The 72,089-nt window shown below is 37.5% G+C and overlaps 1 protein-coding gene across 1 annotated transcript; it reads left to right on the top strand.

Moving 5' to 3' along the window:
* The first annotated feature begins 22,253 nt into the window (after positions 1-22,253).
* Positions 22,254-40,793, top strand: RND3 (Rho family GTPase 3). The gene is made up of 5 exons (XM_063110020.1): positions 22,254-22,419; positions 22,928-23,015; positions 34,191-34,300; positions 37,355-37,489; positions 38,901-40,793. The coding sequence occupies exons 1-5, from the start codon at positions 22,270-22,272 to the stop codon at positions 39,150-39,152; spliced, it is 735 nt and encodes a 244-aa protein (XP_062966090.1). The 5' UTR covers positions 22,254-22,269; the 3' UTR covers positions 39,153-40,793.
* The last annotated feature ends 31,296 nt before the right edge of the window (positions 40,794-72,089 follow it).

The raw sequence follows: 72,089 nt of genomic DNA, 5'->3' as shown, positions 1-72,089 counted from the left end.
AGTTTTATGTATTCTTTCTTCCCTATCCTCAATGTGTATTGTGGCAGAAACTTATTGTAGTAGAATTGATTTTTTTACAGGTCTATCTGCTCCTTGTACCAGATGCTCTTTGCAGCCAGGGATTTGTCTTTTTGCATTAGTATTTTATGTGATTACTGGACAGAATGAGCATTCAGTAAAAATTTGCTCAATAGTTTGATATTGCTTTGATTTATTTTTAATGTAGATAAAAAGAAAGGTCAAACAAATAATCTTGCCCAAGTCTTTAAAGCCATGGATGGTAATATAGGATACTTATACATTAAAAACCTAAAATAAACATCAGATTGGGAAAAAATATTTACATCATATATAATAAAAGAAATATCCCTAGAGACAAAGAACTATACAATAACCAAAGACAAATAGCCAAGTAGGAAAATAATAACAATTGAAAGATATGAATAAAAATACAAATAACTAATAAGCATATGAAAAGAAGAGAGAATTATCAGAGAAAGTCAAATTAAAACAATAGTGAACTATCATGTTTGCCCACTTTGTGGAGCAAAATTTTAAAAGGTTTATCAACCTTGTCAGATCAGTGATTGGTAAAGATATGTGGAGCAAGCTACTCTTCCATATTGTTAGTGGGCATATGAAATGGTACAGCCCATTTGAGGGGGAGGAGTCCTTAATTTCTACATATTAAAATTTAAAACACATGTATCCTTTGAACTAGCAACTTCACATCTTGGAACTTAATTTAGAAAAATATTTGCACTAAGAAGCATATGCCTTAATGTTTATGGTAGGATTTTTGTTGTTGTATTAGTGAAAAATTGGAGGCAATCTAAATATCTAATAATAAGGTGCAGACTAAACAAATTGTGGCCTACCCATCTGCAGAAATCTGTACAATAATTAAAAAGAATAAGTTGAATATATGTTCATAGACAAGGAAGTATATCCAGGACATAATGTTATGTGAAAAAGAAAGTTGTAGAAGAGTGTATATAGTATGCTCTAATGCTTTTGGTAAAATATAAAATCACAACAAAAAGTATGTATATTAGTGTTTGAAAAGATGCATAATGTTACTGGTTATTGACTCTGGTAGGAAATGTCCAGAGACTTTCATTTTATTTTTATATATTTTTGTATTGACTTGAATTGTCACTTGATATTGTTTAAATACACGTTTTAAAAATGTGAACTGCAGAGTGAGGACTGTGTAAGCTGAGAGTAAAATTTGTAGTGTTAAATGCATTGTTTTTTATCTTAAGTATTTTTAATGAATATAATACATGCATGCTTAGAAAATCAACTAATGAAGGACTTTATGTATCAGTTTGGATGCTTTGGGCTGCAAGTAACAAAAGCCTTGAATCAACAAACAAAAAAAGTAAGGCAATTATTATCTTACTTTACAGTATGTCAAAGGGAGGGAAAGGTTGGTTGATTCAGCAACTCACAGAAGTCAGGAACAGCCCAGCTTCTGTCCAATTCTCCACTCTAAGTGTGAATCTTACCCTCAGATGGCCACAGTGGTTCTAGGTGTCCTGTTTACCTATGAAAACATCATCAGAGAAAGGATAGAGCATATCTCCTTGTGGTTCTCTCTATGGTGTGAGGAACATGTTTCTCAAAAGCACTCCCTCCCTTACCCTGGAACTCTTCCTTTTGCATTCCTTATCTAGAGTAGCATCCCCATCTAAGGAAATGAAATTATCCTTGGAGTTTTAGGTAGAACTGGCCTCTTCTGAGCTCCATGAATATCAGCAAAATCAGGGTTCTCTTGAGGAGGAGGAAGGAGTGACTAGAGGTTGAATAGTCAGCTACTAATGTCAATTACAGTGTATCATAAAAAAGAATAGCCCTTTTTGGCATCATCACTTTCTTCTCTAATCTCTCTCAAAGGAATGACATTTAACTCCTTTAGCAATTCCTTGGATAGTTACCCCTGGTTCTCTAAACAGCACACTTATATAGCTATATCTTGATTTATTAATTTTAGGGTTCATCTATGGAATTTAACACGAATTCAGATTATTTACATTCTCTACCACCACTACTGATCTCCTCAATATATAATGACATAATTATTTTTGCTTTCTCTAAACATTACCTTTGTAACTCTAAAAAATATATATATTTATTTTTTTATTTCTTATTCAATTAACCAAAAACAATATCTTATGACTTCATGCTTTCTCACTTGAGGTATTACTCACTCCCACCACCTTTACAGCTTTTCCCTCTGACTATACCATCCCTCCCAATTTCCATCATCTACAATTTTATTTTTACACTGACACATTCATAATATAAGCATAAGTAAATTTACATTTTATAAGCATAGTTAAGTTTCCTGTGCTTTGGCTATAGATTTCTTCTAAAGGTTGAAAATCAATAGTTATTTATATTAGCAAAATTATATATTTTTCACTGCAGTTTCCTTTTGTGTAAGCTTTTTTTTTTTTGACACTTTCACTATTTTTGTTCTTGAACTGTTTGCTTTTATCATGTTTTCAAAAGAGTTATCAGACTTTTCCTTTATCATTTACGCTCTGTAGTTTCATTTCTGCCCCCATCAGAGAACAGTTAAAGGTAGTCCTTGCTTTGGATACACTATTTATTTAAGTTACTGTCTCTCTTTTTTGGTCCATTTCCTTATTTTGCTAAAGAATATCCTCAAAAACTCTTAAGAAAATTTGCTTAGGAGGGTTGAATCCTGAAAAGAGTCTTATTTTGACACCAGTTTAACATTATATTTACAAAAAGCTTTAACATTTATTGCCATGCAATATTTTAATAATCCTCACCACAACTTCATGAGATACATAAAATTATCTCTAATTTACAAATAACAAAAGTCAGATGCAATAAGGTTGACTTCCTCAAGGTTCAAACACTAGTTAGAACTCAAAGTTAAGTACTGTAATTCCATGATCAGTGTACCATCACAAACACCATAATTGCATTCAGAGGTCATAGCTTTAGAGGTGTGTTTCAGTCACCAACATTGTTTAGGGTATATGATGGTATCATGTAAAGAGCCCTTGACTGAAAAGTCAGGAGGCTTAAAATCCAGTCTGGTTTTTCCTAACTAGTTAACCACACATTATCTTTTATTTCCTCACCTGTAAAGTGAGAGGGTCAGATGCAATGACATTTTCAACGTTCTTTCCAGCTTTCATGGTTTATGTTTCTGTAACCTAGAGAATATCTCCCCACATGATATTGTGTGAGACTTAGTAAACCTTGCTGTAGAAGTGTACTCTGAGCATGTTGCTCTGGATTTAGGTACAGGATGCTCTGCCCTCAGTGGGATGGGCTTCATCAAGAATTTTCCCAGGGCACCAAATTAAGTCTAATGATATTTAATAGGGAGGACTCTTGCCTAATTGAGACAGTCATGCTCACTTAATTGAGATGCCTCTAGGTAATTATGTGGTATATCCACAGAATTTGAGGTGACTGGAGACTAGTGAGACTTTGGACTTCTTCAAATAATTCTGTTAGTGCCAATTCAGCAAAACAAGCACAGAGGGAGCAAACTCTTGCTGGGAAAAATGATCTCTTCTAGGTGAGAAAGAGGAAGATTACTCTCCAGTTTCCTAGTGAGGCTCAGTTAGTAAATGGCACTCTTGCTTCCAGAGAGAAGCCCATTCATTGCCAGGCTAGCTTAGTATGCCGAGTACTCCACATGGGTTTGTGTCACAGCAGACATAGTTGTACTGTGTGTCTGCCTTAGAGAATCTTATAATTCACATGAAATGACAAACCCATATGGAGAAAGGAGGCAAGTACTAAAGCTGGGTTTTAAAAAAAGGGAAGACTTCAAACATACACACACATGTTTATTACCCAAATCAAAGAAAAGCAGTTTTTCACAATCTCCGTAACCTCAACAGAAGGCGCTGAAGTTAACACCCAGCTGTTTTTATCCTGTCTTCTCTCTGCTTAGATTGAATGAGGTTTCTGTTTCTTTGGTTTCTTAAACAGTTGCTATATTGAGGTGTGTTGCTATTATATTATTAAAAATTTTGACTTTTTTCAATATAATTTATTTACCTCCTTCACTTGGCCCATATGACAATATTTTCATTACAAATAGAATTTAGGAAAAATTTAAAATACAGAAATTTATTATTTTAAGAACTAAAAGAAAGCACATATAAATTTTTCTCATTTTGTTTAAACACATAGACCTAACAAATGGTGAATTGATTCTCTTCTGGAAAGACTTTGGCTTTCTCTGATATATGTTTGTATCATATAATAGAGAACACATCCAAGAAGAATCATATTTCCTGAGTTGTTGAACACTCCACACGTACAATTTGTTCTTAATCCAAATAATCCCAAAGCACATGTCCCATATAATCACTGCAGTTGCCAACAGCAGAGTCATGCTGCTTAATTTATTTTTTTTCTAGAGGGGTGGAGCTTTTTAGATAATTCATTTAACAAAGTTAAAGGTGCAAGTTTAATTATTGCTTTTCAGCAGTTTACACTACTGAGATTTCTTCCACCCAAAGCAGGAATGCTCCATGTCCTTGATTTAACCCCCTCTGAACCAGGTGCTCACCTACACTATTATTAGCAAGAATATTTTACAACTCACTGCCAACACAGAGAGTTACTTTTCTCTACTTATCTTACTGAGGCACTCAGGCTAGGGCAAGAGACCAGTGGAGGTTAAGCAAACAAACACACTGAAGTCAGATGGATTTCAGCACCCCAAAAAAAGACACTCAGTGACACTTTAGCAAGGACAAGCATTTATTTGGGATCCCTCTTTCCTTTCCCTTTGGTTCCTCCTCACCCCACGTCTGACCTGTACTGAGTAGTGAATTGGCAGTTTTCACTACAATGAAACTCCATGACTTTGGATATAATTAAATATTCACTAGCTTCAAAATACCTGTAATTTTGATTCACAAATTTTAATGATTTTGTTCTTGTTATAAAACTTCTTAGCTTATGAGGCAATGAATATGTTTCATATTAGTTTAAAATACTTCAAGTGCCATTGGAAGGTTGTCTGTAATTTGGAAAACAGAACCATTATACTATTTTCTTATTTAATACTGTGTTTCCAGTATGTACTGAATAAATGACAATTATTGTTGATTATTAACTACTATAAATGTATTTCATAAAATAACCCATACAATATTTTGTAAATATTCAAGTCCATCTGATGGATGTTAAATATGCTAACAATAATGTAATGCTTATGACATCATTTATTCTTCTGAATAAGGTCATCTTATGACCTAATGAACCCCTAAAAATTTCTATTTACTTTGAAATTCAGATTTATTTGGTCAATTTATAAGGTCAAAGTTGTGCTACCACCTTACAGGCACAAAAATCTGCTCAGCTGTAGACTCGGGTTATACCTCATATGTATTCTACAGAAGATTTTTTGATTTAATTCTGGACTTTAAAAGAATGTGGAGAGGAGCAAGACAGGTTGTCAGATGGAGTAATGTGAAAAGCCAAGGGGAGCGAGTGAGACTCAAAGGCTGGTCAGGGTCGTACAGGTGCCTTGGCTGCTAATTAGTCTGTGGCTTTTGTGAGATGATCCTTGCGATCTTTACAGTGAGGGCACTGAACTCAATCTCTCTGACCTTATGATATGATGTTAGTGCTTTTTTGTACCTCACATAGTACTTACAAAGGCACTCTAAAGCTATGGTGATCTTCTGATCCCAACAGCTGGTGATGTAACCAAGGTTGTTTTCTAATTTATAAAAGGTCTAGATATATGTTATAAATATAGGAGTCTAGCAAAGTTGAGCAAAGATACAAAAGTATTTTGCCTTTGAAAATCTAGCAAAGATACAAAAATCAAATCACATTGAGTTATACATTTAAATAATTGCCATTTTCTGAAAAAAGATTTAAGACATTGAAACGATGCCAGTAAATCATATTTATTTCCTGCTGTGGATTGAATTGTGCTCTCCCCTCCCCCAAATTTATGTGTTGAAGCCCTAACCTTCAAGGTGATTGTATTTGGAGATTGGGTCTTTAGGAGGTAATTAAGGTTAAATAAGGTCATATGGGTGGGGCCCTAATCCCACCACTGATGGACTCATACAAAGAGGGAGAGAAAGAGATCTCTCCTCGCATGTGCACAGAAGAAAGACAGTGAGAGGACACAGTGACAAGGTGGTTATCTACAAGCCAGGAAGAGAGCCCTTACCAGAAACTGAACCTTGCCAGACCTCAGTCTTTGACTTTTCAGCCTCCAGAACTGTGAGAAAATTAACTTCTGTTGTTTAAACCAAGCAATCTGTGGTGTTTTGCTACGGCAGTCAGAGCTGACTTAAACAGTCTCCACATTTATTAAAAGTACCAGAAGATGGATAAAATATCATGCTGTGGACATCCACGGGAGTCATCTGAATAGCTCTAGTACTATTCTCTATAAAACCATTGAGTGTCTGGATATCGTGGCATCTCACTTAAAAAATTCACTCTACTGGGTTGTGGGAGGGAAGGTCTGAGTCTGGTATAGTTCTAATGATAAGGTTTTATGGAATTAATACTCACGTAATGTATACATATGTGTAGTTTTAAACTAAACAATGGCAAAGTTTATCTATTTACGAACATTCAAGATGATCTCTTAAGATTAATTTTGTCCAGGATAGAGAGGGGTATGGGGATTCCCTCCAGGGAGAGAGAATATGTGGGGAACCCTACAGGGCCGCAATGTCATCACTACAAGCTTTCCTGGACTTGCAGAGATTGTTCGGCCCTCTCTCACAGTGAATAAGCATAAAGACAAGCAAAAGTATGAGAAATGTCAGAAATGAATTTACCTTTCTACTTCCTAGAATCAAAACAATGTAATTGAGCCATCAACCACCAGCACAAAGAAACTAAAGATTACGTGACTCACCCACAGTGTTCATTCACAGGAAGTAAAGAAAGAATCAAAATCTGAAACCAGATCTCTTGAATTCCATTGTTCAAGTTCTTATCCAGTCCATTGCACATAACTCCGCTCTCTATATATGGAGACTATGACTGGACCTAAAAAATGTATGCCGCAGATTCCATGGCATAGAGAACATTTTATAAGATCCTGTAATGAGTGCATATTAACTTTATGGAAAACAACCTAAAATATTAGATATTTTTTAAAACACTAATGCCATTTCAAATAACCAGAATATACCGTAAGTATTTGTTTTCCTTTATAAATTAGCCAGGATGTAGACAAGTCAAGTGATCCCCACATATGTTCAGGGGAAGTAAACTTATGTACTTTCCTTGGTTGGTTCTCATTTTGGTATCTCTTACAGAGGTACATTCTTGGAAGAAAATGATTTCATTGTGTGATTTTTGTTAGAATTATTTGTAAAGACTCTTTCATAATAAAAAAGAATCAACCTTGAAATAAACCACAACAGTTATTTTTCTTGACTAAAAGTACTTACCTAAAAAAGAATTTCAATTCACTTTCAACTATCAAAGATGCTGTATTGTCTTATTTGTAGCACAGAATCTTTGGAGGAGAAAATAAGTAACAACAAAAAGAAAGCTCTGAATTTCTAAGATCATTAAAGTTGTTTCCAGTTTATCTGTCTTTAAAGTTATGTAATGCAGATTTTAATGTTACTTGAATTTGCTTTCCATTTAAAACATCTGTTTTATAAGCAAAACCCACCACAGGTAGTTACTTTAATTATAGTTTTTCATGTAGAGTGTAGAATCAAAGACTTTATTCTCCAATAAACTGGTAATAAATTATTATTTTGAATAATCCAAAACTTGACAATTTAAAATTTTGCTATAGTATTATCAAGAGTTTCATTTGCTATTAAGAAGCAGCATAACACATCAATTGATTTTATGAGCACATTTTGGTCAGTCAAGATGAGTGCTTAAGTAATTGTCCCACCTAACATCACAACCTTGTATTTGATAATGAAAGGTAGAAGTGACAATACCAAAATAAAGGCTTAACAGAAAGTCGGCTCACTCTAGGAATAACATTAAACAGTACTAAGACCAAGAATATCCAATTGGCTTCAAGTTTTATTTCTCTTTCTTGGGGTGATTTTGTAAGAAAAATAAAAAACAAGCAAAAAACAAGGACTAATAAAAATATCTGATATGGAATTTTAGGGATCTTCAACAAATACTTTGTTCACTCCTCCCATCTGTAAGTACTCAGTATTACCATCTTAGGTGAAACTGATGCCAGAGGAGAAGAACTGAGTAGGCCCGATAGCTGGCCTCAACCCACCCTGTCCTCTTACCAGGTTCTTGACTCTGCTACAGGAAAGAATTCAAGAACAGTAGAAAGAGTAGAAAGTGAGAACAGATTTAATGTGACGACTGAGATACAGATTTCACAGGGAGAGCAAGGCCTAGCTCTAGAAACTGAGCAAGGCGCACAACAAATTTAGTACAAAAGTAAGAAATATATAAAGTTTAGTACAGAAGGTAGGCTGGCTCAAGAGTGAGCAGCCACTTGCTGAAAGTAAGTTTGATACAAAAGAAAGCATATATACCTCAGACGGCAAGGTGTGGGTTGGCCCCAGGAAAGTGAGCAACAACTCTGCCTCTTCCTAGATTCCATTTTTTAGTTTTGCTATCTAATACATATTCATGTTATCTATGAATATTCAGCTGAGAGGGTGATTCCCTGTTATGTAACACAGTCTTGCACATGCTCGACTGGTCTCCTTTTAGGGCATGTTCATTGGGTGAAATTCTATCATATGCATTGAACATATTAAAGAATATTCTGTGCTCTTTAGCACCCCTAGTGGAAGGTCATTCAAAGGATAAACTTCCTTACACTGAGCATGCTCAGTCACTGGGGTTATATAGCCCAGTATAAATTCCTTTTACTAAGCATGCTTAGCTACCAGATTTGCATAAGTCTGCCCCTTGTGGTCTCAATCTCCCTGTGTTGGTGCTGAAAATAGCTCCAATAAGCAACAGTAACTCTTCTCTAGGGGAGGGCCTAGAGGAGGGGCTTGAGACCTTGGGGAGGGTCTTGAGACCTTGGGGAATGGCTTGAAACCCAGAGGTGTGTCTTGAAATACAAGCCCAGGGAAATTGAGCACCTCCGATCTCAAAACAAAAAATTTAAAAAAAAAAAATCTGGGAGCAGATATTATAAGCCATAATATTAATAAGTAATAATTGATATTTGAAATAGTTCCTTCATGTGTTTTCTAAATTCCTCCTATTGACCTTTATTGTGCATTTCCTCTCATTTAGTCCTCAGTAGAAATGGAGTCCCTTGTTAAAGAAGATAAAGAGTGTCTAGTCACTCTCTTTTAGATAAAAAAAATTTCGTAGGCTTGATGATGAATATTGTATCTAACCCAACATTTTCTTTCTAAAATGAATAACCTCACTTCCTCACATCTTTTCTCATATCATCTGATTTCAAAATTCCTAGTTTACATTGAAAAGTGGAAGGAGCAACAGACAAGGGATTAGAGTCAATGCTGTAGTCACAATTCTGCTGCAAATCAACTGTGTGCTTTTGGATAACTTACTTCAACCTTTCAGTGTTTTATCATCAGTAAAATGTGTACTTTGTGCAGAATTATCTGTAATTATTCTTGTATCTCTAAAATCAAAGTTCTGATTCTTCCCTAAAATCTATCTAGTTCCCCCACATTAATCAGGGAATCTAGAACTGGACACAACATGCTGGTGCTAAGCGTAGAAGTTATGTCACTATTCTGACATGCTTTACTAATATGTCTGAATCCTAGATTCACAATAGTATTTTTAAATAATTGGATTTCTGTGGTGATAGAATCATTTTATTATCCATGTTGACTTCAAGATTTTTTTTCCTGCTAATCTTGCTCATTCTTATTAGTTTTGAAATGGTTAGCTTTGTTTTCCAGTGTATTGACTGAAGAGATACCTAATTGACATTCCTTTTGTTTGCTACTGGTTATTCCTCCAACATATCATTTTATATTATGATCTGGGCAACTATAACTGGCCAACCCTTTGACCTAGCAATATATCATTTACTCTCTTAATTATTATTCTCACAAATCACCAAAGAAAATATTTAGCACTGTCAGGGCTGGTGCTGGCCACAGAAAAGTACCACCAATGTTGACAATGATCCTTTGATAAGTCCTCTCTTCATAATGACTATGTGTGGTGTGATCCACCTTAGAACCTATGTTCTCAGTTGACTTATTTTCCATTTCCTTGTTTATTTGATTCTATTTAGTGTACTATATGTTCTATTAATTTACTTTTCTTAAGAGACAGAAAGCAGCCCAAGATGAGAGGATGAAACCTAGAAACCTATCTAGGTAATATATGACAAAAATAAACTTGGCATGGAAAGGGGGGGGGGTAAGAAAAAGGCATAGCCAATTGAACTATATCCATTCCTATATTAAATGTAAATGGGTTAAAAACTGCAATTAAAAACAGAGATTATCAGAATGGATAATACAAAGACCCAACTATATACTTTCAGTAGGAAACACACATCAAATATATAAAGACAAAAATAGTTTGAAAGTAAAAAGAAAAATATATATCATCCAAACACTATTCACAAGAAAGCTAGCATTACTGTACTTATATCTGAGAAAGTAGGCTTTATGTAGATTAATTCTAGATGCCAACTTGATTAGATTAAGGAATGCCAGGAAACCTGGTAAAACTATCTTTTTAGGTGTGTCCATAAGGGTGTTTCCAGGAGAGATTAGTATGAGAGCCAGAGTGGACTGGGTAGAAAAGACCTGCCATCAGTGTGGGCAGGAGCCATCCAATCTGCTGGGGCCTGAAGACAACAAAAGACTGAGGAAAAAGATGAAGCTCTCTTCATATCTGCTGGAGCTGGGACACACTTCTCTTTCCTGTCCATGGACATCAGAGCTCAAGACTATTCAGCTTTGGGTTCCAGGACTTATACCAAAGACACCATCAGTTTCCCTGGCTTTGAGGCCTTTGGACTTGGACTGAGCCACACTATCAGCATCTAGTGTGCAGATGACCTATCATGGGACTTTTCTTCACAATTGTATGAACTAATTTCCCTAATAAATCCCCTCTCATATATCTATAACATTGCCTATTGATTCTGTTTCTCTGGAGAACCCTGACTAACACAGGCTTCAAACAAGAAGTATCATCCAAGATAAAGAGAAATATTTTATAATAATAAAAAGTTAAATTTATCAAAAAATGACTATTTTGAATATGATACATATGATAATTGAGTTTCAAAGTACATGAAACAAAAATTGACAAAACTAACTGGAGAAATAAGCAAATTCACAATCACCATTGAAGACTTTAACAGCCAACTCTCAGCAACTGATAAAACAAGTAGATAAATTAAGTCAATAGAAATGTACTGTATTTGAACAGCACTATCAACAAGTGATCTAAGAGATTTGTATAGAGCACTACATCCAACAGATTAGAATATCCATTCTTTTCAAGCACACATGGATTATTAACCAAAAAAGACAATATTAAAAACTCTCAATAAATTTCAAAGGTTTGAAACCAGAGTATTTTACCTGACTCCAACAGAATTAGATTACAAATCAATTACAAAAAGATATCAAAAAATTATCCAACTATTCTGAAATTAAGCAACGTATTTCTAAATGACCTATTGGTCAAACAGGAAATCACAAAAGAAATTAGAAAATATTCTGGCCCAAACAGTAAAAAATACAATATATCAAAATTTGTAAGATGCAGCTAAATAGTGCTTAAAAGGAAATTCATAGCTTTAAAAGCTTATATTAGAAAACAATAAGATCTAAAATAAATTATCTACTCTTCCACCTTAAAAATCTAGAAAAAGGTATGCACATTAAGCTTTTAGTAAGTAGAAAAAAGGAAATAATAAAGATAAGAAGTCAATTAAGTATATCTCAAGTAATAAAAAAATCAACAAATTCAAAAATTGCTTTGTTCAGAAAGTTAATAAAATTAATAAACCACTAGCAAAATTGATCATGAAAAAAATAGAGAAATTATAAAATACCAAAGTTAAAAATGTAAGAGAGACTCTCACTACAGATCCTATAGATATTAGAAGGATAATAAGAAAATATTATGAACAGCTCTATCTGAACAATTTTGATAACATAGATGAAAAGGACAAATGCCTTGAAAAATATAATTTCCACTTGTTAAGAATGCAATAAGTTGTGTCTTGATTTGTTGCACATTATATTTTTGTAACATTAATGAATTTAAATAAAGTAATTAGAAAGCTTGAAAAAATAAGAAAGAAAAATATAATTCTGAAAAGAGATAAAAGAAGAAATGTACAATCTGGATAATAGTGCATACATTTAAAATATGAACTTGTAATTAAAAACCTTCTCACAAAGAAATCTCCTGGCAGAGATGCCTTTGGGAATGAATTTTACCAAACATTTAAGAAAAAAAAAAAATGCCAAACCCAATCTCACACAACTTTTTGGAAACTGGGGGGAGATTTTATGAGTTTTATGAGGCCATGTAACCTTAATACCAAAATCTGAAAAGGACACTCCAAGATAATTTACAGACCAGTATCCCTCATTAACATAAAAATTTGTTAAATTCTTAACAAAATATTAGTAGCTAGAAACCAGCAAGATATAAAAAGGCTAATACATCATGACCAAATAGTGCTTAAGAATGCAATAGTAGTTTATATTCAAACATAAATATTGGTTTACATTCAAACATCAATCAATATAAATCATTGTACTAATATGATAAAGAAGAAAAATCACATGGCCATTCCAATAGATGTAGAAGAAATATTTGACAAAATTGAACAAACTCTCAGCAAACTGGGAGTAGAAGGGAACTCCCTCAACATGATAAAGGAAATCTATGAAAAATCTGCAACTAACATCATACTTAATGGTGCAATACTGAACACTTTTCAACTAAGACAGTAACAAGTTAAGTATGTTTCTTTTCACCAGTTCTATTCAGCATTGTACTTGAACGTAACCATTGCAATGCAACATAAAAATTGAAAGACAATAATTACTTTTTTAAAATTTTAGACATGTTATATGAACATGTCATATGAAGAAAATCCAAAGGAATCTACCTACATCCATAAAAAATCCAAAACAAAAAACGTACTACACCTACTAGATATAATAAGTGATTACATGATTTAATCAAGGTCTTGGGATTCAATATACAAATTTCAATTCTATTTCTATGTACTGTCATTGAATAATTGAAAATTAAAATGCAATGGCAGAAGACATAACATGCTTAGAGATATATTTAACAAAATATGTGCAAGACCTGTACATTGAAAACTACAAAATATTGCTGAAAAAATTAAAGACTGAAATAAATGGAAAGATATACCATATAAATGGATTATGTACACACATAATGGTAATTACAATGGCAATCTCAGGCTAAAATCAAAATATCCTTATTCCCAACACCACGTGAAGTCAGTATATCTGGATGCCTCTCACAGCTATAATTACTCACTATTTTTAAAGCAAAAGTGAGTGGACTATCAGTGCATTTAGTCTAAACATTGGCTTTTGAGTATCCCCAAACCCTTTAAGGCTTCCTTTGATAAATATTAAAACAGAGTTAGAACAGAAAGGGAAGAGTGAATAACTGTGCTTGCCTGAGCCCATAACCCTGTAGACTCATGACTGAGAAGCAATTTTATTGCGAGGTAACTGAATTTCAGTTTCTCACAGCAACTTCTCTACAGAGATTTTAAGATCAGAGAGGAGAATGCAGTGCATCACTGAATTGAACCAACATCTGCTCCATAGGGTGAATACAAATGTTCAATTGCATTTATTTAGCTTAAATGTGGTAAAACACTGGACATTTTCTTTTCTTTTCATTTTTGAATTTAAAGAGCATTTGTATTTTCAAAACACAAGCAATTTTTTTTTCTCCAAATTATAACCTCATTTTTTGTAGTGACTGAGAAATTTTAGAAAACCTAGAGATCTCACTTGTATCCCAGATTTTCTTTGGAAACTGGGTTTGCTTTCTTATTCTCTGTTTATATTTTAATGCAAACTGATTTTCTTCATAGCAGTGAGAGCCTTGGGGGGCTTGTGTGTGTGTGTGCGTGAACAGTGGAGATCAGGGGTCTGGAATTATCCAAATAATTTGCCCTCCAAAGGACTTCTGTTATCCTCACACCAAGGCACATGCCCTGTCCTATGCCCCAGACATTCTGGACTATTACATAAACAGACTTTCGCGGTTAGAATTGCAGTTCCCAGAGTTGAGAGACTCTATTCATTCACCTGAGAATGTTTGAGAGCTCTGTGCTAAATTCTGTCTGCATCAGTTAGTTTGGAAGGACTCAATGTATCTTGTATGTCATGGGCTACTTCAGGTAGATGAGCTCCAGAGAACTGCAAAGTCTTCTGATTCTTTTTTCTCCCACTCTGACCTGGCTTTCCAGGTCTTCTGGTTAATTTTTTGCAAGCAGGTATTGTGAGGAAGTCACATGAACAGGTAGAGACTTAGCTGGGAATAAGCTAGAAGAGAAGGATGGCCGAGAAGTATAGAAGAGGTAGCACTCAACAAGGCTGTTGAAAATGCAAACTAAGTCTGGGGGAAAATAAAACCATGAATGTGTGTGTGTGTGTGTGTGTGTGTGTGTGTAAAATATATCTTAGAATCTTTCCAAAATGGTTTTTTCCTGAAATATATATATTATATATATGTAGTTATATATATATATAGTTATATATATAGTTTTATATATATATAGTTATATATATATAACTATATATATATAACTTTTCAGGAAAGCATCCTTTTGGAAAGATTCTAAGATATATTAATTGGGCAACAGCTAGTTAGCTTTTTTTGGAAAGTGAATCAAAGTTGAATGACTTTCATTGTAGAAGTACTTTATAATAAATAAATCTCTCCTTAAGGATGCTAATATTTGTCTAATTCTTGTTTTTTGATGAAAATAAATACATTCACATTTTCCCTGTTTTTTTCTCTCCTTGCCATGCCAAGATTTCTGATGTATCACAAAATTTAGTTTCAAATGTCTATTTTAATTGTATATGAGCCATTTTAAGTGCCCTGGTAGCAGTGCGTTAAGAGCCTTTAGCGACCTCATCTAATATTAATGCAGACTTTTCTTTGTGGGACTTGATGACATGGGCTACTCCTGAGAGCAGTCATTTGATTGATTCCATAGTTTGCTGTGACAGTGTGGAAATACTATGGGCCATTTTCAGAGGCAGCATGGAGTCTGTAAACCAGAACAGAGTGTACAGGCATAAACCCTCAGTAAATATTTATTAAGATCAATGGCTACATACAATGTGCTGATGGTAGCCTTTTGCTCTGAGGTAGAATCAAGATAAACTACATTATTGATGTGTTAGATGTCTGCTTTTAAGGCACAGGACGGTTTCCCTCTGTTGTCTCTACATAACTTATGTAACTTGCTAGTCACCAGACATTGCACCATATTGCTTACACATTCATTTAACCTATGGCTAGTCCCCCCTGGTTTGGTGACAATGATGTGACCCACAGAAAAGTTTTGGATAAGAGCCAGAATCAGACTGTGATGACATTTGATCTCTACTTACATGGCCAGTTTTAAAGAAGCTAACAGTGAATTCATAATCACATTCAGCAGTGCTCGGTATGTCTCAGCTAGCATTGTAAAAAAGAGTGTCTTTCAGAGAGGGTTCCTAGGAGCTTAGGGTGGATAAGGATCCAGAAGATCCTCAAGACTAGAAGATGTCTATAGAAGGCAAGATTCTTCTTGGCCACAAATAAAAGAGTAACTTTCTTCTTCCTTATATACCATTAAAAAAAAATTAGTGGTTGCAAGACCTTATCTGGACCTACATTACCTTAGAGATTCCTGAGTGCTATTTTGAGCATTTGTTATATTTTCAATGATGCCTTCTTTCCCAAATGGTGTCTTTCAAAAATAAATGGGGGATTTTAATTTATAGCCCAAATATAGATATCTCTATATTTTCACTGGAAGTATCCTTTAGGATAAAAACATAAATAAAGTATTTTGAATAATTAAAAGAAAGCAAATGAAATAATTCTGCCCCCATTTTGTGACAAAAAGAATTGATATTGTTATAGTTTTCTACTGTCTTTATCAGGTAAACCATAAACTCCTTGGTTAGTGTAGGCAGTTGCTACCTCTCCAGTTGAGAATATAGTCCGAAGTACTGAATCAGCTCTGCTGAAGTCAAACCAGTTGTGTGAAAAGGAAACATTTTTTTTTTCCTCCTAAAAACAGCTCTAGAGTCGTGGTTTTCAAATTTGGGGCTAGTAAATACCAGTGAGCCCATCATAATCTTTGTCCATGGTCACTCAGGATTCAAGTTCTTATATAAGGTACATATTTAAGACACTTGACTTTTAAATAAATATTATAGACAGAGTACAAGATTTAGACACCTCTTTACAGGTTTGTCATCAGAATTATTGAGACCTGCCCTCTAATTCTGGGCACAATTTCCTGGTGAATATCTGCGTATTGTTTTCTTCTTTGTTGGTTGGTTTTGTTTCCCGAAGTAGTAGCCCTCTGCCCTAACACAGTTGAGAACTACTGGTCTAAACAGCAAGTTGGGGTTAAATGCTTCAAACTCTACTCTCTGCCTTTGCCTTAAGCTAATGACTCTTTTCAAGTTGTCCTAGTTAACCCTTTTCTGTTTCCTCATTTTGAGCTCAGGAATAATAAAATAATGACTACCCGGTGTTTGGTTTATAAGCTTGATCTCAACTAAACTTTCACATATCCTTTTGTTGAGTATTTCAGCATAAGGAACAAAAATTTCCACAAAGTATTTTTCCAGAAACTTGATAGGACATCTCTGACTCCATATTTTAAGTGTTTGTTAGGTTAAAATACTAAATGCCACTTGACCATGCACATAGCCATCAATAACTCAGCTTAGCATATCTCATCAGACAGCAATTAGGCTCTGAAAGATGGCTTCATTTGTGCTCAGTAATAATCTTTCCTTTCCTTTGACTACTCCTAAAACACTGAAAAAGATGTATCTTTGGAATGGAACATACTACGTGCTTTTCAAGGACAACAATTTACAAAGAAGTTATTCTTTAAATTTTAAATAAGTGAGAATCTTGTATTAATTCTTTGTTTTCTTTTTCTGGGAAATACTGAACTATAAACAAATGGCATCAGGAATCGAAGACACTGAAATTTGGGAAGGGCAGAAGGAAAGGGTTATGTGTGCATTATAATAAACAGAACCAAAATTATGTGGTCTGGGCCACTAAATTTGCTATAAACAGATAAAGGGATGATCAATTGGGCAATGACTTATTATTCAGCATTCACGCAGCTGTGTCATTTCCTGTTGGCTAAAGAGTAAGAACTAAGTCCACTCAGCAGCAGTAAATCATATTAGCAGTCAGCATTAATGAGGAAAACAAGACCAAATACTTCAACCCAGACTGAAGAACTCTTACCACACAGCCTCAGCAATGTATTGCAATGCCTTTAACAGGAGAAACAGGCATAACTTTCAGAGTAAATAAAGAAAAATACTCCCTTTCAAGAAAACAAATTCTTTCCAAATAACAAGTCAATCCTTTGAATTTTATGAGACTTCTTTCTTTAATTCCTCTTTCTCCAAAACAATTGCCTCTAATTTTGTTGATGTTACGTGAGGCCAGCTGAGTGATCACCCTTTCCGGACCACCCCTCAAAACAAACAACTGTAAAGTTGCCACCTCTCAGTAAACAACAGTGTACGAGTTTATACTCTTGCCCTAAATCTTATATCGAACTTCACACATTCGAAATGTTTTGAATATTCATCTTATTAAATTCTCAAAGAGAATGCCTATGATTCACATCCATATTTTCTGACATAATGTCTATGAAGGCTTCCTGCACGTTTTCTTGTTTTTATGTCAGTCATCTCTCCACTTCATTGATGATACTTATAAGAGACCTGTCTTTCTCCTCATTGTGCACTTGCTCCTTCAAACACTGCTGCTGGAGTCTGAAGAGAGGCAGACAACTAGGAATAGATAATAGGATTATGCCTTACCATATTCCACTGTGTGTTCAGATCTCCATAAATACACTGAGTCTGAAAAGGGAGGTATCTATAAGTGTGTTCCTATAGAAGAATGTTTGAAAGTATAGGGCATATAATTTTCTAAGCAACCCTATTATGCAGCTTACAGGAGGCAGATGTTAGCATCCTCATGTAAGAATAAAACTACTAGGAAAAGAATTCAGTCAATGTTTACCCAACGTCAAGTGCCTTGGTTTAGCCTGGACTATATAACCTAATTCCCTGTGCTCATAGAAAGAACAACAGTTATTATTGTTTATCAGTCCTGTGCCATCCGTAGATGGCTACTCTCTCTTATTTAACCCTCTCTCCAGGCCTGGAATTAGCCCTCTTTGTGTCAGAGGGAATGCAGTTTCTGTGGGGGGGGACTTCCCCTGGTAAATGAAGAGTTAACTACAAAAGAAAAAAATTTTAAGCACAAAGTTTTTAGAGCAACTGAATATGCACTATTAACAAAACCATATAGAAATATTTGCTGTTTGTTTTCTCTTCTCTTGATCTGAAGAATAAATCAGAGAAAGGAGAAAGAAAGGGCAAGACAAAGGAAGAACAGAAAGAATAACAAGAGGAAGGACATTAGGTAATACATGATCTCCCTAGATGGGGTTTCACGTCTTCCAAATGAATGTGTTTCTTTCATTGCAGTCTAAAATTTTAGTCTTTTCTAGAACTTTAGGTATATTTGGATCCCATATTCTTATTGAAGACGACCAGTTTCATCGAGGTTTCACAGCTAGTGAGCAGCAGGTGCTGACCTGGAACTAGAGTCATTCATTCATTTATTCATTCATTCACATAATCATGCTGCTACTGTGTTGCAAGCCCTCCAGTGACTGACTTCACATTGCCTTTGCAATGGAATCCAAATTCTGTGGCCAGTTATTCGGCCCCTGCCTGCTTCCTTCTGCTCTCCCACCTACATTCTTCCTCCTTCAGAAGGCCTCAGACATTCTGGCCTTCCTTCTGCTCCTCAAACCTACCAGATTCTTTCCCTCCACATAACCTTTCCACTGTCTGTTCCCCTGCCTAGAGCATCCTTCTGCCGGATCTTCTCACACTCGTTTGTTCTCATTATTAAACACTCAACCTCCTTGGAGAGGTGCTACTGGACCACTGGGTCTAATTCCCCCCTAATATACTTTCTCACGCCATCCTGTTTTTCTTCATAGAGCTTAGCACATTCATTCGTATTGATGCGCTTGCTTCTTTATTTATTTTCTATCTCCTCTCTGGAATGTATACGCTGTGAGAGCAGCAAACAGGTCTGGCATGATTACTGCTATATCTGCAGCTCCTAGAACAGTGCCTGGCATATAGCAGGTGCTTAATAAATAATTGTTAAACTAAGTCTCAGATGAATTAAAAATATAATAAAAATCTACCACACACTGAGCACTAGAAATTCAAAAAAGAAAAAGAATTCTTAACCCTAGAGGGACTCAAAGCCTGGTGACTTCAGGCAGTTGGTCTTTCTATTCTGTTATATTATCCATTAAATTTTGCTCAGCAACTGGCAGATTCCTGGAGATTCAGGTCACCTGATTTCCAAAAATAGTAATCCACTATGATTCCAGATCATTCACTGGTGAAGTGATTATGCTTCTTGTTTTGCCTGGGCCAGACCCTGTCCTGTTGTCCTGTCTTAATCATATGTAGTGCCCCTTTTGCCCTTAAAAATATCCCAGCTTAGATGATAAATTATATGCTTTCCTATTCATTGATCAGTCAATTCGTAACAACTAATAGTTATTGCTAGTTAGAGTGGTTTAACCACATAAACTACATCAATTTAGGAATATGGAAGGTCAAATCATATCTCTGGAAAGGAGTAACTTCATAAATTAAATATATGAGAAAAGACAGAATGGACCCAGTTCCAATTAGTGAATCCATTAATGAAGCCAGAATTTCCCAAGATAATGTTCAACAGTTCTGAGAAGTGCAAATAAGATTTACATGCAAAATATAATGCTGAGGGCTCTTTATTGTGACAGAAACTGTTCTTCAAACTTCACTTTCATTTCCTCATAATTACTGTAATTAAGGCTCAGAGAGGTTAAATAATTCATCTAAGGTCACACAGCTAGAAAATGTGAAGTTCAGGACCCAAATACACCTTTTTGTGATCTCCTGTCTCAATCTCTATGACCATTCTTCTCAAACAAGTAAACAAACAAAAAAACCAAATAAATAATTTGATAAAAGTTTTTGGTACTTAAGTAGGTTTGGGAAATGCTAGGTTAAACTATGTTAAGTAGGGTAATTTTCTATAGGACGTTTTAGTGTATGTAACTTACCAGAGTGCTTAGTAAATCTTAGTGGTGATAGCACAGTGTCGCCCTCACTAATTGGCCCATGGCACCCTTTGTGTTAAGGAGGGGACTAAAGCATTGCAGAACAAACTTTGACAAACGCTGCTCCAGGGCTGGCTGGATAGCTCAGTTGGTTAGAGCACAACCTTATAACACGACAAATGCTGCTCTAGGAACCCCAGCTACCCACTTCTCTGTGGGTCAGCCCTCCACCTGTGTAAACACAGACCAACACATCCAGTCCCAGTCCGGGGCGAGGGAGGGGGGGGGGGGCTCTGGTTTTCTCAGTTCTGTAAGGAAGAGGAGGAGACCATCTCTGGATCCCCTAGGCTGCACGGTCCTAGCCATCTACTGATTACATCGGTGCTTTTAACCACCCTTCATTGTACCTTTTCACTCCCCATACTGAGCTTTCTGTTTTGTCTGTTTTGCTTTGTTTTAATTTTTTTTTTTCTTTTCACCTTATCTTCTTGTTATTTACAAGCCTAGAAGTCTCCACAGGGGGGACCTAAAAGTTGGTTTTGGGCGATGTCCTTATTATAATTTAATAATTGAAATCTCCTGACCATTTGGGATTCCCGAGATGAAAATGAGAAAAAAGAAAGAGTTATCAAAGAAAAAAGAATGAATGTGTGAGCTATTTCTGGTCCTTTCTAAGATTCTTGCTGAGGGGAAGAGTCGGGTGGATGTGGAGAAGGGTTGGAGAGTTGGAACTGCATTTTTCAGCTAAGGATATCTGTACCTTCTGAGTCCAGTCTAAGGTGCTTTGATTCCAGGGAGATGGGGGCTAAAGATAAAGGAATTAAAGGGCAGTATCAGAATCCCCCCTTCACTCACCCCCATCTCCTCACTGCGAGGAGGGTGAGAGGTTAACTGGGTCGACGTTGTGTATTTGGGTCCCTGGTGCAATAAGACTGAGTTTCCAATGGCCTTTGTCACTCAGTTATGAGCATCGTCCCCTTCTCTTTCTTTTCCCCTCCCACCTCCTCTACCCACTCCTCAAAACCTTTCTGCCTCCTCCTGAATCACTGAAACTGAAACTGACACTGACAGGTTTCAGAAGCCAGTCTGTTACTGCGACCCAGGCAAGCCAGTTCTTGCATCTGAAATAACATAGTTTAGCTATTGTTCCACGGCCTGTGTACCCGATACAAACTTAAAAAACAGTAACAACAAAAACACTTAACCCTTTCCCACCCAAGATTTAGTTCTTATGTTTTATAAGTACGCTTCAACTTGGGGGGAAATGCTTTTGTTTTCACAGATGTTCATGTGGCTTCTGTAAGTAAGCCCCTACTAAAACATTTTATAGGAATTCTAGTTGAAATCAGTACGCACAGACACCAGTTCCCCACCTCCTCCTGGCTTGTACGGTTCCATTCGTCAGCAAAGCATCTCTGGGGTCTTGAAGCTGTCCCAGAGCCTTGGTCTGAAATAGATCCCGCACAGGCACCCTAGAGGGCGCACCGCTTACATTTTCCGCAAGCAAAGCGACAACGCTCGCTCCCAGGCTCCATAAAAGGGGAGGAGGCGGATCGGTTTCCTTCTCTCATTGAGAAAGAAGAGGATTGGAAGGCCGGGCGTATAAAGCCGCGCAGAGAGCGTGAAACAAAGCAGTCGGATCGGAATTGGACTTGGGAGGCGCGGTGTGGAGTCAGGCATAAAACTTGTTGGAGGGAGTAACGAGCTTGCTCCGTGAGCTCTCCTGCTCGTCTGCGCTGCGTTTGAGGGGTTCCCACTAGCCTTGCGATTTATTTTTATATCTGCTTTTTATAGTCAGAGAAATATATATATATATATATATATATATATATATATATATTTTTTCTTCTTAAGAGAAAATTCCTGTTCCAAGAGAAAATAAGGCAACATCAATGAAGGAGAGAAGAGCCAGCCAGAAATTATCCAGTAAATCGATCATGGATCCTAATCAGAACGTGAAGTGCAAGATAGTAGTGGTGGGAGACAGCCAGTGTGGCAAAACCGCGCTGCTGCACGTCTTCGCCAAGGACTGCTTCCCCGAGGTCAGTGCGGCCGGCCGGGGCTTCGACGAGGGGGGCGGCTTGGGGGATCCTCGTCTCGAGGTGGGCTGTCCCTTGTTCCAACCCTTCCACCCGTTTTCCCTTTTTAAAGTCGCCTTTCTGAACCCTTCCTACTTTCCTCCCCCGCCAGGTTAGAGTGGTCGGAAAAGGAAAGTGCGCTGGAAGCTTTAGGGGTTGGGACGCGCTTGCACATGGGGCTGTTGGCTCCAGAAACTTGTTCATTCCTGTGTGCAAAACCTGGGGATGGGAGATTTGGGTCGGCAAGCCTCCGAGAACCGGTTGGGGCGAGTGCGCAGTCATACAGGGGTTAGGGAAAGGGACCGTGTGTTTAGTGTGTGGTTTAATGTGTGCGGTTTTTGCTTTTTTTTTTTTTTTTTTTAATTGGGAAGCGGGAGGGCGATCTTCAGAGGGTGTTCAGTGGTTTGTCGTGCATTTTAAGATAACCTCTTTGCCCTCCTTCCTTCCTCTTCTGTCCGTTTTGTTTGTTCAGAATTACGTCCCTACAGTGTTCGAGAATTACACGGCCAGCTTTGAAATCGACACACAAAGAATAGAGTTGAGCCTGTGGGACACTTCGGGTAAGAGCCGTCGGACCGCGTGGCGCGGGGGGGGGGGGGGTAGGACCGTGCGCAGCGGAACTCGGGACCCCGCGCGCCACAAACCCTCTGCTCTCCTCCATTAAGTTTGCCCCCACCGAGGGATTCCCACAGTCCCTGCTGGGTGTAAATTCTATCCTTGGTGGGGGCGGGGGATGACAGTGAGGGGGGGTGGCAGTGGGGAGAGGAGGGCGCTGTGTGCCCGCATGGTGACCCCGTGGTTGAAGCCGCTCGTGGCCGGGTGGCCGGACATGATCTGCTCGTGGGGCAGTGCTGGGGTCGCCTCGAGGCAGCCAAGGTGGCCCGATGCGGGGGGTGGTGGATGCGCTTCGCGGAACCACCTGGCTCCCAACGGGCGCCCCTCCTGGATCTAACCTGCTAGCTGGCTGGGAGGCGGGGAGTGGATGCGGTGGTAGGAGGCGGGAGAAAATCCCCAAAGCGACGCGCTTGTGTGCGGATTCCGTGCTTGGGGGAGAGTAACTGAGCGCAGGTAGCCGCCGCGCCCGTGACGCCTATTGCCAGGAATGCGCTGGCGGCGCGGGTGGCGCAGGGGCCGGGCAGCCCGCCGCTGGGCCTCCCCTCCGCGCCGCAGTCCGCCCGCACCGAGCCTCCTCTTCGTCCGCCCCCCAGTGATCACACCGTTTTCCCTTCACCACGCCAATCCCCCTTGACCACTATTGCATCACCCTCCGCCTCCCTGCATGGCCGCGGGCAGCACTATTAGCCTTTGACCTTCCCGTCCACTTGAATTATTGGCGCCGTGGTGCGTTATTTTCAAGGGTCCGGAGTTCAAGGCCGGGCTATTGCTTTCCCATCGCCCACCCACCTACCTGGCGCGTAGCGCGGTGGTAGGGAGGGCCACGTACCCCGCCGGAGGGAAGGCTTCCTTCCAGCCCCCGTCTGAGTTAGGGGTTTGGGCCGGGTCAAGAGCGGCGGGGGCGGGGGCACCACCTGGAATCTCGGGCTGGGACTTAGTCACCCGCCACCCTGGCCAGCGGTGCTGGGCAGCAAGGGAGGGCCTTTTCCAAGAAGGGTGTCGCTTCTGGAGGAGCAGGAGCCACCGGGAAGGAAGGGTAAAGGCCTTGCGCTTGGGGCTGGGAGTTCAGCAGGGAGCTGGGCTGCTGGTGCACCAAGCCAAATCCGGGGTGAAACTAGCGAGGAGGAACGCACAAGTGCCAACACGCAGATTTTGCTGTCAGGCGGGGAAGCCCCGAGGTGGAGCCGCGCTCAGCTGGGAGTGGCTTCGTGGAGGTGATTCTGCGAGCTTCTCACAACCCTGGGCTTGAACCTCTGGAGCCCCAGAGGGACGCCAGGAATTAGAAAGCAAGAGGAAGGGACCAGACTGACAGGGTCGCCAGAGGCAGTCCCTGCACAAAGGCAAGCGAGGAGTCTCGCACGAGCGCCTCTCATGGTCGGTGCCAGACTGCTGCAGTTAGAAGGGCAGATTTTGCTTCTCGCAGGAGAGTCAGGCTTTTCCTAGAGCTTCGACAATGGCCGCAGAACCTCGCGGGTTTTGTGTTGGGGATTGCACACACAGACTCGAAACTATAGAGGTGTTGATAGACGGAATTCTAGTGGCTTCTCATTTCAGTAGTTCGTATGATCAGAATTATCACACAGCCTAGTACTTAATGGGCTCTAATATCCAGACATATCACGGTATTTGTTAATGCCCAACAGACAGGACAGCTGGTGTGGTACCGATAATTAGTACCAGTACTCCCTTTCCTCTCCCCTCCCCAACCTGTTTGGACCTAATGCATGGTAGGAATTATTTAGGTGTGGCGTGGGGCAGTGGGTCTGGTACAGTTGTCGATACAAAATTGTGTTTAGATCTTAGCTTCTGATTACCACGGATTTCTGTGTGCAAATCCCCTACTTCCCTGTGTCTCTTTTTCATCATCTGTAAAAAGAGGACACTGAGCCAGATAATGTGCAGGATCTCTCCTGGCTATACACTTCTTGGCTTTAGTACAGCGAGACAGGCAAGTCTTTTTGTTTCCCAGGATGTTAGTTGGCGTCTGCTCTTAGTCCCAGTGGATCTGGCATTCCATGCTGGGGTTTTCACAGTCTACAAAGCAAGCCAGATTCTGGGCAGAGCCAGGCTTCCTGGTGGATTTAGGAATGAGACTCATCTGGGTAGGGAGGGGGAATGGGTGGGCTTAGAGGAATGCTGGGTTATACATCTCTTGTCTCAAGCCTCAAGAGTCACAGGACCACCAACTGAGATTTTAGATTAGATGCCCAAAGGGCTAAATTGATTTTTCTTTTTTTTAGGAGAGAAAAGGCACATTGTTTTCTGAAGGCTAGAAAATAAAACAAACAAAATGTGGGCAGTTTATAGTTGGAGGCTGTCCTTCGAATGTGCAGATAAATATCACTTCAGATATTTTCAAGTATTTCATCAAAACTCTACAGTTCATAGTCTCTGCACACATAACAATGTCTTGCACACATAGTCATCCAATAAAATCTGATGAATGAACAAATGAATAATGATATGCATAGTTTCCAAGGAGATGAGGTTCCTTGACATTTCTTACCACTGAATTACCTGTGCATGAAGAATGTCAACTTTATAAACATTGCCTTTCACCAAATTAAAGATAATTGCCTGAAATGAAGTCTGTAGTGAAATAATCACCTGTATTTTTATTTAATGAAACAAAAACCTATGCATGTTTAACTAAAATATAAAAGTTTGAAAACTGTGATAAAAAATATTTTATTGTAACATTTTCAGTGATGAAATCTTAGAATTTAGATATATAAAATGGAAGAAGAGGCATAAGGGAATTATTTCAAATTTCATTCTGTTGTTCGTGAGGTGAAATGTTAGGTAATTAAACAGTCACCAAGCACTGCATAAATTCTAACAATAGCCTGTTTCCACCAAAAGTGGTTTGTCATTCATGAGTAAAACACACATAGCAGGATCCATTGCATCAGCAACTAATTATTTCAAGTATCTTTAACATCTTTCCATTTTATTCTGAGCTTTTAATGGCAAATTTCTGCACAGGATTGTTTTTTGACAATGTTTGACATTTTCTTTGCCCACTAAGACATTTGTTTAATTCAGGTTGTGAAAACAATTCCATATGCCTTATGCCTCTTGATAAATTTATTTTTTCCCACTGCTATCAATTTAACTCTGGTGAGAAGATCCAAGCCAAGTCTGCAAAGTCATAAATGTTAGATTTTTTTTTCTTCCCTCCTAGAACTCTGTGAAAGAGATTTATATAGGAAAAAGTGGTATGCCTAACTTTTACACAGGAGGAGAGAGAGCACAAACTTTGTCCTTTGAATGCTACTCCTGTCCTACTTAGCTTCCCAGCAGAGGGGCACCCATTTAGGAGACAGGAGCAGTTCTCTTATCTGGCCTCTGAACATGGACAACTCATAAGGGGTCTATTTTTCCCCTCAGCAGTCATGTAATCATGCAGAGACAAAACACTGCCAACTTGGATGTGGGAAAGAACATGTAGTGAAAGTGGATGAATGGGATGAAAGGCGTCTCTTTGCACCAAAAGGAAAGGAAATCACTCATTTCCCACCTTTTGAGGCACAGAAACTTAACCTTTTCTTCCGTTCTCTCTCTTTTCCTCCTTCTCTTCCTTCCTTCTCCATCTACTATGAGCAGGCCCTCTGTCAGGCCTTAGAGATGGCAGTGTTAATTAAAACATGGTCCTGCCCCTAAGAAGGATACAGTCCTGGTGGGGCAGTGGGCAGATTAGTGTAGCTCATTGCCAACCTATGTTGAGACCAATTTTGTCAAGTTCTTGAACTTAGTTGCCCTGTTCCACCTGCTTGCAGTGTATTTCCCTTGTCAGGCATCCTTAGTGCTTCCAGAGTCTCTAGGTCCTCCTCAGGTAGGAAACAGCTCCCCTGCCACTGCACATACCAGTTAAAGCAACCACAGGTGGCACAAGTTGATTTCTTATGACTGCTTAAAGTACACCAGCCCCCTAAAAGTAAACAAAACTTTAAAAAAAAAAAATGCTGCCTGAATCATCAAAAGGGGGAATTTTTTAAAGATAACCTCCATAATTTCTTCATTTTACTGAGAAATATTCCTTTTTCATTATAAAATGAACATTTTTATTAATAGCTGTAGAAATGCTCCTAGTGATTTTCAAATTCTCTCAATGAGTTTCTGCAAAACAATAGGTAATGATTTCAATATTTTAAAGCAAGTGAGACCAAAGTAGTTTTAATATCTTGTGCTTCAAAATCTGCGATATTTGCCAAGCATAGAAGCAATTTGTAGCATGAAGCCAAATGCCTACTAATAATAGAAACTTAGTCATTTGAGGATCACCATATCTTTTCCAAAGAGATTTGATTGCAGTGTAGTTTCAGCACATGTGATTTAGGGAGTAATACTCATTCATACCAGCTTTTAACCAAGGCAAGTTAAAGCTCATTTTATTTAAGGCACATTATTACTTTTAAAATATTCAATTCAGCTGCTGAAATAACCCACAATAACTATACTATTGCCTCATGAACACTCTTGAAACTTGTCATGGTACAAGCTTCTTTTAGGTCCTGAATGCTAAAGTTAGTCCTTCTTGTATTAGTGTTTGGCATTACTAACAAAGAATGTAGTATTCTTTAAATTTTATACTTACAAGAAATGGGAGGAAAGAAAAAAATCTTAATTACCTCATGGCCTTACTTTGAGCACAAACACTTCTATAAACATAAGTCTATCTACATTGTTATATTTATAGCTTACACATCAAGTTTTGAAGACTGTCTTCGTGACAAGCACTCTGATGAAATATTCCTTAACAGGGATAGAAATGTTTTGTCAGTACTGGAGATTAGTATATCATTAATCCAGAAAAGCTGCTTAAAAAGAGATCTTGGGTCCCCCCTTTTTTGATCTAACATAGAAAGTAATACAGCTGGGTAGGACATATAGGAATGATTATAAAGCCAGTAAACATGTATTAGGGTGTTCTGTGTGCATAGACTCTGCTAGATGCTTTGGGACCCGGCAGCGGGGTACAGAGCTGGGCAGGAGCAGCTTCTGCCCTCAAGGTATTCACAGTCTAGGTAGGGTGACAGGGCAAACAAAAGTGGTGAAAATACAGGTGACCATAAAATTAAAAACACGCAGGCTTTCTCAAAGTAACTTAGAAATCAAAGTAGGAGCCTAGATCAAGTGTCAGGAGTTTAGATTGGAGAAGATATGCCCGTGAATTGGAATTTGAACAGGATAAGGAATTCTTCCCCTGGGATCCTTCTGTGAATACCCACAGGACCCAAAGCTGGATTTGTCTAGCAGCAACAAGATCTAAAGAGTCACTGAAGACCACATGGCCAGCTTCAGCCCTCTGACTCATGACTCAGTGCTCATTAAAGCCCACCACAATTCTTTCCCTTCTCTAGAAGTTGACTCAATTCTTAAGATGCCTTTAACATACCTCCCACTTGGAAACATGCCTCCGTTTAATGGCTTTCAGGGAAAACAAGATTCTGAAAGTTGAAAATTCCAACTTAAATTAGGGAGAGGCTAAGAATTTACAAAGCACCCAAAGAAGCATGGATATTTGTGATGTGAATATCAAGAACATCACTGCAGAAAACCAGGTGTTCAGGATTTCAAAACCAGGTTCAATTCTTAACTTGAATTTTCACACATTGAAAACTGCATTTAGAGATTTGTCTATCATGCAACGATTTCCGTTTAAACCATGGAACCTCCCAGAAAAGGGAAGAGGAGGTATGAATTCCCTTTCTAGGTCTACATCTGTCTCTAGATTTTTTTTTTTTTTTTTTAACCCCATGTGGTGCTGGGTTTTTTCCAATCTGGTTTCTTGCTACATTGCACATTTCAATGAGGCATCCAGACTGGTCATTCTGATGGCACCTGAAATAACCAGATGTTTCCTCATTAATCCAGGGGGGTTTTTGCATGTAAATATAACACTAAGGAAAGTTTCTCCAGTTAGCTCATGGTATCTGGTGGGCTGTGCCAAATGCATTAGCTGTGTCTCAGTCATTTTCTGGTGTCCTTCTCAGTTACTACATATTGGCAACTTTTGCGGAGTGCCCTTTGGCAAAACAGAAATTTTATTGATGTGGAATGTAAGCTGCCTCAAAAGTCTGACCAGGTGTTATGCACATTGGTTTTGAAAAATGAGCTTGTTGACATAATATGTGGAAAGGCAAATTTACTTCTAGGACCTCACTCCAAAAAATCTGACTCTTAAGTATCATATGAAACATAAAAACTTCAATCTGTTACTGAATGATAATGCAATTTTTTAAAAAAATTGTACATGTATACTCTTATCCCTAAAGCTCTACGACTTACCAATATTCCATTGTCAGTAAAATACTTTTATTTTTATGTATTTCTAACTATCTCAATAAGGTTAGGAGTTTAAAGCTAAAGCTTTAGTTAAAGCCCCAAAATAGCAATTTTATTTCTACCTGGCCGACTTTCTATCAGGCTATGTATCTGTATTGCCCCTGGAAATAGAAAATATAGATTCTATTTTTATAGCAACACAAATGCTCACAAATTTCCATAAGATTTGTTCATAATTCCTATTAATATGAATATATAGAAGAAACAAACAAAATGTTGGCTGCATATTTGGGAGCATGGTATTTTTAGTACAGTACACTTGGAAAATGAGTTAAAGAGAGTTTGTACTGAGTCAGATACAAAAATTCTACCCAGACTTGATTCACATTCTTGAGATTGCTGTCAATTTAAAGCTTTCGCTCTGATTAGAGATGGCATGAGGAAATGCAGTTTTGTAATAATTGGGCAGATCATGCAGTCTCAGCATCCTCACATATTAGCTGCTGTTCAGTACAGATGTGCTATTGGTGGTCACTGAAAAGAAAAGTTAATATATTTTTTCTGAAAAAAATATGCAGTATCCCTAACTTATTGTTCTTCATAGGGATTTCTTATAGAGGAGAAAGTTAAGCTTTTCAAATTAAGGCTGCAGTAAAAGAAGTTACATTACATTTATGAAATATTCAACAAGAAGTGTTGTCTGTTCTCAGACTCCTCTAAAGCCCTCACAGTGTTTGAGCTGATTTTGCAAAAAGTTCCATAAAGCCTCCCTTTTGGGCATGAATCTTCTTACATATACATTTAATTATGTACATATATGGTGTGTTCTATCTTTGCAAAAGGGTGACTTCAGCAGGCAGGTATGTGTCTGAAGAATTAGTTTCTGGGTGAGGCGCTTGGTGACTATTCTTGGGCTGGAAATTTTGCTCTCACTCAGAATTAGTGATCATGAAGACAAAGATGGGTAGACCTAAAATTTCAAAAGCCTTTTAGAGTTTTGCTGATGTTTGCCAAACTTGAACAACTTAGAGAATCCCAAATGTAAACTTATTCCAATCTATACCCCAGCAAAAGTTCTTCAACTATATTTGGGGGTGGGGTGGACGCATTTTGTGTATGTAGTGTAGTTTGCTTTTTTTTTTTTTCTCTCTCTCTTTACAGTATAGAGTTTTCTAAAGTTTTCTCTTTGAAGGTCTGGTAGATTACTTAGAAGGACCTTAGAACAGTGCTGTGGGCTTAAGTTTCATGTAAAAGAGAGATGCTGCATCTGAGAATTTCCATATGCATGAAGCCTATTCCACATGCTGAGAAAGTTTTATTTGACAAGCAAAGCTCAGTACCTAGATTTATTGGACTTTAAGTGCAGTACATTCTTAGGTGCTAGAGTACATACCACGCGTACATTAGTACCTACTCTATATTGCAGTTAAAGTTTAATACTTTCTTACATAGTAAAAAATGTTCTGCTCTCTTTCTTAAGTCGTATTTAGTTTTGCAGTGGGCACCCTGGAAGCATTTCAGATGCGTCTTTAAGAAAAAAACATAGGAGTTCATTTTTTTGCTGTTTGGCTTTACAGGGTATTGTAAGACATTTCTGGAGGGATAAAGCAGTCAGGGGCAGGTATTGCTCCTGCTTTATGGGCTTACTATCGGCTCCTTCCTTTGGGGTCACTTCTGCCTCCCATCTTGCTTCTCACTTCACAGGAGCATTCCTGGAATTCCTCCTCCTTTTCTCTTGGCTTGTGAGTTATCCCACGCATGCTTGTGATTACACCATGTGCTCTCCAGCTTTGCTCGCCTTACTCCCTTAGTGCAAGCTTGGGCTGAATAGGGAAGAATTCAAAGTCCTTAAACACAGAGTAAACATTGTAAACCTACGCAGTATTTTTTTTTTTTTTAAACCTGAAGATCTTACTTAGCTGATGAACTGTTAGATCTTTCCTGGTAGGACAGTGCTTTTATAGTTCTACAATAGCTTTTTTTTACTGTGAAAAAGCAGAAACAATAGATTTTTCTATCGAAAACACATTTTAACCTTAACCTATCAAAAACTATAATGATATAATTATTATTTTTAATGGCAAATTACTCTTGTTGGTGGTCAGATATTTTATACCTATAACTAATAAATGTGGGGATCTGTTTTATTAGTACCTCTGGACATTCTTGTTCATCTAAAAGCAGCACTGTTCATTAGCAGAAGTAATAGGATGGGATCAAAGTGTCATTCCTAATTAGATCTTGTTAAGCTCTTAAAAATTACCTCTACCTCCACATGCATGGAGGTTTTATTGCTCATGAAACCTTATACTACATATGTATTTTCACTTAAACTGTTGAACCAGACAAAAACGAAAGCAGAAACCATCTTCCATGACAATTCGGTTTAACTTGAGAAAATCTATTTCATTTTAAAATTAGTCCAGAATCTAAATTTTGCAGGTATTTGGGTATAGCCACTCAGCACAGAAGCTGGCCCACTTAAGTTTAGTAAGCAGGATTCTCTGGCCGGTGACAGAGGGCTGAACACAAAGCCAGATCCCCTTTGTGGCCATAGATGGGTGGGGGAAGGGAAAAGAGGTCCACAAAGGGGAGGGGCGATGGTTTCTCTGCAGCCACGTGGTGACCTGAATGTTGAAATCATTCCCCTGAGTTTCCCTGGTAGTCCCAATTTTAATTAAACTATTTTAGCCTCTTTGTATTTCTTCAATCACCTTTTCTAATTTTTGGATTTGGAAAAAGATGGTCTACATTGTCATATAATCTTAGATACGAGATAAGCAGTGAGGCCTCTCATATCTTACAACATGTCCTGAAAAAGCGAGGCAGCTGGAGATGCCCATCGTTAAAGCTCAGTTCTGCTGGAGGCTGGAAAGTATCCACAGTGAGAGAGTTGTCTTCCCTGATGTGATTTCCAAGAAAGGAAATTTCTGAAGCCTGCCTAGGCTTCTGACCATCCTAACTTGCTGGCACTTCTGACTTTTATGTGTCTGGGGTCAGGTCATTTCTTGTTGACTTTGAAAAGCAGAGGGGAACCCCTCACGTACATGTCCAGTATTTAGATTTCCACCCTATGTTCTGGAATTTTCTGCCTGTTTGGAAAGCGATATCCAAATGTTTACGGAGGGAGCTGTGTTGAAGGTAGACTTTGGACACAGAAACAGGAATGGTTACAATTGAGAAAGTCTGAACTTCACAGAACTGATATGGTAATACCAATAATATCCACATATAGTGTTAAGCCATCTCATCTGTGATGCCTCTCAAAATTGCTGAAATGAGGGAACTACTTGTGAATTATTCTCTTAACCTCAGATTTCTTTAAATGGCTGAAAAGGTACCCACAGCTTGTCATTTTCAGAGACAGTTTCATTCTAATATACTTTACTATTTAAAATGACTTGACTTCTTAAACTCTAGACCCTTCAAGCTTTGGGGAAATATCTTTCAGTTGTCAGCCTCTGCTGCATCAGGGTCCTGATTCCTGATGAGGGTTACTACAGTAGCTTCTAGATCAGAAGAACAGGCTCCTAAAAAGTTTTGTTTTGGTAGAAATGCAAAAGATGATTTTAAAACTTGTTTTTTAGTCTTTCTCTCATCCTGACCTTGCCTATTGAGGTTTTGATGTATCAGGGAACGACATGTCATGTTTTTCTGCTAGAGATAGAAAGTGATGTCAAAACGAAATACGGTTTCAAAAAGAGTTTAGTGGTTTAGATTTTCTTTCTCTATCTCTACTCTGGAATCAAATATATATGTGTGCCTATATTTGCCTGGTGAAAAGATTTTCATGTTATTCTTGTGAAATGTCAGTATACCAAAAACAGTTTCTTAAAAAAAGTGGCAATTGACAAGCTGTGTTTAGATTTATAGTCATACCACTTTATGATTATTGTCTTCATGTAATTGCCTGTCCTTCTGAATTCTTAAAGGAATGAAGACACTTCCTAAACAACTAGAAGGTTCTGTGGTTAAAAGAATTGGCTGGTGACTTGAACCTTTAGGGTACCCCGGATTTAACTCAAGTTAAGATCCTTGGATCATAACTCAGTGTCACTCTCAAGGGAGTAAAAGAGTGTAAAAAAGTGACATGATCCAATATGACATTTATTACATTCTTGTTGTAACAGGAAGAAAGTCTGTATAGGGTTTGGGGATAAGTTTAAGTAAGCAAGCTCAAAGGTCAATGGCTTATCTGGAGATAGGGTGGCGCAGATGTATTTTACTGTGGTTCCCTTGCATTGCTGAACCTGTATACCCCCATCTCTCTATCAGACTGGTCTTGAGTTTGGGTCTTTCCCAAGAAGTAACTTCAAGGTGCTTGCTACCACTCAGCTTTTAACAATAGTGGCAACACAACCATAATAACCATAGTCAGTACTTATTGATCACTTACTAAATGCCAGGTACTGCCTAGGTTTATTTTAATCACAGGTAGATATGTGAGTGAAGAATCAGAGGCACAGAGTCTGAAAGCTTCGCCTGCCCCTGTTACTTAGTGGTAGAAACAGATTTGCGCTCAAGGCAACCTGGCCCCAGGGGCTTTCCAACTTCACCCAGGTGCCTTTGGGCTCATTTCACCTTAAGATCCTGACCTTCCCCTTGAATTCAGGTCAGAGGCATTGAGGCTTATTCATCTTCTGATAGGAACAAATATATTACTATTACTAACCCACCTTTTGTGTGTTTGTTTGCATTCTTTTCCAAAAATTAGGCAAAGGAAGGTTGGGGCTGCAGTGTGACAGTCAAGGGATTTAGCTCAAAAGGGTAGAGTTAATGCATGACAAAGGGGATTTTCATCTGAAAACTTGTACATCTTTGTTTCTTCTCAGGTTCTCCTTACTATGACAACGTCCGTCCCCTCTCTTACCCAGATTCGGACGCCGTGCTGATTTGCTTTGACATCAGTAGACCAGAGACTCTGGACAGTGTCCTAAAAAAGGCAAGTGCTGAGGAATGACATGTGCTTGGCTGAGGAGTTCAAAGACTCTAGTTAATTCCCTGTCTTATGTTTTCTAATTATAAAACACTGGAAAGTACACTCTCACGCCAAAACAGAGTTTCCACACAAACGCGTCATTAGTTTTGATGATGAAATTTTATTTCATAAAGCTCTGAAACAAAATACCCTTTAAGAACCTCCATGTTTTTCCTTTGGAAGAAAATGATACAACTGAAAATAGATATGACAGTCATCAAACACAACTATTTTCAGTCCTTCCTTATTTCATGTCTTCCTTATTTCATTTACCGGACAGATTGCACCTTGGTTTACAGATTACATTTGACCTCAGTTCAGATTTCAAAGTGAATGCAATAGTAGCTATTTTAATAAAGAAGCTGTGTTTCAGTTATAATGTTATTAATGAGAAACAGAAATGGAACTAGTATAGGAGGAATAGAGGGGTGTTCCAGACATGGAACAATGTGAATTATGATCAGGTGTATGTCAAATGCTAATAAAAATAATAGCTGTAAACATGTTATGAATTATAACAAACACCTGATTTCTGGAGTCAAAGGTAAGTTAGGTTCTGTAGGTGGAGAAGGGACGTGAGGAAGCTCTGGATGGAAGGACCCAGGGATGGTCAAGAGGCAGGGTTGCTGCTGCAGGATGGGTCACAAGTCCTAGGGAGGTCAGTGGGAGGGAGGGGCATTTGTTGGCCTCCAGTGACTCACGCTAGCATATGAATCAGCATTTATTAGCCACTCGCTATTTTCTCAGCCCTGGTATGAGTACTATGGGGTTTCAGAATCCGACCCTTGGTGGAGCACCCCCTTTTTCTCCATGCACTAAGGCTTAGACACAGGATGTGGCTGGTAACAAGGCAGTGTCAGCTGAGTGTAACCTATGTGGCCAATCAAGTATGAGTAGCAGTTGAGAAAGAGAAACACCCAGGTAGTCAGCCTGGGTTGGTTTTTGGTTTTCATTTTTAGTGGAATTTGTATTTTGTGTGTTTTTATTAGTTTATGTTCTCCTACTATATATGATTGTATTTTGTGTATTTTTATTAGTTTACATTCTCCTGTTATATATGACTGCTTGGCTGTGTGTCATTATGGAATTAGGGTTTGAAGTATAATCATCCCCCTGTCTTTACTAAACATTACAAACACAGTTCAATGAAATAAGACTTTCTTAATAGATCAAAGGCTTTTTTTCATTTTTTAACTCCTTTCAATTTTGAGTAATGTATATCTAACACAAATAATGCTAATGCTAATGTTTGTCAGATTTAGGCAAGAATACACTTTTCCTGTCTTTAATGCTTGTAAACAATTGCTAGACATGCAGAGGGAGGCCAAAATCATTACACAGCTGAAGAACAACATAACAACATGTCTAGTTCTGTCTGTAGATAAAAGAGGTTGCTTATTTGCTGGGGTTTTGACTTGATGTTGTAGTATCAGTTTATGCATAATTTATGATGAAAAGGCTTTCTCCTGTTTTATTTTGCTTTTGTCTTCTAAGACCAAATGAATAGTGACTTTGGCCGTGTAGATATTAATGATTGGTTTTATATTCATGTGAGGTTTGAAGCTCATGATACCCCCTGCTGTGGTTCTTGATTAATTGAATCCTTTAAGTCCTTGAATATCAAAGAGGTTAGAGTGACTTAAAGAAGGAAAGATTTCTTATTCTTTTTTCAATTCATCTTCCAGTTCTAACTCCAGTGCCACCTAGCACATGGTAGATGGTCCTAAGTGATTCTGGATGGAAGGAAGGAAAGAAGGGAGGGAAGGAAGGAGAGAGGGAGGAAGCAATCAATGGAGAAAACAGGCTCTTATGGGACATGTATTGTTCCCTTTAATCCACTGGTGTACTTTGGACTAGAGTTCATTGCCCAAAGTACACCTCTGTATCTGGAGATGCCTCCTGTAGTGGTCTTTTAAATTATTCTTGCAGGATGTCCTTCTTATCTAGTATTATACTTATATACATGACTTCATCGCCCCTGCTATTCTGTGAATTCCTTTCTGGAAGACATAGTTAGATCTTCAGCATCTTTGTTAGCACCACAATATTGAGCAGAGCACTTAACACACTTGTGAATGTGGGCAGAGAGGGTCAGGCATGCTTCTCCATCTCGGCCTTCTAGTCCCCCTTCTCTGAGAGCTATGTGAACACCCTGAACCCCAGACTCCCATCCTGAGGGAGCTGAAGCTTGAAGAAATGAAATTGCAAAAAGTCATCTGCTTGCTCTTAAAGAGGACAGTTGGAATACTCCACCAGGCATTGCTGGAGGTTCCAGAAATTCTTGTTAGGTCACGAAACAGCTAGCAAAATCAGACCATATTGAAATATTTAACAGTTTATGTAACTTAAAAACTAACTCAAAAACATATGAGCTGTAGGACCAGATGCCTTCCTGATAGCCCAAGAGATGGTCTATTGCAAATGTCATGGTCTGTGTGGATTCAGCCACTAAAATGGAAGCTCCTTGAAGGTGGGACATTCTGTTTTATTAACTTTATCTCAGGTACCTAAGTAGAGCCTCCAGCAAATGGTAGCATGCTTCAGTATTTCCAGATGGAATCAGTGAATACACACCTGTGCTTAGTGTTGGCTTTCCTTATTCCCAGCCTTCTAGCTGGGAAGTACCAGCTCAACATTTCTGCAGATGTAGTCACTCATTAGGACATATAATTATTCTTAAGGCTCTTTTATATTTCAGAGATACTCCAATAATTAAGAAATTGTTGAAGCTACCTTCCAACAACACCCAACAAGTCTCTTGCAGTAGGGACAGATGAGTCATAGAGAGGAAGAATTGGTAATAATATACATAAGCATTCCCTAATGGATCCACTTTAAAAAGTAGTAAAATTTAATATCTACTTAGGAGATAAATGCAAGTTTGCATTGTCATCTGAAGTGACAGTCTCTTTTTAATGCCTTTTTTTGATTTTCAGTTCTAGTGTCTGCCAGTGAAGAAATTGTTCTCATTATTTGGACACCAGCGCTCTGTTAATTTTTCATTTTTTTTCCTCGCAGTGGAAAGGTGAAATCCAGGAGTTTTGTCCCAACACCAAAATGCTGTTGGTTGGCTGCAAATCTGATCTTCGGACAGATGTTAGTACATTAGTAGAGCTCTCAAATCACAGGCAGACACCAGTGTCATATGACCAGGTATGTATGTAGTCAGTGTGCAAAAGGAAATTTTTTTAAAAGTGAAAGAAATGGAATATCACTTGTGATAAATAAAGCAAAAATTAGCTGCTTTTCTAAAGGCTCAGCCAGTGGTCAACTGTGAAATGTGAAATGCTCTGTCTGTCATTCAGTACTGTAATAATCATGTGATATTTGAATACATAAACAGTTGATCATATGCTACCCTTGTATGTCTCTGCAACTTCCACTGGGTTTAAAGTTAAATAGATTTAAGAAGAATGTGGTCAAAATCAGTAATAGTCTTTAAGAGAGATAATCTTATTTTACCCTCAGCAGCACAATAACATACTAGAAAAGGCTGTTGCCAGTAAAGTAGAACACTCCATAAAACCATCTTTTAGAGATTCATTATTTCTACAGGCATTTCTCCCAAGTATTTAGAAGGGATAATCAATTTCAGAAGTTCATTCTCTTAAAATTCACAGCCAGATTCTAGAAAGGGTTCGTGTTGAAATAGTTAGAACTTTGTTTAGTTTTCATCATTTTAAATATTGCAGTCGTCTTTATCTGGCATTTCTAATTAACAAAAATTTGGTTATTCAAATAAGCCGTTTTAATTGATGATCACATGCTTCTTATTGTGTATACTGGTAGGATGGTCCACACTCAGAAATTACGTATTTTGTATTGCATGAAGTAGTAGATGTCCTAATAGTATTATTCCTTTTCTCGACTTATTTTGGCTCTAAGGCACAATCGCATAAAGTTCAAAATTGATTTTAAATTCCATTTATTGTTCCTGTTTTTTGTGCAATCTATTGACTAGTCTGGAGTGCTATTTTCACTGAAGAAAAGAGAAATTGAGTGCCCCACGACGAGCTAGAACAGGCTCTTGAGGCCAAATTGCCCCTGCCAGAGCTGTGTGGAAAATGCAGACTGTGTGTTCATGATCTTCAGCTGATTTATTCTAATAATAAGATTTGCTGAGTAATCCTATTCTTTGCTGTGACCCTGAAAGACCTAAGAAACCAGTTACTCTTAGTTACAGTTGATAGTGAGGATGAATCACCTCCTCAGAGCCTCTCTTACTTCATTGAATCACCTCATATTAAGTATTTGATGATCAGGGCCCTTATTTATTAATGACTTGGTGACATTAGATTCTTCTTTAGTGTCTATGGGAAGCTCTAGCAGTATCCACTGAGTAATGATAGTTGAGCATCTTAGGACTGGATCTTGACGGCAAATATTTAAGATGTAATACTTAAGGCAGTTCAAATTAAAAACTTTTTTTTTGCAACAACACTTGGAAAATTCAGTTAACTTGTTAGAAAACATTTTGCAATGCAGTGTTATTTTGTGATATTAGAAGACACTATAATTTTCCCCCAAAGTCTTATCGCTGATTAATTCTTTCTTGTCTTCTCAGGGGGCAAATATGGCCAAACAGATTGGAGCAGCTACTTACATTGAATGCTCAGCTTTACAGTCAGAAAATAGCGTCAGAGACATTTTTCACGTTGCCACTTTGGCATGTGTAAATAAGACAAATAAAAACGTTAAGAGGAACAAATCACAGAGGGCCACAAAGCGGATCTCACACATGCCTAGCAGACCAGAACTCTCGGCAGTTGCTACGGACTTACGAAAGGACAAAGCGAAGAGCTGTACTGTGATGTGAGTCTTTCGTCACCTTCACGAAGACAAGGGAACTGAGTGTAAAAAAACAGCAACAGCAAAACAAAAAGGTGAAGTCTGAACAAGGCACACAGCCAAAGTCATGCATACCGGAGGCTTAGGAGGCATTTGGAAGGATACTCGTCTTTTTGGAATCCTGTCCTTAGGTTCGGCATGTAGACCGAGTGATGAGAAGTGAATACATTGAAGAGTTTTGAAATGTGACTTGAAAATATGCCAAAAAAGAGATACAAATGGACTGGAGGAGATGAAGCGAAATGCGAGTACCTCCAAGAAGAAGAATCACACTCTGAATGGTGCTTGCATTTTTGTTTTGTTTTTGTTTTTTTTGTTGTTGTTGTTACAGTCTATTCATGGATCTCTGATTTAATCCTTAAATGTTTTAATCTCCCTTCCAAAAAGTATATATTAATATACCGTCCTCACTGGGGAACTGGCACTGTGACCTTAGCATTTAGTTTTCTAGAGGATGTGATCTAATTTCCTCCTAGCTCATCATTAAAATGGAAATTGTATCAGGACCCATGGGATATCCAGAGGAGAACTTTATGAGGCTTTGAAATCTTGCCTTCCTGAAGATAGCTGAGTGAGATGGTTCTAAAGAAAGACTTTTGCATCTTGCAAGATGCATAGTCGAGCGCTACAAAGATCACGTAGATCAAATAGAAAAAAGTGTCGAGTTTTATTCAGTCTGATGGTTCTGTTCATCATTGTGATCGTCATTAAAAAGTGGTAAATTGCTCAATGTAATATTTTTGTGGGCTGTTTAGAAAAGAAAGTGTGTGATTTTTTTTGCCATCATTGATAAAAATGCAAAGTCAAATGAAACGTGTCTTGGTTTGACGTCATAGAATGATCCATGGGGGAATAAATGTAGGTACTGTTTTCTTGAGAAGAGGTAATGAATGAAGGAACAGTAGCAGAAAGCACAGTTTGTGAGTAAAGCTGTCTGGAATTAGGTTACCAAAAAATATGAAGCAGAAGGACTATTATTTGGGGATGAATCTCCAAAATTGGCAACATCTGATGATCTGTTGGTTTATTTCACTTTCTTTAAATGAACATTGATAAGAGAAAGATCTGCTTACCCAAGCTTTAGAGAATTCCTAGCAGAAAATTATATATCAGTTCTGATGAAATATTAGGGCATTTTTAGAGAGTGATTGCTAAACGTCACTTAACCAGATTCGGCCAATGTCCATGTTCAACACTTGATTGCTGTTGTTATATAAAATAATCAGCATTTAAAATAATTTACAGATATTTTTTGACCAGTTCCTTTTAGAGATTCTTTCAGAGAAGAAACCAGATCTGACCAATTTATTGTTGGTGCTTGTTGAAAACAAGCTTTCTTTCCAATGATAATGCTTCATTTTTGAAGTGTTGAAGCTGTGCTCCCATTAAATTGTGGCAGGAGAGGAGATTACAACACTCAGTTCTATGTCTTACAAGCACTTTGTTTTGTCTCTGCAAGAAAATACCATTCCAGTCATTTCCCATGAAATACAGACATTTTACCAACATAATATGCTTTGATTGATGCAGCATTATGCTTTGGGCAGTATTACAAAATAGCTGGCAAGTGCTTTCTGTATTTAAATATTGTAAAAAGAAAGTAAGTTATAACTGTTATAAAGCAGAACTTTCGTTGCATTTTTTTAAATGTTGAAGTCACTTTGTATGTTTGTTTGGTAAATGTTTCCGCAGTATTTATTAAAACATACTTTTTTTTCTTCAAATAAAAAAGTAACCATGTATTTGTCTAAATGTAATCTGTCTTTTATTAAATACTTCCTGATTTAGCTGTTTAGCTTTGTTCTTTAATTAAGATGATTACAAAATCTGGCCTAACATTTCCTGAACTACTAGTAGGCTTTGGAAGTTTTTGATTCTTGGCAGTAGTAGTAATTTTCCAGGGAAAGATAAATCTGCGTATATAAAAGGTTTTCATGATGATTTCAAATCACAAGGAGAAAATGGAACATAATTAGAGTAAGTGATTTGGTGCTGTACAGAAAGAGTCAGGATATTGCCTAGGATTAACTTGTAGAAAATATGGAAACTCCTTGAAGCCTTTAATAAGAAACAATATTATGCAGTCTCATGTCACAGGTTTAATTCTAATGTGTGCCTACTTTGCATCTCTGCCCTTTGGGTCCTGAGCTGTGGTCCTTAATCCATCCATCCACCTTTCAAGACAGGTGTCTGTTCATATCAGGCAACCGTGTATATGACCCAGCACCCAGCTATCACAACAATTAGTAAAAGGAAAAAAAAAGCAAAACAAAAATCGTCTTGTTTATGGTTGTAGCATCTTTAAATAACATAGGACAACATGATATAGGTTTCCCCAGTGACCTGAAAGTTGTAAAGTAAGTATGGAATAGCTTAAGATAGAGGGAGGCCTGTGTCCCCATAAACCCAGTATTCTCAATCTTCAGCTAAAATTCTCACACATAAGTTTTACATAAATGTCCAAAATATATTTCATGTGGGACTTTAAAACTCAATGATGCTTTCTACACAGCTAAGTCACTTCATATAAAACTGAATCCTTGTGGCTTTTTTTTTTTCTTTCTAGTGGCTTTAGAAATCTTTTAGGTATAGTTATTTGCTTGAAAATAATCCTCAGAAGCACAAAGCAAAGGGAAAACCAGAGGATCTAGCATGAGTGAATGAATTAAAGAGCATTGACATTATGGGATAGCCTTATTAAAAAATGTTACAAGCAAAGGGATTTACTGAAAATGTTTGTAACTCTTGCTGTCATCACATAGTAAAGGAAATAAAAGTACTTACCAAATGCTTGATGTTGAGCAACTTCTAAGCATAATGTCTAAGTCAGGCTTGCATGAAACTCATTTCTCAACAGTCTGCCAGTGCAGAGAATTAAAAAACAAACAAACAAAATACCCCCCTGAGTTTCTGCTGACCGTGGCAGTATTTTGTAGGTTGTACAGTAATGTTCCCCTCTGGTCAATAGTTCTCTTCCAGCAGCTTTAATTTGTTGAAGCAAAAAGAAAAAAGTTTGCTTTCAGCCTTGGGCATGTTGCTTGCCTTTTCTCTGACTTTTTGCCTTAGCAAACACATTTCTTCTAAGCATTCCATGAACATTCCTTTCTATTGATTAATGATCATGATCAATGACTTTTTAAATACTGAAAGACAGTTTTCAAACTCTGAGTCAGGCTTTAACTATGTCTCTCTCACCTCTATTAATCTTTCCCAGCAATAGTTGCTTAGAAGATTCTAGTTTTATGGGGAATGTGTCTTAAGTGCAAACGTAGAAATAACCCAAGGAGTTATTTTATTAGAAGGAATTTTTTAAAATGACCTCATCCTCTAAGACTCCTGAAACTGTTAAAACTGCTGATCCTCTTTTTGATGTATTATTTTGACATCAGCATTCTGTTCTAAACCTCACCGTTTTTATTTTTGTCATTTTTTTCTACTCACCAAATATTTATGAGTGCCTGCTACATGCCCAGCACTTTTGTAAGTTTGACACATAATAATGAATAGAACACAATCTCTGGTCCCGGGGGGTTATAATTTAGTAGAGAGAGATGGTCACAAACAAAGTGCAATGCATCAGGTCTGATTTTGATCCCCATTGACATTAACTAAATCATAGATATTGGGCTGATGGTAAATATTGCAATGTGTAGCCAGGTACACCAATGCAATAGCTACATACATTGTACCACATAATCATGTGATGATGCAAAAGGAATTTTCAAGTGCATGCTAATGGCCAGGGTCCATTTATGGTGATTGCAGAAGAGCAACATGAATGACAGGATTGTCAGTCATCACTGTAGTATTTGTACAATAAAATAAAGCGTTTTGTGCTAGTTAGAAGCCCAGTAGGGGAAAACATTTTACAACTGAGCACAAACAGCCCCCAAACAGTCATCCATTTGTTGTAAAATGGACTGGCTTTGCCATAGATTTGCACTTTCTTCTGTGAATCTTCAATTGTTGAGCATATTGAAAAAGATTGCAATAAAGTTTGAAATAAGTGAAATAAAATTCAAATTATAAAAATAAAATAAAATTAATTCTCAGGAGATGACAAAAAACCAAGGTAATTACAAGAGCACTTGGTTGAAGATGGAGAATCGCTATTTATCTAATGTTAAAAATATGTATTTCTTTTCTTTCTTTAAAAATTTTTTATTGAATCAAAATTGATTATACAAATTTTGGTGGTTCAACATTGATATATGTTGATCAAATCAATATTACTAGCATACATACTGTTACAAATCGTAATTATTCTCAATGACCCTTGTCCCATCTCTCCCCATCCCCCTCTCCCTTCCCCCTCCCCTCTAATTACCCTAGATTTCTTCTCTCCTTCTGAAAGAATAATGGTTACTCTGTTGATTTGTTGCCTAGATGATCTGCCCAATGCTGAGAGGTGTGATCAGGTCCCCCAATATTATCATAGAGCAGAGGCTTCTGTCACTCTTAAATGGGCTTTGTGGAGAGAGACATACTCTTCCTTTCTTTATCTCTGTTGGTGACTCTCCTTGTGCCAATGTACTCCAGTGGCTGGCAGACCATCTGTGTGCTGTTTGTGGCATCTAGCCACTTTCACAGCAGCCATGGTTATAGTGGTGGCTGAGGTGGGCCACCCACATGGAGGTGATGTTTTTGTCATGCTCTTTTGTGCTGGCAGCGTGCCTGGCTGAGGGAAATGTCTGGTCCCCACTCCATACCTTGGGATCCCAGGAGGGCCCTAAGGCCCTGGCAGTGTGCCTATTTGTGGGAGGGGGGTCTGGTCCCCAGCTCCATACCTCGGGTCCCTGGGTGGGCTCCAAGGCACTGGCATGATTTGCCTGGTTGTGGAAGGGGGGTCCGGTCCCCTTCCTTCTCTGTACATAACAGCCATGAACACAACTCTTTTTTGATGCCAGCTAATGTAAGGTATTGTGGTGGCAGGCTGAATAATGGCTCCCCAAGCATGTCCACCTCCTAATCCCAGTAACAGTAAATGTTGCCTCATATGGCAGAGAAGACTTTGCACATGTGATCAAGTTAAAGATATTGAGATGGAAAGATTATTTTGGGTTTTCCAGGTGGGCCCTGTGTAATCACAAGTTTTTATAAGAGGTACGTGGGAGGAGTCAGAGTCAGCCAGGGGCAATGTGACAATGGAGGCTCAGGCAGAAGGACTGTGAAAAAGGAGATCTGATGATACTATGCTGCTGGCTTTGAAGGTGGAGGAAGGGGCCACGAGCTAAAGGATGTCCTTGGCCTCTGGAAGCTGGAAAAGTCAAGGAAAGGGATTCTTTTTCAAAGTCTCTGGAAGCAATGCAGTCCTGCAGACCTATTTTAGACTTTTAACCACAAGAATTGTAAGATAGTAAATTTGTGTTGTTTTAAGCCACTAAGTTTGCGATAATTTGTTACAGGAACAACAGGAAAGTAATGCAGGTATGCCAAACAAAACTCCCTTCTTCCCTTATCCCTTAGGTTTAGCTTCTTTAGGTTATGAGGCCATGGCTTTGCTCATAGAGTTGCTACCACAAAGCCAGGCTCCTTTTAGGAATGACCTACCTGATACCTCTGGTGAGTGTCAGAAATCTTCACTTTCTTTTCCCTGGGTATCCCCAAAATTCCAGGACTATCATCTCACCCTTTTGGCCTATTATGTGAACATTCCTAGTAAACAGTCTTACTATTGTCCACCTCCTGAGCACCTTTGGGATAGATGGTATTTATGACCCTAGTCCTAAGAGGCATAGAGTATTTGAGGGGAAATAGCCAGTGTTCTAGGATAAAATAATTCTATAAAAATTTCCATTCAATATTTTCTATGGGCATGAATACAATAACTCCTGTTGGAGTTTAGAGAAGTGAAAGACCTAGCTTCAGATTCAGATAATATAGAAGACGTTTAACCGGTGCTGACACAGATACGTATGCCCATAGATATTTGAAGTATCATGAGGAGGTAAGCGATGAGGGACGAAACTGACAAGCAGAGAAAAAAGAAAATATTCTAGGCTAAAAGCAGTTTTAAAAGTTTTCTTAGAAGTGTAGAAATTTTATAAGGGAAAGGGATGTCAAAAGCTAATTATTCAAGTTTCTTTACCTTTTTAATGTGTTTTACATTAGTTTTTAAAAAAAAAAAAAAACTCAATGAAAGCTTTAAACCCTTTTTCTTAAAAATTGTGTAAATGTGTGTACTCATATCACCATAATATTTTACATGCAATTTCAGAAAGTTCATAGGCTTACCTTGATGTTCATTCATGAATCTGTGGTCCCAGGTTAGGAATTCCTGTGTACAACTGCTCTATTTTACAAAAAAGAAACTGGAAGCCCAGTTACAGTCAAGGATCTGCCTGAGGTTGCTAAGCTAATGGCAGAGAACAGAACTCAACCTTCAGATTCCTGAGTCACTGTCCTCCTAGACCTTGGCCAGCAAGCAGGCTACAGCATGAGAAAGCCCAGTTACTGTGTGTTTGCCATTTAATGGGAGTGTAATGTGTGGTTTCCTCTAAATCCAGATGTGGCATTGCTGGCAAATGCAGTGGAATTTTTCTAAGAGAGGAAAATAATACAATGAAAATAGTTGTTTGGGTTATGTCCTTTGTTTCTGTGGACCCAGTAATTTACGCAGACAACAAATACTCGCTGAGTACTTTCTGTGTGTTAGACACTGTGTTCAGTGCTGGGCATAGAAAGAGATGAATTAGACCCTACCCTTGTCCTTATGGACACCTGTCAAATGGGTGAGAAAGACAAATACAAATAAAGTCACAATTCAGAGTGATAAGTAGCATTTGGGGAGTATTAACAGAGTCCTCTCCTCTGTTGTTATTATTGCTGTTGATATCCTCTGTTCATGTTCTAAATCTCAAAGACAGATTCTTAGAAGGATCAGAAGACAAATAAGATGAGATCAGATTGCACTTAGTTGATATATTTTTTCTTCTCTGTAATTCTAAGGAGAATAATGAATAGTCCAATCCTGTTGATGAAAAAACTGTGTTTCTTTGATCTCCAAATATAAACTCACAGTTCTCTTGGGCTTACAAGGGAGAAGGCTCAGGTGTTCTTCTCATGCCGTATACAGAAGCAATCAATAATGAAAAGACTGACATGTTTTCTCAATAAAGACATAAACACTATGGTGTGAGTGTGGGTTAGTGGAGAAGGGAGGATACAGATATATATGGTAGAACCAATTAACCTCAAGAGCTCATAGCAGTAGTAGCTGAGTTGTCCTAACAAACAGAATTCAGAAACTCAAACCCAAATCCTTAATTCCATAATGAGGGAGTGTAATGAGGGTGAGTGACATCTCTCCTTCTCACACCAAGACATTTTTCTGTGAGAGACTTTCCTGATGCTCACCCAGGATCTGCTAAACCCACTTCAGGCAAAGTTAGTCATCTTCTCTGCAGCTTTAGACGGAAGATGGTGGTAAATCCATTTAATGCTGACTTAATTATAAAAAAAAAAAAAAAAAATGGATGTCTGGGGAAAAAAAAGGAATACATTGTCTCTATTCTTAAAGAAACATTCAGATTTATTGAAGTCAGCCTTCCAGCTGCAGAGGTCTGGATGTGGTTGGCAAATGAAGGTCCTGAAATGAAGCTGTCACCAAGAGAAAGCAGAACCTGTCAGTTGTCCTTTTCATATCATGGCTACTTTTGTCATTCTCTGAGGTCCTGCTGAGGTGGGAAGAAAACAGCTTTCTGGTTAGGATATTGCGACACCTTCTCTGGCAGCTCTTGACATCACTCAGGAGAAAAATTGGGTTGAATTTCCAGTTGCCTAATGAGACAAAACAGGTTGAGGAAAGGTGGAGGAATGATGGCAGTTTGTGGCAGATCACAGGAAGAACAGTAAATGGTAAGTTTTCAAACAGTGGATCCTAGATGGCTATATTTTTTGTATTTGTTACTCCTTAAAGTGCTGCCCACAATCAGATGCTGAGAAACTCTTTTTGATGATAATTTAAATATGGTTTTGTTCTAATCAAAGCACCCTAGAATTATCAGTGAGGTTGTTTCTCATAAAACTGGGATAGGAGAAAGTATCATTTCAGTTTATTTTTATTGCTATTATTTCCAGTTTAACAGAGAGCAAAGGGCATTATAGAAGAAGGGATGGATGGAATAAAACCCCTGACATCTTTCTGGGTGAAACAGAGAAATCAGCATAAAACTGTGGTTTCCCATTGCCCTTACAATCACGGTCAAACTTCTGTACAGGGTTTGCAAGGTGTAGCCTTATCTGCTCCTCATTCACCAGTTGAATCGCATTCTTCCCCTTTGAATTCACTGGTTCTCTCCCCCTCTGTGTGGTCTCTGCTCCAGCCTTAAAGAGCTTCTCTAGATCCTCCTAAATCTATGACGTTCACTATCCCCTCCAAATAGATCAGAATCCTATTCCACGGCTCATAGGCAATTATTCTACAAGGAAATTATTTATATAATACTACATAAATAAGGTATAAGTTTTTTCCCCTCCCAAACAAAATAGTAAGGTATTAATGTTTATTCTCCCACATTCCTTAGCTTGCATGAAAATTGTGAAGGCAGAGACAAACCAGGACCCTGTCACTGTGTTCTCTCACTTCTGACTTTTGTGTATACCACTCCTTCTGCCAGAAACACTTTTCTCTCTTCGCACGGTTGGCCGTGGTTAGCTGGCAAACTCATACTGATCCTTCAAATTTCAACTTAGATATCACTAATCCAGGTATTTTCCCACTGACCCTGCAAGTTGTGCTTGATGTTTCTGTCATCTGAGTCTATGGGACTTCTTACATCATAGGATATATCACAGTGTAAGGGGGCCATATTCGCCTTATTCATCATTATAACCAAGTAAATGGCCTGATTTCTGGTAGGTACTAGGCCTTCAATAAATATGTATTTATTAAATGAAAAGCAAAGCTAATACTCATCTTTCATTCTCCCTACTAGTACTAGCCCACTCCAGCAGAAAAGAAGACATCAAACCATAGCTATGCTCATGTGAAGCCAAGAGATGGAAACTAAGTAAGAACACGTGCTAGTTAAATGTAGGATTGGGGGTATAAAAAGCTATAAAAATAGAATATGGGACATAATTAACTATATTTGTGAAAATAAGAAAAGAATCTAGGGCATTTTAAATTTGACCTCAGGTGAATACATGAAAAAAGTAAGCAATTATGTTTAAGAAAATATATTCAGTCTTGGAGTTGAGGGTAATGGTAAGGAAGAAAGTCTTCAAGAAAGCAGGACCTTGCCTTCCACTAAATTTAAAGAGGGATTTATCACAGCTAAGTGACACTGGAATCAGTCCTTCTAAACACAAGAAAAATTGAAAAGATACAGATTAAACCTCATTACAGAACAAGTTTAAGAAAAATGAGAATACTTTAAATATGAGAAGTATTCTCATTACTGCTTTCAAATAATCCACGTGATTTCAGATGAGAAAACAAGGCAAGAAGACTTGCTTTGTAAAGGTGGCTCATGAAATTAAGCTTTATTACTCTGTGTCATTATTCAACTATGTGAGAATATGGTCAACATTTTTCATTTTTGCTCAGGAAATAAATAACAGAGGCTAACAAAAATGTAACTAAAATACAATTTGCTGTAAAGAAGAACTTGCTGATGAGAAAGACTAAGTAAATATCAGAAAGGACATTGAGAGAAGTGTTAGAGTCTAAGACTAGACTCCCACGTGTTTAGAGGTTAGGTCAATGAAGACTTCCCAAAGCAAGGACCCTTCTAGCCCTTGGGTGAAGCCATATCCTTGGCTAAGAAAATTCTCCCATTATTCTCGTGGGAACATATTATCAGGACGTTTTCGGGTTGGTCGTTTGCTTGTTTGTTCAGAAATGTAGGTAATTTCAACAGCTTCCAATATGACAGTCCAGGAGACAATCGGGAGTGTTCAGGAGGTGAAAGAATCCACAGAACAGTTTCTTCTGTGTTTGTTCCCAAAAGATTTATCTTTCTCTGTCCTCCCATCCCCGCCTACAGCCTCAGCCAACCCTGCAGACAAACATGCCTCAAACAAGTCTATCTGAAACCACAGGTACCACATCCTTAAGTCACAGATAATTACACAGTAGTGACTTTTTTTCTGGCCAGCTTATCTATAATTTTTCATCCTCCTGCTTTTTTCTCACTGTCCCAAGGTCTTTGTTCTTTTAACCCAATGTAGCTGCTTCTGTTACTATGTGTAAACCACCATAGGTTTACTTCTCCGGATCACATTCTCATAGGACCTCAGTGTGCTATTGAGGCTAAACGTAGATCATGGTCTTCTTTTTACAAAATTAAGGAAATTAAAAATGTTTTTAAAAGGAGACTGGAACTAGATTCTTGAGAAACCAGTTCCCCAAATCTGAATTCCTTTGTGAAGCTTTCCAAAATTTGTCACGTGTATTGCTGTAACAAAGACCACTAAATTGTAAGATCCGTGAGTCTAAGTGTTATATAACAGCACCTAACACAAGATATAGTGTATAATAATTACTCAAAATGCATTTATTAAATAAGCAAAGAAAAATTATTCTACACTAAAAACATTAGCCTTCTTTATACAAAGTATGTTTTAACAATGAAGTACAGTTGGATGAAATTTAAGATGGATACATTTATGCTCTATATTAATAAGAATCATCAAATTGTATTATAGTATAGTATAACATAGTATAGTATTTTAGAGATGAAAAGAAGGAATTCTGAAGATTTTCAGCCCTATCTCCACACAGTGACTAAAGAGTAGCACAGAGGAAAAAAAAAGTCAGGAAAAAAGAAACCGAAAACCACACCTCTCCCAAGAATACAAGCAATTTATGTAGCAACTTGCAAGAGACTTAAATCATTATTAAAATTATTAAACTCATTACTACAATTAAAGCCTAGACTGCTGATTGACAGTGCCAGACAAATAAGGACTGAGTCCTTGCTTTGTGTGACTGGGTTGTATTCATCTCTGTATTCTTCCACAGCATCTTTCACACATATTCACCAAATATTGGTTTATTGGTTGATGAAGATATAATGCAGAATTTTCATGAGTTGATTTACCCACCTTTTCTGTCCCACTCTATTGACACTTCTGCTTTTATGAGCAACTTGATTTGTGAAAACCATGAGGTGATGTTTTCCCTTTAAGGGAATGGTTCAGTATGGGTTTGTTAAAGAATAAAGCCAAATCTCCCAAGGTGTGGGGATTGTTTGCTTGCACTTAATATAAGACACCACTGAAGAAAGTCCTGACTGTTTCTTCTTTTCGTATGTCCTTATCTCCCTATAAAACTAGACAGAAAAATTAGTCCAGAGGTAATGTTTGCAAGAAACTCAATTTCTCTTCTCTGTTCCAAACTAGCAGGACTGTCTCCTACTTTTGGTGATTCTGAGACAATTCCTTTGTGTTAACAACACACGGTTTTCAAAAATCTTCCTGTGATGGCTGAGTTCCACCAAAATCTAGCATCTGCCTTAAAAATTATCCTTCTTAAATCAAGTTTTTTTCCTAGGTGTTATTTGGTTTTAGAAGACCTAGTTATGTATATTTGCTAAGAGACTGTGAGTTAACACAGTTCTGAAAATTGGTGATGCTCACTTTAGGATTTAAAACTGCCACAGAATTTTAGAGAAAAGTTTTGGGCTCTTATTAGACTGCTCTTTGTTATGACTGATGCAGGTGAACTTTGGAGATGTAGAAATCCTACCTACAAAGCTTGCTCCGTAGGCATCTGCTTTAGAAACAAGTTTACTGCACGGGGAATCCGTGAATTCTTCATTTAGGAAGATAAGGCATAGAAAACAAAGGCCTCCAGAACACAAACCTCATGCCATGCCCATGCTCTCTTCCATCTACCTTTGCCCAGTGCTGGGAAAATAGAATAGTTTGGTCAGGGCCCTCACCTCGGGTCCAGCTGGGTGTGGTTTTAGCACATCCTTTGTAAGCAAATTGTGTGTGTGTGCATGTGGAGTTAGTGTGCATGCATGCCAATGTATCTTTTTAGTTTTGTTGCTCTTCTTGTGTTCTTCAGAGAGAGAGAGAGAGAGGAGTTTTAGTGAAGCAGGTGGGCAGGCATCTGCCTCTGGCATCTGCCCTGCATGGCCATGCTTTCCAACCTATGGCTCCAAGGACCTTTTGGCCAGTTACCTAGCTCATAGACCAGCATGTGAGGGGTCTGGGGACCCAGCCTGGCATATGAAACGTTTGTGACCCAGTCTGTGAACAGGCTTGAGGGGTCTGTGAGGACCAGACCCAGCCCTAGCTTGACAATTGGCCCAGTCAGTGTAGGACTACCAGCAGGTAAAAGAGCCCAACAACTGGTGTGGTCGAGTAGCTTTACACCCAGGATTTCAGTTCTGCCTCTTTTCTTCATTTTGCTTTTCTCATTTGCTAGTCTTAATACTCACATACTTCATTTTCATCATCTTTATTTACCCATTCAACTTTGGCACTTGACAGTGAATCAGGAACCATGACAAAACTATTTACTGCTGGTACAAAGGTCCTGTGGAATATATCCACACAATTATCCCATAAATCCCCTTCATCACAATTACCACCATCACTACCATCGCCACCATCACTACCATCACCACCATCACCACCATCACCATCATCACCATATAACCACCATCACCACCATCATAGCACCACCATCACCACCATCACCACCATCACCATAGAACCACCATCACCACCATCATAGCACCATCATAGCACCACCATCACCACCATTGCCACCATCACCACCATCGCCACCATCACCACCATCACCACCATCACCATAGAACCACCATCACCACCATCACCACCATCGTAGCACCACCATCACCACCATCACCACCATCACCACCATCGCCACCATCACCACCATCACCACCATTACCACCACCACCATCACCATAGAACCACCATCACCATCATAGCACCACCATCACCACCATCACCATCATCATTAATTCCTTCCATAGCTCTGTCTCCATGCATTTCCTTCAGCTCCCCGTTTCTCTTTTCTTTTCTTTTGAAGGGTTTTCCTTAATTTTTCCCAGATAAAAAGATTAAAATTTAAATTAAAAAAAAAAAATAGAAGAATAATAGTGGAGCTAGATTTGTGGAAGTTCAGTTCTCTAAACTTGAATTCCTTTGTAAGGGCTTCTAAAATATTATTGAGTCGTGTATATCTTGTCATATTCCAGGAAGGATTGGCAGTAACTTATAAGACTTGTACAAAACAAGATAATAAAATAAATACATGAAGAAAATGGGGAAAGAAAAATAAATTGAATCAAGGCCTATATCACAAAAAACTGAAATTGCTTTACAATAAACCACAAATTTGGCTTTGATTTTCTCAGTAAATCAAACAAAGAGGGAAGCCTTCAAATAGCTATGGGTTGCAAAGGGCATTTTATAAGAATAATGCAACCTTAAGTGCAGCTCTAGTTTCAATAGAAAGAATTTGAATAAATACCTCTATAATTGAGTGAAAAGAAAAGAAACAGTGTCAGTTCAATCTTTTATGGACATTTTACTTTAAAATACAAATGTTCTCCAAAATCCCCCCCTCCAAAAAAAGGTCTCTTAAAATGAACAAAATAACACTGAATATATTATTTATCATGTAGTCAATTTTAATTGGGAAGATGGATCTGTACACAGAATTCCAGCAGAGGAAGAGTATGCTAATAGGAAGATATGGAGTCACTCAGTACAGTGGATACACATTGGACTGTAAAAATCACAGACACATGGATTCAAATCTTGGCTTATTCACTTTGCCATTGCTAGATATACCTGAGACTCAATTTTCTCGTCTAAGAAGTGGGTAAGATAATATTATCATATAGGTTTGCTATGAACATATTAGCTTCTTTTATACATTAGCATGATTAGCACCATGCTGAGAAAACTCCTCTTTTGTTGCTGTTTGTTGGTTTTCTTTTTTTGGTGGCTATCTGGTATAGGGATTGAACTCTGGACCTTGGTGTTGTCAGCACCATGCGCTAACCCACTGAGCTAACTGGCCAGCCCAGGAAAACTCTTCTTAACCCATCCAACAGTGTCCCTTTAGCCATCAGACACTCTCATAGCACCGTGTACACCTCCTTCTTAGCACTTATCAAAGCAGTAAAGTTATATTTGTGTCTTTGATTCTTTAATGTGTCCCTGGCACCTAGCCCAGTGCCTGCAACCTAGTAGATGCTCAATAAATTTTAGTTGAAAGAATGAATAATTGAATGAATTAATAAATGCATGAATAAAAATTAAGAGACATAACATGGCACATGCTCAGCTCAGTGCCTGGCCTCTCAGTGATGCCATATCCTTGACTAAGAAAATTCTCCCATTATTCTCACAGGAAAATATTATTATCATCAGCTCTTCAGTTGAGTGTCTAGGAATTCACTAGATAAAAACTTTGAAAAATATGTTATGGCTGTAACCTAGACTAATTTTTATCTCATTCCATATCTACTAGAGCTAATATACATAAAGAGATCCATCTTGCTTTTCTCTAGTGAGAAAAATAGCTTAAGCTCTTGGTATTAGAGTTAGATAATCAAATCAGAAAAGGCTTTAACAATTGTATCTTTAATCATATTTAATGTTTAATATTTATTCCATAATATCAGCAACAGTAATGAGAGAATTTTTCTCTTAGATCCTTTAACACAGTAGCGTATAAACTGATCTGTTTATTCCCTGTGTGTTGAATAAATAGTACAAAATAGGAATACACATCTGATTAGAGAAATTTTAATTTCATGGTGACAAAGGAAATATGAGGCAAAAATCCTTTTCATCTTTTACACCTGTAGGTAATTACCTAATTAATGTTCAGCTTAACTTGTGAGGTTGATGAGAGCAAATATTTTGATTTCTCTTGTTTCTAACAGAGTGTGTGGCACATTGTATATACTCAGTAAATATTTGTTTAATGTATGACTAAATGACTGAGTGATTGAATGAATGAAAATGTATGTAAGTGCTCAAGCAATGCTCTATTCCATCCAGGGAGAAAAGCTATCTGCAAAAAGACTATCAGAAACACACCTATAACAAAAGTTGATTTTATTTCTCATTGCAATGAAAGAACATAGGGTGTCTCAACAAGATGTTAAAAATGACTAAGAGTAGGATTTGAGATTGTATTAGGTAATTTGGGGAATTCAGAAGGTTCATTCTGAATTAAATTCTATCAAAAAAACAGGGTAATTCCATGTTTGGATATTTTAATAAATTTTAAGTAGGAAAAAAATGAATAGATGGACACCAAAGCTGTCATTGATAAATAAACAACAGTCCATTAATATTAGCTAGACAAGGGAGATGTTTGGTATTTTGTGACTTGGACAGTGTTTATGTTTATTCTGTGTTCAGACATGCTTATGAAATAGTCTCGTTTGTACTTTGATCCACTGTGATCCTAAAGTAGCCTGTCTGATGTTGATGTTCTGTGGAATTATTATGTTCCACAGAATACCAAGACCTGGCTGTGAGTGCCAGGCTAGTTCCTGGATGTCAGAGGCTGCTTTCTCTTTCTCACTGGAAAAGTGATGTTTAGGAAAAAAAAGAAAAAAGAGAGAAAAACATTATCATTATCTATTTGATTATGTCAAATTAATTTCTCAGTTCTGCAGTATAACTTAGTAATTGAGAAATTTGTCAAAGGTAGGGTTGTCATAATTAACATCATACTCAATGGTGAAAGACTAAAGCTTTACCCTTAAATGCAAATGCAGAAACAAGACAAGGACCCCCACTTTTGCCATTTCTATTCAACATAGCACTGGAAGTTCTAGTGAAAATAATTAGAAAAGAAAAAGAAATAAAAGGCATTCAAATTGGAAAGAAAGAGTAAAATGATCTCTGTTCAGAGATGACATAATCTTATATGCACAAAACCCTAAAGATTATACACACCTGAACACATGCACAAAAGTGTTAGAGCTAAAAATGAATTCTATGAAGTTTCAGGATATGGAATCAACACACAAAAACCAGTTGCATTTGTATTCACTAACAATGAACAATCCACAAGTGAAATTAACAATCCCATTCACAATAGTATCAGAAAGAATAAAATACTTTAGAAATAAGTTTAACCAAGGAGGTGAAAGACCAGTACACTGAAAACAAAAATTGCTGAAAAAACTTAAAGAAGACATAAATAAGTAAAAATACATCCATGTTCATGGATTAGAAGACAATATTATTAAGATGACCATAATATCCAAAGCAATCTTCAGATTCAATGAAATCCCTATCAAAATCCCAATGTTTTTTTGCAGAAATACAAAACTCATCCTAAAATTCACAAGGGACTGCAAATAGCTAAAACAATCTGGGGGAAAAATACAGAATAAAATTGAAGGACTCACACTTCCTAATTTCAAAACTCACTACAAAGCTACAATTATCAACACAATGTGGTACTGGCATAAGCTCAGACATTATAGACCAATGGAATAGAATAGAGAGCCCAGAAATAAGCCTTTGCATTTATGGTCAATCGATTTTTGACAATAGTGCCAAGACCATTCAGTGAGGCAAAGGACAGTCTTTCCCTTCTATGGTGCTAGAAGAACTGGATATTCACATGTAAAAGAAAAAAGTTCTACCTTTACACCGTACACAAAAGTTAATTCAAAATTATTCAAAGATTTATAAATAAAGGTTAAACTATGAAACTCTTAAAAAAAAATAGGGAAATTTTTCATGAGATTGGACTTTGCAATTATTTCAACAGTCAAAGCACAAGCAATAAAAGAAAAAAATAAGTAAAATGAACTTTAATCAAAATTTAAATTTTTGTGCATCAAAGGATGCTATCAAGAGAGTGAAAGACAGCCCACAAAATGGGAGAAAATATTTGCAAAGTATATATCTGATAAGAGATGAATATCCAGAATATTAAAACAAAACTTTTAAAACTCAACAACAAAAAAAATAAACAACCCAATTCAATATTGGGCAAAGGACTTGACCAGACATTTCTCCAAAGAATATATATAAATGGTCAGTAGCACTTAAAAGATGTCCAACATCAGTAACCATTAGGGAAATGCAAATCAAAACCACAATGAGATTCCACTTCACACTCATTAAAATGATTTAAATGGCTATTATTAAAAAAAAAAAGAAGAAGAAGAAGAAGAAGGAAGGAAGGAATAAAAAGGAAAATAGCAGATGTTAGCAAAGATGTAGAAAGATAAAAACCCTCGTGCCATGGGAATGCAAAATGGTACAGCCACTATAAAAAACAGTTTAGTGCTTCCTCAAAAAGTTAAACATAGAATTACCATATGATCCAGCAATTCCACTTCTAGTTATATACCTAAATGAATTGAAAGCAGAAACTCAAACAGATACTTGTGCATAAATGTTTGTAGCAGCATTATTCACAACAGCCAAAAGATGGAAATAACCTGTGTTCCAACAAATGAATGGACAAACAAAATATGGTATATACATACAACAGAATATTATTCAACCTTAAAAAGAAATAAATAAAATTTTGATGTGTGCTACAATATGATGAACCCTGAAAACATTATAACTTAAATAAGCTAGACACAAAAGAACAAATATTGTATGAGTCTACTTATATGAGTTACCTAGAATAGTCTAATTCATAGAGACAGAAAATAGACTAGCGGTTACCAACAGCTGCGAGGAATGGAAGTTATTGCTTAATGAACACAGAGTTTCTGTTTGGGATGATGTAAAAATTCTAGAAATCAATAGTGGTAATAATTGCACAACATTTTTAACTAAATTGTACATTTAAAAATGATTAAAATGATAAGTTTTATGTTATGTATATTTCACCATAATAAAACAAAATACCAGGCTATTTTCACAGGGAAGGAATAGGGATACATTTTGGAACAAGAGGTAGCATGGAAGGGAAGTCCTATTACAGCAATGGCTACTCAGGAGTTTGGGGTATTTAGACACATGGCACATAAGGAGAAGGGAAAAGATCATGAACAGTAATTACTCCGTGTTTCAAATTGTTCAGACTGGATTTTAGAAATAAGCTTTTGTAAACGTTTGAAACATAGAAAGTTGGAATTTCTGTTTTTACAAAATTTACAAGGAAATAAGATTTTGTAAAATTATGACACATGAAAATTGGCATTTCTGTTTTTACAAAAGTTATGCAACACAATTACTAAAATATATATGAAAGTAGTATAAATGACCACATGGGGCTCTATCTTATACAAAAAATAATCTAGACAATTCAAGATTTGTACCTAAAATCTGTCACCTCTTATTTTAAAATAACACTTTAATGATAATTACATTTTTGAGTGACTCCTATTGCTCTCTGATTAGATAAATAATGAATACCACTGAAAATTTCCTTTATTCTTAGATATTAGAATGCCCAAAGTTTTATGTAGGTGTATATATTTTAAGCCTTTCTTTATAAAAGATCAATCGACTAACCTGAAGATTACATCTTTATTCTTTACCCTTTTCTTTTTTTTTTCTTTTAATCATCTATCACATCCTGTCAGAAATGTTAGTGGTTTCTGGCTAGTTCCCAGGACCTCTGACAGGCTTTCATCTTTAGAAACACAATTGTTTCCTGTATGGGTAACCTCCGGAACAAAAAACTTGCTCTTCCACTGATTTGGAGGCGAAACTTGTGGCATAGTTTATGCATGCCTTTTTGCTGAAGACATGATTATCCTTGCAGCTTCTCACACATGAAAGCTCCTGACTTTGCCATCATCTTCTTCAAAGCACATATTGCCAAAAAGAATCCTAAGTATACAATTAGTTTTATTTTAGCCTCTGAAGTTTCTTTCATTCACACGTGTGGTCTTCTTTCTTTAATTTTAGTACAATATTTATATTTTTCACTTGAGGGAAAACACACATATAGACACCCACATTCAGTGCACACTGCAGAGACTGATTCTTTGCAGACTTAAGAAGCATACCACCAAAAACAAAGCACTGCTCAGAGATGTCACTGAGCTTGCATCTATGCAGCACTCATCAACCGGGGATATGTAAGTCTTCTGGTTAATTAAAATATTTCTCAGTTTGGCTCTCCATAGTAGATTACAAAAATTAGTCAATAGCCAAACCTTTTCTTTTTCTGTGTGTGTTGGTAGATCTGCCAGATGTAGCACGCGCTCTTGCTTCCTAAATTTCTTCTAGAATCAATTTGTTCTGGTAGCACACTAACTCTGCCCTGTTTAAAGTTGTGATAATTATCACATAACTTTAAAAAATGCTATTACTGTAGAAATAATTTATTTTCCTATTAGTTTTTGGACCTATATAATTCATGTTTAATAAATTACCTGGCTCATTTAAATTATTGACACTGTTCAAAATACAACTGTCATGACAGTGCAAGTCATTACTTTAGTGCGGTAAAGATTAATTGAATAGTTCAACAATGTCTTTGACAGTAATTTTTTATACCTCCAGGAAATCACAATTCACAATTCACATTGCAAATATGTACATAATCACAATTCACATCGCAAATATGTATATATAAAAAGGACTTGAAATTTAAAATTTGCATTCAAAAGGTCAAATGCAAACATTGATGTGGTTATCTTGTATAAATTATTTATTGAACTGCTTTATATTTTAATATTGCTTCAAATTGCCTTCATTTTTTAATTATGCAATTAATGTCTTCTGTTGGAACTTCAAATAAGAGAGAAACAATGTTAGAAACTCCAAAATAAAAACATGGATTAAAAAATATGTATAATATCAATAGTTGTGTTTAGAGGCCATTTTTCATCTGTATTCCTTTTCTTTCAATCATTTTACATAAGCTTGTTCAAACTGAAGGGGATGAAAGGAAAAAAGAATTCTTACTTGTTCAAGTGTTTCCAAAGCAAGTATAATCTTTGCCTTTATAATTTCCCCTGAAAAGCCTGGGGCCAGTTTGAGCAGTATTAAACAGAAGGAGGCAGCCTGGTAGGGTTCGAAGCTTGGTTCCAGGATCTCTAGAGATGTGTTTTGCCAAAGCACATATTGGTACTGCTCCCTTCTCCAATAATACAGTATATACTCCTGTGACATAATAAGAAATATATATTTGGTCTCTGCTACTGGTTCCTGGCACAGAGCTTCTAGAATCCAAGGAATCTCCTTAGTGATAAGAGTGAGAGGAACATCTTTTGTTGTTCATAGTAAGCCCTTTTCAATCATACCTGAGGGAAGTTGCAGGCTGGTTATTAGAGGAATTAACCATGTGATTAGAGGGTTACACCTTTCAGGCCCACCCCCAGATTTCTGGGGAGGAGAGAGGGGCTGGAGATTACCCTAATCATCATTGGCCAATGATTTAATCAATCTCATCTTCATAATGATGCCTCCATAAAAACCCTAAACAACATGCGTTGAAGAGTTTCTGGGTTGGTGAACATGTCAAGATGCGGGAAGGGTGGTGTGCCAGGAGAGGTCACAGAAGGTCCTTGAGCCCACATCCCCATACCTTGCCCTATGCCGCTCTTCCATTTAGCTGCACCTGAGTTGTATCCTTTATAGTATACTGGTAATCGTAAGTAAAGTGTTTTTTCTGAGTTCTGCAAGCCATTCTAGTAAATTATCAAACCTGAGGCAGAGGTTGTGATACCTCTGATTTATAGCCAGTTGGTCAGAAGTACAGGCCACAACCTGGGACTTGACACTAGCATCTAAAGTGGGGGGTCAGTTTTGTGGAACAGAGCCCTTAACCTGTAGAGTCTGCTAACTCTGGGTAGTTAGTGTCAGAATTGAGTTAAATTGTAGGATACCAGCTGTTATCCACAGAAAACTGGAGAACTTCTTGGTGTGAAAATCCCACACATTTGTTGTCAAAAAAAGAGGAGATTTTTTTTTAAACTCCCAACATAGGACTTGTTTTTTAAAAAGATAAAACACTTCCAAAGTGGTGAACTGTGATGTTTATAAATTGTGATAGATTTTCAGCTTCAATCTCAAAAGGCCAGCAAATTACTCCAAAACCTACTTTAGTGAAAGCAGTTCTGCAGTGTTCAGAAATGATAGCTCAGATACATGGTTTATTGCTGGTCCAGCTTATTTCAAGAAGCTCTGAAGATCATTCCCAAACTTCCCAATACCTTTCCCTAAAGTAGCTGGGAAGAACAAAGCAGAAACTGAAAACTTAACAACATCAAAAGCCATAATTGACAAATGACTCACTACTAAGATATTAGATAATTGACATTAATTATAGAGGAATAAGATTGAGAGAAACCTCCCCAGGCTGCAACTCCCAGTAAATAATGGCAAACAGTTATGTAGTATTAACTATATACCTGGCACTGTTCTAAGGGGTTTACTTGTACTAATCATTGAATCTGCATGTAGTGGATTGAATTATGTCCCTCCCAAACTCCCTGAAGTTTGAATTGTTTCCCCCAAGCCTCATGTATTAGAAACTTAGCCCCCACTATGACTTAAGAGGGTGGGAAATCCTATTATGGTAATTGAACGGTGGAGTCTTTAAGAGGTGATACAACAAGCAAACAGAAAGGACATTGTTGGGGGGGAGGGGGGAGGGAGAAGGGAGGGAGGTTTTGGTGATGGGGAGCATTAATCAGCTACAATGTATATCGACAAAATAAAATTAAAAAAAAAAAAAAAAAAAAAAAACTAAGTGAAAGAAAAACAAAACAAAACAAAAAAACCCCAGCTGCAGCGCACATGTATACAGATTAACAAACCATGCTCCACAGCTACATTTTTGTCATAAATGCAGAAACAGCAAAATATAATTAAATCCCCAGCCACACACAAATCAGCATTGCCAGCTACTAAATTCCTAGGTCCATTTCAGGTTCAAGACCCAATAGTCCTTGGCCTTAGAGATGTATGAGACAAAAGTGGTATCCCTGTACCCACCTCTATAAAAATACTTTACATTTGCAAAGAACTCTGTTCATATAGCACTTTCATCTTACTTAACAGGGGGAGGGAGGTAGGGAAGGAAGGAAGGAAGGGAGGGAGGGAGGGAGGGAGGGAGGAAGAGAAAGAGAGAACGAGAGAAAGAAGAAAAAGAAAAGAGAGAGAGAGAAACAAACAAACAAACAATGATTACAATAATATGTTGAACTTTCAAAAGGAGAGAAATTGGTTAATGGACACAAAGAATGACTACGTTGTGTAATGATGAATATGCCAATTATCCTGATTTGAGCATCACATATTGCACACAGGTATTGATATTCAACTCTGTACCCCACAATATGTATAATCAATTATGTTTCAATTAAAAAAAATCAAATCAAAAAAAAAAAAAAAAAAAGAGGTGATTGGATTGTAGGATGGTGCTGTAGTGAATGGATTAAAAATAGTGGTCAGGGGTGTGGTTCTGAGGGCTTAAAAAGGAGAGGAGAGTCTGTCTGTCTCTTGCTTTCCCTGCTTCTACCATCTTGCAATGTGAGACCCCTGGGTCACTGTTGCCACCATCAGATGGACTTTGGGCTTCCCAGCCTCAGAAACTGTAAGCAATAAATGTCATTTTTTTTTTTTTTTTATAAATCACCCAATTCTGTGTATTCTGTTACAGCAACACAAACGGACTAATATGCTGCACAACAAACAAAATAGGTTACTTATTTTTTTCTATTTTTCAGTTGTGGAAAACAGGCACAGACAAGTTGATTCCTATATAGCTAGTAAAGGATGATGCTGACATTTAAACCAAGCAAAACTATACTCCTAATCATTATAGCATACTGCTTCTTGGTACATCACAGTTTTGTTTCATGAGAAGGGGCCACCTGAAAGAAGTAGGCAAGTACTTCATGACTCTTCCAATAGGTCTTTATTACTACAAGACATAGAACCTGTAATAGTGAAGAACTGGGCAACCATCACTACCCATCCCTGGGTGCTTTACCACAGTGGGTCATCTTCACTGTCAACATCTTTCCACATACAGGCAAAGGACTTCAACTCAGGGAACAACTGAGAAGGAAGAGGGGCGAGTAATAGGCTGGTTAGAGGGTAACTACACAGCTTTCACCTGGGTCCAGGATAAATGTAGGGAGAAAACTACAGCCTGTGGGGAGGGGGAAAACCTGCTGAGAAAAAACTGAACAGTAACAAGAAGGTTCAGAATAAAAGCTTGCCTTTGAAACTGATCACCTGTAGCCTTAAAAGAAATTTTAGTAAACATCAGCAACCTAACAAAATAGCAAGGAAACGAGTCTTCTACAAAGCAAGAACTGACAGTTACTAAAAGACAATTGGTTGAGATAAAAAGAAGCTTAACTAAAGTAAAAAAGAAACTGGATAAGCAAGCAATGAAAGGATACTAAAAAATATAGTCAGTAGAATTAATACCTAAACTGAAGACATGAAAGAGCCACTGTACACAGACAGTGACATTTTTCTAAGAAACTTTCACAGAATGAAGAGGAGGACAAAAATACAAGGAGAATGAGAGAAAAAAATGATTATATCTGTAAATGAGTAAAGGTTCTGGGAGAAAATAAATAAGCAAGTATAGGAACTGAGGGTTTAATGAAAGAACTATAACAATGGTGTGGGTAGGATAAAGGGAAACCAACAAGGGTTGGGGAAGCATCTAGAACTATCAATATCAGAGATGAGTTATCACTCCCAGGTCAGAAGGAGCTAGGGGCAGCAAGTACTGAAACCTGGAGAAAGCAATAGAAGATTGCCTGCAGAAGCTGTGGCTGGCAGTAGAAAAATGCCAGCACTGACAAGCCTAGTCCCAGCAGGGAGGAAACCAAGGGAATAAATATCTCATTTGTCATCATGTCTTCCAACCTCCTGCAGATGTCTATCACTGCCAGACACAACTGAAAGACAAAGAGCCAGGAAAACCAGCTATACAGTCGTAACAGTCAGACTCTCAAGGTACAGAACATACTGGAAAAGAATAAAGAATAGATCTGTGGGGCAAGTGGAGAATATTCATCTCAGTGAATAATATGAAAGGGAAGGACAGAAAACTAGTGTACTGGCAATTGTGTGTCAAAAGAACAAATGGAATAGGAAAAACGTTAGAAATATCATAGAAGAAAACTTTGCTTAGCAAGGTGCAGTTGAAGAGATTACCACGCTCTAGGCGATGTCAATGAAAAGGACTTACAACTAAATGGTCAGAGCCAAAATATGGCATAAAACCATACCGGGCTTAAGGAAGACAGTTTACTTACAAATAGAACAAAATTTAAATGATCTCAATTTGCATGACAGAATACCAAAATAACAACAATATTAGAAGGGTAATATCCACAGGGTTTTGAAGGAAGACAGTTGTTAAGTCAAGAATTTTATACTCAGCCAACTTGTTCTTTATGTGTAAAGGAATCAGAAGTGAATACTCAGATATGATTATGCACACACACAAAAAAACACCTACATATATCCTTGAAAAACATTTCTTAAATATATACTTTGAGATAGAAAATAAGATGAGCTGGAAAGAGAAGTCATGTTGTAAAGTGGCTGGTTATCAACATTAAAACAGTTTAAGCACATAGCTGTAAGTGTAGTTACAAAATAAATGCAAATGTCAAAATATTTTTATAAAAGAGTTATAAAATAAAAAATAATAAAACACTAATATAGATTGCAAATCTAAACTTATATAATCAGGAAAAGAGAATTAAAAAACTGTGCTAAGTTTCTCACCTCATAGGCAAGTATGGGAATACTGTAAGTAACATAATAACAGTAGTAGCGGTAATAATAATAGTAATAACGCCACCTTTTATTGAGTGCTTACTATATGCTAGGAACTTCTGTGAACAATTTACTTGAATTAATTCATTTCAAACTTAAAAGAATTTTATTACATAGATTCCGTTATTACCCTCATTTTACAGATAAGAAAACTGAGATTAAATAACTTGTCCAAATCTTATAAGCCAGTTATTGAGCCTGTCTTTTTAATCACTATTTTATATTTACTACACATGTTCAGCAATAAGAGGTTAAATAAATGGATAGACATGTATAAAAATAGAAAAATTCTTCCCTAATAATGTTAGAAAAGCATATTTGTTGATATGTAAAGATTTTTATTTTCAATCACACATAAAACTATTTACCTTGTATTACATAATGGACATTTGTTTTTGCCTTTGCAACATATGCCTCGCTGGGTTGTCTAAAGTTTTAAATGATTAAACAGGATTAAGCCATGTCTCAAGTTGTCAACCTTTCAATTATAGGAGACAACAATTCCCTCTTTTAAGCTATATGGTATTGCGTGTCTTGTCACTGGTGACTGAAGGACTACTAATGATGCTTATTTTTAAAGAAAAATGAAAGTTGCTAACTATATGATATAATTTTAAAACCCAGCATATGTATGCATGTATACATATCTACTAAAGTCTATGGTTGCTATTAGTCATTATTAATAGCAATTATATTTGGGTAGTAGAATTGAGTGGCTTTTTAAAATCTGTATTTCTTACGTTTCCTTTCATGAATATGTCCTTATTGTGCAATAAAGGAAAAAATTAACACTAATTTTTGTAATAATAGTAAGACAATTTCCCTTAGATTTTACTTTTCTCAAATAATTTTTTTATACTACTTTTAGATCAGGCAAGTTGAGGCTCTTTTCTCTCATGAAAGTATAAATATTTGCTGAATGCATGCAGGCGTGCATGTATGAATAAATGAATGAGATTGTGAAGGCATCTGTATGAATGGCCATCTACCTCTTTATAGAGATGGGGGATTATGGGGGCTTTTTTTTGGCTGGCACAGGGATCCAAACCCTTGATTTTGGTGTTACAAGGTGGTGCTCTAACCAACTGAGCTAACTGGCCAGCCCCTTTTAGAAAAAGATCCTACAGCCAAGACTAGATCTTCTCTTAAGATGCAAGTCTTGCCAGTTTAGCACATGAATAAATGATCATTTCTCCAAATTCCATAACATAGATCATCACAAGGCTAGTGTATCTAGAAAAAAAATACACCAGTCATTGCCAGTCAATCAGAACTGACTTAGGGGGAAAAAAAAAAATGTACTAATATGGATCAACATGGTTTTCTAGTCAAATACATTCACAAGAAATGGAAAAGTGTTTATTGACTTTTTGTTATGAGAAACTATTTATAGGGTTTCTAGTTTTCATGGTACTTTTCAATGTAATAAAATCAAACATATTAAAATTAACAATCATTGAACAACTGCTATGTTCCAAGGGCTTTACATACATTTTTTAACCCTTTAAGTTAGGTTTCAAATGGAGAAACTGGGGCTCAAAGAGAAATACCCTGTGCAAGTTTACAAAGTTAATATGTTGTGAACTTGGTATTTGATCCAGACCTGCTTGATTCTCTAGCAGTTTCAGCTACTGCATGTCCTGCCTTTTCCTAAGCCATGGGAGCTTATGCTCTGTATTCTAAAAATACTGGTATGAGTGGTTATGAGAGAATGAGAAATGACTAAAGTTAGTTAAATAATTTTTTCAATTCCTTCCTTTAAGCCAGGTACAGCTCAAACTTCTTTGCCACCAGCAAGGATGACAGGCAGAACTTCAACTCAAGGAGTCTCAGCTTTGGTGAGGCAGATGTCTGTGACTCTGAGACTGGGACCAGGTTGACTTCCTTTGAGTTTTACTCTCTGAGTGACTGCAATAAATCAGAAGAACCCAATAGAAATGCTGGCACAGAACTATGCTGAAGTTGCATGAATAGTAATAATTTTCATTTTATAAATAGTGAAATGAGAGAATACTGATTTATAACTAGGCTTTATGTTTCTTATTAAATGCTAGAAAATGGAAAAATAGGGCAATTTCCCCTCTCGCATTGTTAACCTTATTTTCTCTTATTATAAATTATTTTTAAATATTGCAAAGCTGTAGTCAAAGTACTTAAGTTGATTTTCCGTAGTTTTAGATTACCTCTAGCATATACTAAATAAATACTAAAATCTATAAGTAAACCAATAAATATCATATGCACATCATACTCAAAATTGGGGCAAAGTAGTTCTTATAGAGTAATAAGAGAGGCATAGTCATGGAAATTTTTTATTTACAAAAGATGGACCAAGAGGAGATGATCAGCTGTTCTCAACTGTGTGATTTTAGAATGATGCCATAATTAAAGTTAGGAAGGAGAGCCTTAAATCTAAAGAAATTGCTTAGATCTAAAAATAAGCAAACAAATAAAAAACAAACAGTAAGAGTATACCAGTGGCTAAAGGGTTAGATCATATCATTATTTAAAAAAAAAAAAGGCCCTGCTTTCCTGGTGAAGGGATAATTTACTTTGGATGCTGGGCTGAGGGTATTTCCTTTCTGAGGAGTCAGGTTTCTCTTTCCAGATGGTTTCTCCTCCCTTAACTCAAAAAACACAAAAAATTGCTTTTATGGCTATTGATTTTGATTAATGGATACTGTCACGTGAAACCATTTTCTTCTTCTTGGAAAGAACACAGACCATTGTCCTAAGAAGAAAGTTTCAAACCTCTTTCTATCATTAGCCAATTGGATCAAGAAGGACTATGCTTACGGGGTTCTTTTCATTGTTTGAGGGGTATCAGCCTCAATGATGGAATATTAATTTTGAAAATCTTTTAATTTCTTTTCCATTGTGGGGCAGAATACGATGGCTGATAAAGAAAAAGCTCATGACTGGAGCCCTAATTTCAATTCAGGAGAATAATTAATGTTCCTGGGTTCACGCTTTTGCCTTGTAGATGCCCCACGGGCTTCCAATGGCTGAGAGGAGGGAATTAAGCTGGGGGAAATCATCCCTGCAAGCCAGCTGGGCTTCCCTGGTTACCCCTCCCTGGCTTGACCAACCCCACTGCAAACCCAAGCCCTGTTGTTATCTGCTGTCAAGCAGAGCCAGAGGAAATTGATGGAGACAGCGCCAATATCAGTGCCCCTAAGGGCTCCCCCTTTGCCAACATTAGTTATAAATAAGCTGGTCTCATTCACGGTTAAAGCTATTGATTTCTTTTCCTCCCTCAGGCCAGCCCTGCATTATGTTCCTTCCAGGGTATGAGGGCTGTGTGTTTCACCAATATGTTTCTTTTAGAACATTCATTTCTGGGATCAAAGAAGAACTCTCTTGGGTATCCTGTTATCTTGCCAGCTCTGACCTGAAATGCAACTCGAAAATGCAGGCAGCTTTGTACATAACAAATCTGACCTTCATCACTTAGCACTTCCTGACATGCTTCTTGTTCAAAAAGGCTCTAAGAAAATCAGGAGACAGTGCTCATTCATTGCTCATTTCTTCTCTGAGTCCCTGCGTTTAAATTCCCTTCTAGTTATATGCAAACAATATTTATGTTTCTATTTTCTCTTTAGTGAATATACTTTGTAATTGGTAGTTTCTGTCTTGCATAATTATTTATTCAGTCATTTAATTCATATTTGTTTATTCATGTAATTCACTTATTCATGCATTCATTTATGCATTCAATACTTACTTATTATCTACTTATCTGCTGCATGCCAGGAACTGTGTTAAATGATGGCGCTTCTGTAAGAAACACAACAGACCCAGTCCTGGTCCTCATGGTGTTTAGAGAATAGTGACACAGATATTAAAGAAAGAAATGCAAAAACTTCAAATGTAAGTTGTTCTATATGACACCAGGAAGAAACGCAGGGTACTCTAAGACAGTACAACAAATTAGACAGGGGAGTCTGCAGAGAAAGTGACATTCAAGGTGACATAGCTTGGGGCTGGAGAACTTGATCTCCAGCCATTTTCTATGTGGAGCTCGATTGGAGGAAGTGGGCACAAGGCTGCAGGCAGGAGAAAAACTGGGGTGCTGTTGCCCAAGTCTAGGGGTGAGGTGATAGCCTACTTCATGATGCAGGAAGGACTTTTGGGAGTAACTGTTGAGGCTCTACTTGTCTAATTTCATCAGCATAAAACAATAGCAAATCATGTATATTTTTATTTGAAGAGATGTGTGGTGTCAGGGCTAAGGCTAATGTCGGCATCCCAATTATAGTGCTCTTAATCCTTTTGTGGCACCAATTGTCTAGCTACTCAACTATGCCAGTCGGGCTCTTTTACCTGCCAGTAATCCTGCACCGACTGGGCCGATTGTTGAGCTAATCCTCAGGCTAATGTCGGAATGCTGCCAACAACTCCAATTGTGGAGCTAGGGCTGGGTCTGGAGCTCCCAGACCCCTCAAGCCCATTCACAGACTGGGTCACAAACCCTTCATATGCCAGGCTGGGTCACCAGACACCTTCACGCAGGCCTATGAGCTAGGTAACTGGCCAAAAGGCCCTTGGAAGCCATAAGTTGGAAAGCATGGCTGTGCCAGGCAGATGACCGAGGCCAATGCCCACCCACCTGCTTCACTAAAACTACTCTCTCTCTCTCTCTCTCTCTCTCAACAACACAAGAATAGCAACAAAACTAAAAAGATACATTGGCGCACATGCACACTAACTCCACACACACAATTTGCTTACAAAGAATGCTGAACCACACCCAACTGGACCTGAGGCAAGGGCCCTGACCAAACTATTCTATTTTCCCAATAAGATGGCATAAATATTCTTTTATTTCAAAAGTTATGGTGCCAGCTTAACTTTTAAAAATAAAAACATAGAGTAAGAAAGTATTGATCATCAACTCTAAATATGTATAATCAATTATGTTTCAATAAAAAATATATATAGTGTAAGCAATAGAGTAAAATACAGAAAAAAAATACTATACTAATTATTCACAAACCTTTTTCCTACTAGTCTCCTATTAACAGTGAGAAGTATATATCTGTACCTTTTTCCTTCTATGTGTGTGTATGTATCTACACATACAAACACATATACCCACATATATTACCAAAAGTAATTATACTATTATATTATCAAGAAGTTATTTTTCTGGCTTAATATGGATATCTTTCCACATTGGTACACATAGACAAACATTATATTTAATGCTTGGATAATATTGCATGAAATAAACATGAAAGTACAGTAATATTTTAACAATTCAACATTATTTCTACCACTTTTTATAGTTTGGGTTTTTTACATTTAGCTTTTTAATTCACCCAAAAATTATCTTTGTACATTGTTTGAAGTGAGATCAAAACTTACTTTTCCCTCCAAAGCCTTCTATTTTCCAAACCCTACTTATTGCATAATTCATCTTTTCCTTATATCATCACATAGCAAATTCTCTCATAGACTTAGATGCCTGTTTGGAATCTGTTTTCTACCTCAGTGGTCTATATATCTATTATTATGGCTGCACCACTTGTGTTGTATAGTGCTTTGACATCTTATAAACAAGTGGGCCCAAGAGTGGTAGCTAAGAGTGCAGTTCCTGGAGCCAGACCAAATATGATTCCAAACCCTGGAGAATAATCATTTATTTACCCTGGATGACATTGATGAGCAGCATATTCTTGTATAAGCATGATCCCATCATCAGTATATTTTAGTTCAGTTTATGGTAAAACTGATTGGGTGTTAACTTTCAGTGATAGATGTGTATTAAACAATGTATTCCTAAGGCAAAAATATTGGAATTCTTTAAAATACTATTCTCCTGAAAATTTATCTGCTTTCTTACATATAATTGAGTTGTATGCAATGGTAGTTTTAATAAAGTTACAAATAATGGCGTTTTTGATAAACCTGATGTTTTAGATAACCTGTCCATCTCTGCTGTGAAACAGTTCTACTGCCCAAATTTGGGGGTATAAAATGCAAATGTCTTGAATTGCGTTTTGTTATTGGCAGCTCAGACTGTGGGCAGATCATGAAAATGGTGAGGAATGGGAATAAAGCACATATTTGTGAATCCTATAAGAACAATAATATCCATTATAGCCCAAAGCTACCAGCCACAGAGAATGGAGTGTAGAAAGTAGAATCCATTCTTTTCTCTTGACCAATTGGAAAAGTTAACAGCTGGCTATCAGGATACTCCAAATCAGCCAGTTGGAAAAATGCCATGAGCAAAACCTCTTCAATCAGTTGAAAGGAAACGTTTGCAAATATTAACATTGGGCACTGTGAGTATGTTAGCAGGCAAAATAGATGGCAATATTCGAGGCACAACTCTGATAAGTCTGATCAAGAGGATGTGTGGAAGAAAATTTTCCCCTAAGGTTTGATTTGGACTGGTAAAGAAAATATTGATGGCACCAAATAAATGAATAACTAATATTTTCAGGTAATTTAAACTGAGAAGCTCAAGAGAAGGATTTTTAGGAGTAAAACATTGAAATCATAAAGTGGTCCTACTAGTTCATCCATAAGCTATTTAACAAGCAAAATTATGATTTATGCTAGAAATAGCAGGCTCTGCTCATCATCTCTACCCAATTTATTGGACACTGAATTTCTTTTAATAGTACCTGGAAGCCAAGTGAATTTACACAATTAAATGAGATACAAAGCTTCACAGGAGCCTCTGCAGACATTTAAAGGAAGAAAACTGAGTCAGCCATTCTCTCTTTCATTCTCTCCCTCTTTCTCTCTCTCTCTCCACCCCCCCCCAACACGTGCATGCATCTGTTCAGTGATTGCTACCAATGCTGCCACTGTTAATAAGAGGAATAAGAGGACACTGACCTGGTTACTCTCCCTTTTTCCCTTTCTTCACCCACACACTCAGTTCTACTTAATCTTCCTCTGTCAAGTTTTCCCAGCAGTTTCCCTGCCATTCCTGCTGCCATCAGCCTTGTGTAGGCCTGATGACTGCAACTGTGGACTAATTAGTTTCTCTCTCTCAGCCTTTCTTCTTCCAATCCATCAACCTCTCCATGAACAAATTTATCTCCTTACATTGCAATCATCACCCTGCCTTCCAAAAACTTTAATGACCCTTCATTTTCTGTAGCACAAAGACCAAATTCTTTATCTTGGCCTTCCACAATCTTTTTCCAGACTACCACTCCAACTGGGTGCCACTGCTTACCACACGACAAACCTACGAGTGGAGCAGACACCTCGACTTCCCACTCCCACACACTTCGTGATGTCCACTCTTGCCTTTGGGTTTCCATGCATGTAATTCCACCAGATTTTTCTCATTTTTCTCACTTTTCAAAAATCTAAGACCTTTTCTTCAAGGTCCAATTTATATTCTAGCCCTTTTCTGTTATTATTTATTTCTTTCTTTTGGTGGCTGACCAGTACCAGGATCCAAACCCTGTTAACTTTTCTTACCTCCCCAGTGTGAATGGCCATTTTTTTCACTGAATCATTTTAACAACTTTAAGTCAAGTTGCTTGATAATACTAATTCTTGAGATTCTTGAGATACTGAGAGGTGGAAGGAGCAGGGAAACTGGCCTTTAAAGTTGCAAGTGGTTATCTATCTTTAGTGATAAGAGACTCCAATTTGATTTTCTGGAAGATGGCTTAGGGATGTGGTAATCATCCGTTTTAGTTGATTTTTTCCAGCTCTCAGTACTGCCTTGATCTCTTGGAGTTAGGTATGGCCAAGCGACTCGATTTGGCCAATGCATTGTGAATCCAAGTGACATGTGACACTTCTGGTTGGAAGTGGTAATAGTCAATGTGTGAATTGCCCAAAATCTTTCTTAAACATATACAACAATGGTTGCAACCTCAGTCTGGTTCTAGAGGGTGATATAGAGAAAAACCCCCCAAATCACCAAATTACCTCTCTTCGGTGAGCCAGAGCCCATGAAATCATGATTAATATATCACTAACCCATGATCAATAGATAGCATGAGGAAGAAGTTACTCTTTGATTTCTAATCTGCTAAGACTTGGGGATTGCTTCTTACTCTTGCATAAACTAGCCTACCCTGAATGATACACTTTATTTAAGAAAATCTCCAAAATGCACTTTTCATTCTACAAATAAAGTAGGTATCCATTCGTTATTTGGGGGAAACTATGAAAGTATTATTTACTTAAATGCAGGTGTTAAATTCCTGATAAGGGATGGAGCTGA

This window comes from Cynocephalus volans, chromosome 1 (assembly GCF_027409185.1).
Source record: "Cynocephalus volans isolate mCynVol1 chromosome 1, mCynVol1.pri, whole genome shotgun sequence".
Taxonomy (NCBI): Eukaryota; Metazoa; Chordata; class Mammalia; order Dermoptera; family Cynocephalidae; genus Cynocephalus; species Cynocephalus volans.
The sequence above is the reverse complement of the archived record's forward strand: the minus strand, read 5'-3'. Positions and strand labels throughout refer to the sequence as shown.

What these genes read in the sequence shown, in the direction of transcription:
- RND3 (XM_063110020.1), top strand. Translation starts at nt 22,270, where the DNA reads ATGAAGGAGAGAAGAGCCAGCCAGAAATTATCCAGTAAATCGATCATG. An exon ending in GAGCCTGTGGGACACTTCGG is followed by an intron (nt 23,016 to 34,190) that starts GTAAGAGCCGTC and finishes GTTTCTTCTCAG; the next exon opens with GTTCTCCTTACTATGACAAC. An exon ending in CACCAGTGTCATATGACCAG is followed by an intron (nt 37,490 to 38,900) that starts GTATGTATGTAG and finishes TTGTCTTCTCAG; the next exon opens with GGGGCAAATATGGCCAAACA.